Below are 72089 nucleotides of genomic sequence, written 5' to 3' on the forward strand. Positions count from 1 at the left end.
AAGCTGGATATTCTACTTCCGATATCGGACGCTCAATGTATGTTGAGCTAGATACTGCTGACAAGTTTGAATTTGTAGACACTAGTAATCAAGATCAACAGAAATATTGTATCAGGATTTTGTGTTATTTTCTTTTAGAATATCCACATTTTCTAAAACTTAGTATATTGTTCCCACCTTTTTTTCAAGAAAATAAAAATTCACAATAAGGTTAACCTGTCCTACGGAGACAATTTGGTTCTAATATACAATGAAATTGATCCGATATTCACAAATAATTGTTTGTTTCCGTTGTAATGAACAATAATCGAGTTATTTAGAAGAAGTACACAAACACAAACACAAACTTAGCTACTGTATATTGTATTTACAGAAATCGGCAATTAAAGTATTTAATTCTCTAAAATATCGCATTGACGTAAATTTAATTTCTTATTTCATACTTACATTTGGTCCCTCTTGATTCCACGCTATACTTGCTCTAAATATAGGCAAAAGGTTAAAAATAAGATTTGCGCACGACAGAACAGTAAACATGCACGATACAATAGGTTTGATACACGATACGATAGGATAAACGATGTTCATGTCAAACGTATGACCATGTTACATGATCTTCACGGTTAACCTGATAATGGCGGAATCTGAGAAAGAACTTGTACGAATTAATATACACGTGAAATTTTTTGCTATCAACAAATGCCGGTTTGTTAATTATCGTAGCATCATTTATAGAATGGATTAATATGACCAGTTAATTTTTTTACAAAAATTATGAGCTAGAATGATCATTATATTTTCTGTATTGAACACTGACTCCCTAGCCGATAGCCGCGAACATTTCAGTCCGTGATCAAAACACGTGGAAAATAGCGGGTTAAATGAAAATACAACTCTTGTTCTAAATAGATATAAAATCTATCATAAATACATTTATTTTTGTATAAAAAATGATGCGTTAAAGGCCGGATCTGACCTAGTTGAATATCCACACGGACGGCAATTAAGCATATTAGGGAGAAGGCCACACCCCCAACTGATAAGACTACAGAGTAAAGCTATAAATAGATACCTGCATAGCACAGACACGTGTTGAAATAAAAGACAGCATTACATGGTTTCACTATTTATTTTCCCGCTTTGAGTATACTTGTTTTATATAGCGCATCCATATATTATTTCTAAAGTTAAATGTTTTCTTTTTATAGTATTTTTTTGCCCTTTAAGCGTCTAGGGGCTTTCGGATCAGCCTTGAATGATACTGAAGTATGTTCTCTATTCACATTTTCATTCCAATGCAGAGTTCCAAGGAAAGCACGCACTTCATACTGTTCACTTCCAAATGCTATTCTTTTGTCTTGATAGACATTCAAAGTGTTATTAAAACTTACCACAAAGTATGTATCTCTCCCTAAATTGAAATGATCTGGATATTTATAAATTGTGGAATTTACAATAACACTTTTGAGTAATTTAATTGCAACAGGATTTTCAAGCACAACTTTTGATGGTTCATAATTTGGATCTTGTTTACATCTTGAGCTAGGGTGGCATCGCTTGTGGTCATTTTGGTAATGGTCAACAATGTTGTCCAACAAAGTTCTCAAAGTAGTAGAATTGCCCTCACAATGCTTGGCTGCCCAGTAAAAATGTGTCGCAATAGGTTCCACTTTATCGACAAGTTCTTCAAAGCAGGTTTTTCCTTCCTTGTATCTTGGTCCACTTGAAATATTAGTCAAGGCCTTTTTGATACTTTTGATGCCATGCCATAGATCATTTTGATTACATGTAAAGCCATGTTCCCGTTCTCTTACATATTTATTAATGGCCATGTTCCTGTCGTGGGTATGCACATTCACAGAAATGTCCCTGTTGTCAAAATCTTCATAAATTTTTCGTGTTCCAATTGTCTCATGCCTTTGAGAAACAGGATCCTCTGCCTTTGTTACATGAGCACAATTAAGAACTTTATGTGATCGCTCCCCAATTGCAACGACACTGGTGTCTTGAGCATTTTTTCGCCATCCATGCCGTGCATCAGTAATTATGTCTATTCCATCCAAGTTTTCATATAATCCAACTTCTTCAAGAATGGCAGTGTTGCACGAATCTTCATATTCTTCTTGTACAATTGGTTTATACATTTTAAAAAATGCGTCCCTTTTTTCAACGGAGAGAACACCAAGTCCTGCTGCATTACAGAATCTTGAATAATGAGAAGGTAACATTCCACTGCATAGAAATGCATGGTTAATTCTTTCATTAACAAGATACTTCCCATTTGGTAGGTATGGAGATGATGCCCAAATGTAGGAATGTTTTCCTCTATTGTCCCGGGTACAAACTAATTTCAATGAACTCACATGACTTCTCTTTGTGACTTTTTTAACTTCAAGAGTCCCTTTACAGTACTTCCCGTGGGATGCTGAAACATCGATCAGTTTTCTTACAGCTTGCAATGATGTCACAAAAAAATCCTGCTTTACTTGACTCTTATTTACTTTAGTGTAAGTTGCAGGTGATTTAAAATCATCATCATTCGTTTTTAGAGATTGTCTCCAGGTATCCAGCAATGATTCCATGATGTCCGTGTTATTAACTGGTCTCCCTAACTTGCTGACCAAAACTTCCCTCACATTTTGAAGATTTTGCATAATTTCCTGCTTTTTTCCCCCGGTAATCGGCATCTCAAACTTGAAATTACCTGGCCGTTTTCTCTTAGTTTCTGACATTTTCTTGAAGTCTTCTAATATCTTTACAATGGTTACTTGCTATGTTGTGAAATGTAATATTGCTTGCACTTTTACGTTTCATAATATGGACTGGATCATTTTTTCATGTGGTGTAACAGGATACATATTTTTATTTCCATAGGTATATTTATGAGTCAAATATGATTCAAAGTTTACTCTTTGTGATCAAGTGATTTCGTTATTACAGAGCTAAGTGTATAGACCTTAGGGTTTATATATATATTTTGAATAAAACAATCATCAAAAATCTCAATTTACCCTTTTGTAGAAATAAAATGGAATGGACCAGTTACAATGAATCATGTGAAGTTGACATATTTTCACAGTGGGGAGGGACTCCCTGCATCCCGCCAAATGTCAATAAATCTATTTATCAGCCCATCTCCCGGGGTGGGCCCTCAGTGGGGATCAAAATATTTGTGGATGCGGGGAAAATATGGTGATAGTTATTATGTTGTAATAGATTTCCATGTAAATATTTAATAACAACTTTGATGGACAGAAAATAAGAATTTAATGCTTATAAAAATGGCCACATACATGATGCCATGGTAGAGAAATCTCCTTTGGTACCCCATGCCCTAAAACTTTCCCTCCAATTCTGGCCATCATTCTTGTAACAAAATGGAGGAAAATGAGGACACAAGTATAATTACTTTGAGGGTGAACTCTGATCAAAGGGAATCAATAATTCAATTCATCAATTTTAATGAATGGGAGTTAGAAGAAATGATATGTGAAGAAAATACAACTGGGATTGAGGACATCAGTGCTGACGACTTTGAGAGGACATTCTGTATCCCGCAAAATCAAAACTGTTATGAATGTGAACATTGTTTTTGCAAACCCTGCATAACAGACGGGAGAAACACACAAATGTGGTGGCCTTCTGAACCAGCATTACCTGACAGAAGAAATACCTCGTTCCGAAAGGAAAAGTATAAGTTTTTCTGGACAATGTTTTTCCATAGAGGAGTTTTTCTTGATGAAAGATATAGAGAGAGAAAACTAAATGTTCTTCAATTAGACCCTCGGTTTACCAATGTTGCAAGCCATCGTAGGGACATTCTACCAGAATGTGTTGTCAACTTGGTGCGAGTTTGGTTTCCCAACCCCAAAAATATCCCATACATGGGACACCGTTGGCAGTGACAGTGTTATTTTTGTTTTAATTAAAAACAATATAATTATACACATTATTTTTATTTAAATCAGAAAATTTTGTTCAAAATTTCTTTTTATTGGAATTTGTTTCTGTGAAAATTAAATCTGCACTGGACTCTTATCTGGTCACTGAAAGGTTCGTGTAAACTGTGCTAAGAGCAGTGGTCAGGAGATAACAGCTGGACTCAGCAGGATGCATATTCACGCTTACATGCAGTGTATGTGTTCTTTATTTATCAAATAAATGGATTTATTGGACTTGACTCGTTCTCTCTTTGCTGAGGTAGGATGATTACGACATAATCTTATTAGCAACCATTTTGAATGCGTCTGTGGAGATTAGAGCTTCCGGTGTAATGTAAACAAACCTCTGTTGTCAATCAAAATGGGAAAATTTGAAAATCAGTGTCACTTCAGAATTTTAATTGATTAATTCTCCCTTATTACATACATTTGAAGTAAATTATATGTATTTTCAAATGCAGAACACAAAACTTAATATAAACAACAACTATCTGAAAGTGGTAATTGGTGATATTTGTATAAATTTGAAAAAATATCCCCTGAAGTGAAGAGTGGCAAGAAAATTGAAATTTCCTCCATTTCACCCGATTGGCTGCTATTTATACCCCAGAACCGGCCTTTAAAACGAGTAATATTGCAAATAAGTTAAATAAGTATTAAGTTAAACATTGTTTTCATTACCCCACATCCAAGCCGATCGCCTGGAACATTTCAGACCGAGATCAAATATCACACGGAAAATAACGGGTTCAATTAAAATACAACTCTGGTTTTAATTAAATATAAATTTTATCATAAATACTTTTGTTTCTGTAAAATATGATGCATAAAAAAACATTATATTTTGCATAAAAGTTAATGTTTACGCAGGTATACACTCCGCGTACGATTTAGTATAAGCGATATGCAGCTAAATATGATACCTTATTCCTAAGAACTTCGATAGTTTATTTACTTTAATTTTTCACTTCCACTGCTTACAGATATGATTTACATGTAATATTGGTTATTTTTGATCTAAAAAATTAAAAATTAAGTATCGTGATAGAAGGCTTGATAGGGTTTTCCATTTCTTGTTCGATAAATTTACGTATACGCTGCACTGAACGACTTGTAACTTTGAAATAAATGTATTTGCTTATCAAAAGACATGAAACGATTAACACGATAGGATTAAATGAAAAAAAAAATGTTAAAATTAAACGATAAACCTGATAAGATTAACGCACGATAGGATAGGATTAACGCACAATAGGACAGTATACACGCACTATACGATAGGACTGATACACGAAACAATAGGATAGGATTGTAAAGAGTAACGTTGCGGGTAATGATAGCTAACACTAATGTACTCCAATAAATATATGCGGGTGTCTTTATACATTATTTAAATAGATTTAACAATTAAAGTGGATCTATAAAGTAAAGAAATGTTTTTATATATTCTTTACAATCTGGTTGGATGTTAAATGTCTTTTACAAAACTTGACTAGATTGTAAATGTTGTAATCTTTTTTTAAAGTATTATAGATCGTTATTATTATATTGCATCTAAATTCCTTTCCAATGCATATCAACTTAATGGATGGTGGCAAATAATTGAATATGCAGTGTTAAATGTTGTTCAGTTCCTTCTACAATTCACACAACTGCTGATAATTCATGCTTCAATTAAATGTCATTGATTCGTTTATTAAACGTTTCAAAACAAATCATAATTATATACGAGGGTCAATCAAAAAATACTAGACGATGTGGCATTTTATCAATGACAAATACTTTTCATAAAATTCATATCTAACAGATTATTGTAGGCATCACCGCCTATTTTATTGATATATGAAGTTTCATATTTGATGAAAATGTATTTTTGATACCCGAAAATAAAAACAACGTGTTTTGTCACCACGAAGCATGGTAAAACATGACGTCAAGATGACGCACAGTTTATAAAAAAAACCTTCTTTATATCACACCTAGTCTCTTTTACCTTTCACCTTAAAATTTTAGATGGCACTAGATACTTAACATCTAATTGGCTCACATTTGCTAAAAAAAACGAGTAAGTTCTTCAGTTTTTAATATTTTTAACCATATAGTTCATAGTTTATGATAAGAAAAAACCTACACGTCAGATTACGATACTTATTCTTTTGACTAAATAATTAAAGATTTTATATTCTCTTTCGGACTGTTTGATGTCCAAAATACGGTTACAACTACACCCACAAATCTTACAATTAAAATTCATTCAAAAACTTTTACGTGAAAAAAATAAATCACTCGCTATGGCCTTCACCTCAACATTAAGGTTTATCGACGACGTATTATCAATTTCCATAGTTACGTCGACTCGATATATCCCAATGAACTTTGAATAAAAGACACCACATAGTTTGCGTCATTTGTTTCATATTGGGATATTTTACTGGACATAGACATTGATGGCAACCTAACAACAAAACTTTATGATAGACGAGCTGACTTCAATTTTTCTATAGTCACCTTTCCTTGCTTATGTAGCAATATACCTTTATCACCTGCATATGGTGTTTTTGTCTCTCAGTTGATTCGATATGCAAGGGCATGCTCTTCGTTTGAATAAGACGAGGCAAGCTACTGACAAACAAGTTGATAAAACAGAACTATCAACAGTCTCGTTTGAAGTCATCTTTTCGTTAGTTCTATGGTCGATACAATGCCCTTGTCACCAAATACAATCTACCAATGGGTCGCATGCTGTCTGACGTTTTTAATACTAATTGCTTGACCTAATTTTCTACGGACTTTTCCAACTTTTTTCCCGATTACGACAAAGAGCACACGGTGGATGTGACCAGTCAGCAGAGGATGTTCACTCCTCCTAGGCACCTGATGCTACCTCTATCTATTTGGAGGTCCGTGTTGCTCTGCTTTGAATTTGTATTTTGTTTAATGGACTTTCGAGATGGTTCACGGTTTGTTATTGTCATTTTTTTAATTAAACACTATTGTGCAAACAAGTTTTGACTTATAATTTGCATTATAAATCATTTTCACAGTTTGTATATGCTTTTTCTTGAACTAAATCCATACTTTTTATTCTTTTCGTTGCACCGCGACCTCCGGCGATGTCAACGTCTTTAGTCAAGTTTAAAGTTGAAAAAAAACCCACTGAATTCCGACAGTATTTGGTAAAATGTCCTGACAATGCATCATTTGAAGTTTCAATATGATTTTGTTTTAAGCCGAATTTATTGAAATAATACTTTCGACATTTATGATTTATTGCCGACATAACACATTTTTGGACCGTGCGTAGCGACCTTATTTTTGCAGGATTAAATTGTATCAATTCTTAGATATTAAAGAATATTTTTTGATTTCAAATTGGTTGAAACTAAAGCTAATTAAATCATGTTTTTCAAATTTTCTAATGATAAGACGTTAAGTAATAAAGTCATGGCAAAAAGTGTTTGTATTTTTAGATTTACCCTCATACTGTAAATATACGATTTTCCAGTGTCACAAAATTTTTGAAAATTAGGGGAAAACCTTAAAGTTATTCAGAAACTTTTATTGTGTCTCTTATTTTTGTGATTTAAAGTTTAAAGTATAAAGATTTCTTTTTACAAACAATATGGACTATATTTGTTTCGCTAATTGTATTTTAGCAATTTAAAACAGAACGCCAAATCAGCGAATATAAGATTATAATTCAATATTAGTTGTGATACGGCATTTGATTGGATAGCAAACATTTAGTTAAATTTGTATAACCTGGTTTGTACGTCACAAGACACGCCATGATGCACCAACGTCAAAAACGTACTTATCCGCTTGACGTTACGTTTGAATTTTGAACAGATTAATATCATTTTTAAAAGTAAAACGGACTCAATTTGTACAGCAAATTACAGAAAATTAAATTATAAGGAAAGAACTCAATATCTACCTAAATTATACTCGCATAACCTGGGTTGGAGCAATTTACGCTTTTTGTATAATCCGCTTCGCGGACTTTAAAGCGTAAATTGCCCCAACCCAAGTTATAGATGTATAACTTGGGTAGAAATTAATTTGATTTCTGAAACAAACTGCATATAATAAGGGTCTTTCAATAAAAGCAATCGTTGAGGATTGTATCGTTACATTTTACGGAAGGTTTGTTTTTCATTGGAAAATTAGGTTTGAAATAATTATTTGTAAACAGATTTCCATTATAAAAAAAAGTAAAACAAAAAAAGACATGCTTTACATATTCTATGCAGAAAAATTAAAAAAAAATGAAATATTCAAACAGTTCAAAACATCGGTATTGTTTCTGGGGAGTCCTCCATCTTTGTCAACCACGTACCAGTCACAACATCCCCTGCATCGTGACAAGTCTGGTCGTATAGTGCAAATCTCGATCCCGACGCATCGATGGTCTCTCTCACATTAAGAGAAACAAAAATGCATGACCAAACCAACAATTTCCTTCTCGAATTCCCAGAGAGCATTTGCTCGATCATCGTGAGGTGACGCGATAAACTTTTTATTCATGGTGTAGGTTGTACATGCTGGCTGTTGGTTGCTTGAGAGTTGGGACAATGCAAGAATACAAACATTGACTGTGTTGAAAAATTGGAACTGCATGTTGTCAGCTTCGCTGTTATTAGAAGAATCCTGAAACGAGTTTAGGTATAATCATTATCAAACCACGTAAGGGGAAATGTTTTGCATTTTCTATTATCTTTTTTTCAATAATTTAAGTGCAAAAGAACTGTAACCAGAAACTCAATTTTAAGAGAGCAGTCCCAATGGATGAAGAGAAAAGCATGTTTAAAATTGCATTTCTACTGATCAACTGATATCAAGTAACACTAACCAGGCTTCGGCATTGTGTATGAATGTACTTCCTCCTTATTTAACACTGAATAATTTATTTCTTCGAAACACAACAAATGCCGTCACATGAATATCATACTTGGTTGGAAGACAATATCCAATATATAAAGAAGTATGGAGAACCACTTTCATTGAATATAAATGAACTCTTCGTTGAATATAATAATAGTTTTCTGGTCATTTATCGATCAAGTTCAACCAAAGAGCTTTTTTATTTTATTTTTTTTTTGGGGGGGGGGGGGGGGGTTAGAAAAATAAAGACAAATCAACTGGGTTTTTTGTGATTAAATATATAGAAGAAGCAAATATATGAACGAGTATTGCGGTAAATAAAAGTCCATTTTCTTCGTTAAATGTGTTCATTTGTTTTCAAAGAATTTTTATTCATTGAATCTCGGAAACTCCAAAACTCTATTCAATATTTCTTCTCATAAACTAATAAGCCAGGAAAGCTGAAACTTGTATGGAAGCATCCTCAGGTAGTGTATATTCAAAGTTGTGAAAATCATGACCCCTTGGGTAGGATGGGACCACAATTAGGGGGGGGGGTCGAAGTTTTACATTGGAATATATAGAGTAAATTTTTAATAAACTGAAACTTGTGTGGAAGCATCATCAGGTAGTGTAGATTCAAAGTTGGAAAAAATGAACCCAGGAGATAGGGAAGGGCACAATGGAGGGCCGAAGTTTTACATAGGAATATATTGATTAGATCTTTAAATATCTTCTTCTCAAAAACTAATCAGCCAGGAAAGCTGAAACTTGTATGGAAGCACCCTCAGGTAGTGTAGATTCAAAGTTGTGAAACTCATGACATCCCCGGGAGTAGGTTGATCAACAATGGGGGGGGGGGGGGTGGTGTCAAAGTTTTACATAGGAATATGTATTAATCAGCCAGATGATTCTTTATAATTGTTTAGAATTTGGCCCCAGGACAATTCTTCGGCCTCACAAAAAGGTTCAAAGTTTAATGTCGGTTTATATCCCATATACAAACAATTGTTAAGGATCTTTTTGAGAACTGCAATACTCAACATGTGATATGACTATAAAATCATCCTGTTAGAAAAGGGACTAATGATTATAAAAGCTAATTCAATCATACCTATTGTTCCTCAGGTGAGCGATATAAACCATGTGCCTCTTCTTTTCTTTTCACACGGAAACTTTTGAAAAAATAGCCCCAAATCGGTCAAATTGAAAAGGGGGAGGAGGCTCTCATTCAAAGCTCCGTATATTTGTTTGCTTTTATTTATTGCATTTGATGATTTAAATTTTGAGTTTTGACAGGACCTCAAATATATGTGTTTGATATTAGAAGCTAACTTGCAAATGTTAAAAATTTCATGCACTCAACTGTTCACTGTCAGGTCGAGTTAAATAGGGTTTTGAAATGATAAACCAGACAAGTGGCCCATGGGGCCACATTGCATTCCTGAACAACAATGGGCGTTCAAAAGATGTTGTGCCACATAACCCCTCATTAGAATAACAAATAAATTAAATATTGTAAAGTATTCGAATTGTACACTCGTGTAATCCTTCAAACTTTAGTTATCTCCTGGAGATGCGACTCAAGCTCAGTAACCACGAAGTCCAGCACTTCTTTCACCAATAGTTTATTAATAAGCGTGATCGTACAGTTAAACTTACATAACCTGAAACAGCCTAAATCAAAGAATCTTTATAAGCAGAATCGAAACCCAAAATACAATTCTAAAATTCTCAAATTCTTGAATTCCCAAAATCTGTCTAACAACATTTTACAGGAGTAAATATAATATTGTTCCTATGATTGACAGTTCTGACCAGTTCGGCCCATCTACGATGATCATGAGTGAACATTTAGTGTTCAAATTCCAGAGTTATAGTTTATTTCTAAATAAAGTAACAAAACTGTCAGAAATGTCAGAAATAATATTGTGATGCAAGTTTTAGGTCTCCGACTCCGAGTCTCTGAGTCCACAACCTGAGTATGATGCATCGCTTACGCATAATACATTCATTCATACATGGCTTAAAGGTTACAAAAATTAAATAGCATTACAGGAATAACTTGTAATATCAGGGCCTTTATTACGGACACAGGATGTTAAACAATTTGTTGATAACTTGTTTATATATTTTCATTTTGGATTTTACTGTGCCAGAAATAATTAACCTCCTTTAGGACTTAGAGTATTTGGATGCAGGCTTTGGGTGTCCCGTCTTTATTATTACGCATCGCTTGCGTGGAATATTGAAATATCATATATAAAAGTATACATGAGTTAATGATTTAAAAGGTTACCAAGGTTATATAGAATATACAATACATGGCTCAATATAGATTACCAGAGCCATCGATGCAGACACAGAATCGACAAATATGACACTTATTTATAAACTCTCAATTTGTATATTATTATGCCCGTGTTATGCACCTAGTTTCATAACATCATTTAGGAATACTACGCAGTGCTACAAGAGTCACAGAGTTCATTCTGTTAGTTATCATTACCACAAGTCATTGCGCAGTACCTAGGTATACATAAGTATCATAGTGACCAATATTTAATACTAGCAATTCAAGGTAATAGCATGGCTAACTGTTTACACTTATTTTTGCATTTACGTAATCTTTCACTTTGTACTTTTATGGAATACTATTTGTACCCAGAACAAGAAAATCTTATGCAAGATATAAAAGAAAACATTTTGTAGGGGTACACTGTTAACTTTCAATTCGCTATATTTTGTTCTGCCCCCTCCTCCCCCCCCCCCACCCTCCCTCCCCCACTTCATAAAGCGATCAAAATATGAGAGCATATACAGGTAGAAACATTATCTTCCTGAAGTACAAACTAGTTATTGTTTTTTTTAAAGATATTGTATTTTTTTTTTAAATTCTATGGATGTAAAGAAGAAAAATGAATCCCAATGCGCTCAATTCCTCAGATTAAAAACACTCAAAAATCTAATTTGTTTTCTCCATTATAATTAATCGATTGTTGTTTACCTGGCGTTAAATTGTGTGACTTTTATAACATTACTCACACTTGGTTGATGAATACACTGGAATGAAAACAGTTGTCCAGTGACATGTTTTAAAAAGGGGCTTTAAAAATCAATGTCACATTATTGACAGGCACATCAGTCTATTTTACTAAGATCAACCCATTATTTTCAACTTTATTCAAAAATAACAAATGGCTACAAACCGGAATTATTTTCCGCTGTAATATTTTCTTAGGAATAGCGATAATTCATTTATCCCCGCAACAGAAATGTGTCAGAATTATGAAAACTCTTTTAACGGTGTCATTTTTATGTACTTGTGACTGAAAAACTATCAAAATTGATGTAGATTTCACATTGTCCAATGTATAAAGAGGGGGCCCCAGAGAGTAGTTTTATACAGCAGATCATCTTTTTTTGTCAAAGTATTTATCATTATAATTTGAAGATAAACACTCAAATATGGTTAATAAATAGAAACTGTAAACAATTAAACATAAGAAACATGCATTATAACAAATAAAGAGCACACATTATTTTTCAAAATAAATCATCAACATGTCTCCGTTAGCAATATTAAACTCTGTTTTAACTGAATAATCTCGAGAAAAATGCTAAGAATCTCAACCAAACACATGGAATTAATCTGCCATTAAGCAAAAGATCATACCGAATTACGGATAAAATGAATTTAGTACTTTTTTAATACATCATATTTAGCTTAATTTGCGCAGGTAAACAATTAACTGTCTGATTTACCGAAGTCTTCCACAGGCGATAGTTCTTAGGTTACAAAGCCTAAAAAACGAAAACGAAACACAAATCATAACAACCTAGCACCACTGTTATATGTGAAAACTGTAAACGCATTGAAGTTTTTAACCTCAATTTACTTAACAAAATCGGCACCAATGTATTTTGCATGTTTCAAAGACTCCCTTCGTACACGAATTGTTACACAACAAACAAATTCATCTTTGTCAGATTGACCCGTTTATCACATAATGTCATGGCAGCTTTAAACAAAGAACTCCGTTTTAGAGGTATGGAATACGAGTCGTGGTAAAATGCTGGGGCGGATCGGCAATCGTCAATTCCAAAATACACATTGATTTGCTGCAATATTTAGAGCGAATACAAATATACTGGTCCGTAACATATCCTATAAATGATAGTGAGATTGGTTGATTATTCTACTACAGTTATTGCCGAGATCAAAGAAATGCCGCGGACATTATTCTCCAATATACCACGAACGTCATCAGTAAATTATCAGATCAGAAATACCTATTTGTCTCGCACTGACTATGAAAGTACAACTTCAAACCGTAAAAAGTTTTAAAACCATGTCAATTTCACGTGTTAGTTCCAGTCAAAACGATGTGTATTGCCTCAAATGTTTATTTTTAAGAGATCAATGCGGCTGTTCCTAGCACCTCCCTAGCATTTTTTCACTGCATGTTTTTACATAAAATATATATTATGTAGTCGTAATAATCGTATTAAATTGCCCTTATAATATTAGGAACATGATTCAAAGATATTTTATAAATAAGATAAGAGTATTAAAAATCCAAAGAAAATTCTGTCGTCTGCATGTGATTCCTTTGATCGATACACATGTATACACATTACCAACAACACCATTGGGGTTACACGGAACAGCCGTCAAAATGACCTAGATCGTCTCTCAATAGGAGAAACGATCTGTAGAAATACTGGGCTGTTAGTAGAATAGAAATAAAGTTCTTGTTATCGTGAATGTTGCAGGATAACCTCCTCAGTCTCGAAATGTTGTTTAAAATATAAAAGCCTCGGCTAACGCCTCGGCTTTTATAATTCAAAACAACATTTCTTGACCTCGGAGGTTATTTTGCAACATTCCCGAAAACTCGTACTTTATTTCTTAAATAACTGCCAATCTTTTGTTTTGCCCCGCCCCGGGTTTGCCTACCCATTTTACCAAGACTCATGGAAAACCGAACCCGAAGCTATACACTGATTGAAACATGCCTTTCCTTTATTTTTGTTTTTGTAATTACTCAGATTTGAAACATAATTAGCCCATTACTTTTGCAATTTGTATTTTGCTTTCCATGAGGATTATTTATGCTAAATTACATTGAATTTGACTTCATGGTTCTTGAGAAGAAGATTTTTAAAAATGCACCACCTTTTTCTACAGTTTCAAAGTTTTCTTTGATTTGAAAAAAGATCGGTCTTTTTTGTTTGCAATTTATATTTGCCTGCCCATAACAATGCTTTATGCCAAATTTGGTTGAAATTGGCGAAGCGTACAGACGTGGAGACGGACGACGAAAAAACTGTGATCAGAATAGCTCACTTGAGCTTTCAGGTCAGGTGAGCTAATAAAGGATAAATGATGAATTTTTTTTTTAAATTGGAGTAAATCGGAAATACACAAAGAAATACAGTCATTAAGTATAATCAAAATTCTGTCTAAAGGTATGTCATACATATCAAGGACCGAAATTATTATATCTATGAAGATACTATAGTCTGTCCCAAGGTTTTTTTAAGTGATAAGGCTTCTATCACTTAATTTTTGATGATTTTTTAATAAAAATACACATACCTGTGAAAACAATACAATTACAATCGATTAATGGGAATATATCCAAAATATCTATATTGAACAATTATCATTCTTCACTCATAAACGTTCACGGGAAAGAAAACAAATTTCTTGCAGAAATTTATAATGGAAACTGTTGAGATCTTTTCTCCATTCGGAAGTACTCGGGATACCTCGCGCAATAGTTCAACGTTATCTTCCAGGGTTATTAATGGCTGATCGTAGACTTTCTAGTTTTGGATGTGTATTAAAACCTGAAGCGGTAGAGGGGTCGTTTCAAAACATCTTCATATTAGTGGATGAATGCAGTTTGAGCCCAAATATATTCATAATTATAGAAATATTAAGCAAAAAATGGTGGAAGCAAAAACTATGGACAGAGTATTATTAAAAAGCTATTACTTTCCTTATTTGTTCAATTGATTTCTTTTTATGAATCTAAGTTTGAAATCAATGTGAAGTATTGATAACATATATGAATATATGCAAACCATATATGGTTCAATTTATAAAAATATATGTATATTTTTATAAAGGAAATAAATTTACATGCATTTGTTTAGACGAGACTTCATATAAATGTGCAATCTCTTTTAAATGCAACTTTCATCCGCCGCCCGTTTTTAATATGTCACACAACAAAAGTTTAAATTCTTATTTTATTGTATTAATAAATACAAAAAAAAGTTTCAAAGGAATTGCAACCCCCCCCCCCCCCAATAAAAAGTTTTACAGCGTTGCAGAGTTAAAACTTCTGTTTGAGCGAGGCTAGTGTATGATAGGCCCTAAGAAACACGTGGCTGAAATTAGAATAGAACAGTCTTTTAAAAAAAAGTTTGCAAGATATATTAACGGCCAATCAAAGAAGTTTACGCGGTATGCAACGTTCATAAATACATAATTTAGTAAGTCATAATAAATCTACATAAAAAAAGAAAATGTCATAATTTCATCACTGATACCAACCATATTTGCAATGATACAATAGGTTCCGGTATAACTGCTCAAAACAAATCAATACGAATAAAATTATATGATATTAGTGATATCACAACAACACGTGAGATACATGTAAAATTTTGTTTTACCTCTATTTTTTTAGAATGTTGAATTAACTTTCTAAAGAACTGAGATCTAAAGAACTGATATCAGAATTCCAGATCTAGTAGTCTCATTTGAAGAAGCAGAATAAATAGTGGTACAATATCTCCATAAACCACCAATCAGGGCGGTCTATTTCGTGATCCTACCTCGGATCGACGTTTTACAATGTATTTATCATTAGAACTTCATTAGAAATCAATGCAATGCATCCAATTAGAAGTTACAATGTTCTGTTTGCTCGGCATCTCATCACAACGGATAAAGTGTTTGAAGGCTTTTAAAAGTGACAAAAAATTGCATTTGTTTATTGTTGTTTTTTTATATTTATTTTTTTATCTATTTATTTATTTATTCTCTAAATGTTCTAATTTTCGTGCAAAACATTAACATAATAATTTGACATTTTAAGTTTTATGATCCGTATTACAACCACACACCCTTTGTGCATTAGGACTTGTTTGTTCATTTTTACAACACTGCAATGAGCGCTTCTTCTTCTTCTTCGGGAATACATGCCGTTCTTCATTGGGAACTGTCTTTTAGCATTTCGTTTTATTTTGTGCTTGTCAAAGGCCTCGAAACAGTACATTCATTGTATTTAAAAAAAAAGGATTCCATAGTAAGGCAGGTCAATGCAATATGCATACTTTTATGTATTGATTTAGTGATACTCGTAAGGCAAGGTAAATAACTCCTAGAAAGCAATCGTTAGCCAAACTACAAAGTTCTACTCATGACACAATTAAATTGAAAGAATGAATGAAATAAATTTTATGAAATCATATAAATGTTAATAAAATGAAATCTTAGTCAACAAATAAAAAATTAAGAAAAAACATTAAAAAAACATAGTTTTAATAATTAATTGCAATAAATGTACTATTTGACACTGTCTCGAAATTTGTTCTCTTTTTTTTTGTTGGAGAGGTGGAATGCTTTTCTTAATGCATTTCCCCCCTGCATTCTGTTTTGATCTGATTAATATGTCGCCTACGTTGTAATGCTTGTTATAAGCGATAATTGGTTCTGATTTGATTTCCAAAGATAAGTGTTTTTGCAAAAAGAAACAGTCTTAATTATTCTAAAATTTTTATAGGATCAATTAGAACTAAAGATTATTGAAACATATTCCAAACATTGCCTTTATCTTGTTCAAATTAGAAAGCATCTTTATTTTGTTCGTAAAAATGTGTACGATCAATGAGAAATAAAAACTATTGAGCAGAATATTAAATGGTTATAATAAGAGTGCATTTGCAGAATTCATTTCTTTAATCTGGTTTTATCCATCCACATTTCGAAGCAAAAACCAACGACAATCATAGTTCCAAAACCAGCTTGGTTTTGTACATACAAGGACACACTTTCTACTCACACTTGCCTTGTTTTGTTGTCTACATTTATACAAAAGTGGAAATGTTCTTTAACTCGTATATCAAATCAAAGTAGTCAACAGAAAAAAAATGCGCTATCGGACAACTCCTTCAAGTATCAAATAAAATCTGTAAAACGGTTTTTATGAATAATCCCTTGAAATAATACATCATCACCAATATTACTACTGAGTGAAAACTTCTTAAGGAATGAGTCTTCTCGTAATCAAACATACTTCTTATGATAAGAAATTCATGAAATTTTGACACAGTTAAACGGTTCATATTACCAAATGATTATATCAGTTTAATCAAATTTGACTTTTTTGTTTTCGCGTAAAGGTCAAGTCAAGGTCAATACCTAAATACTATCAGGAGAGAACATAAATACGCATGTTCAATCCATTTCAATGTATCTATATACTTGAATAAAATACTTCTTAAATTAAGATTAAAGTCACTACCTTTTTCCTGAACGTAAAGGATGATAAAAATAAGTGTAGCTCTTTGTAGTTCAGTAGAGATTTGTTTAAGATTTGAAGACTCTATTCTTCAATGAAATGATAGAATATCAGAATGTCTATCAGCTTATACTACTAAATTGGAATAAATACATGTATTTATACCAACACTGATGTTGCTTAGGCCACATTTCCTCTAATTTTCTTAAATTTTGAAAAACAATGATTATTTTTATATGCTTCAAAAAACAAAATATTTCCAATTTTCATGTATAATGAAGACTTGATATAAAGATATAAATTGACAGAAAAGCTTATACATTTACCATTAAATAAGTAAGAAAATCTGATTTTAGTGACTTTTCCACAAAAAACCAATGTGTAGAATGGGCTATTTAAAAAGCTTATAAAAATGTAATTTGATAGGCAAATCATATTAAAAACATTTTCTGACACCCAAGTATCATATCATTATTTCACATTAGTTAAAAAATCCAACATTAAGGTTATTGTTTTTAAAATGCTAAAACAGACTCACTAATCGCAACAATTCTGAAATGTGAAACATCTGATATGTTCCTAAGCTGTTGAATTGATATCAATTATAAAGTTAATTTACTTTTATCTTGATTTAATAAACAATTAATCAAAGAGGTATAGCGCACTTAATATGCGATTTGGCCTCAAATATAGCCTTTTGCAAACATCGGACATTTTCAGTATTATACAATATTTAGTTTAAATATAACTAAATATAACCAAAGAAACCAAATTACACAAACACCATGCTCTAAGAGTCTTAATTATCTAACACGACATCATTAAAGTATTCAGGTTTTGTTAGGGATATATAGGAAAGTAGTTAGTATACGATAAAAATTGGATATTTGACTAGTTGAACCACTCTAAACCAAATACATCCGATTAAAATTATTTTCTACAGGTATTGTAGTACACGTTTAAATTTTAATTAGTTTTGGTTCAAAGTGGTCTTCGTACTGAAAATTAGACAAATATTTTAATTAGTGTCTTTTCTATTACAATCATGTATATAGCCATATATATTAAAAATGTAGCTGATAAAAATGTAAGATGCGTGGCCTAGTGGTAACGCAGAGGTCTGTTTGATTTTGTGGTCGCTGGATCGAATCCACTAATTAAATAGTTATTTTTTTCACTTAAATTGAAACATGAACAGAATAGAGAGGTTAAGTTACATGCATCTATTCTTCTGTTTGTTTTTTTTAATTATCTTGTTTAATTCAGACTGAGTATGAGCACACCCAATATATATAGATCTCTCCATCAACACTATACATGTACATGTACTCTATTTACTCTTAGATTGCATTTTGCTTGAACTCTGCTTTCGGTTCAGAATATCAACTACTGTTATACACAGAGTTTCCCAAAATTATGACATCAGTTGTTACAGACACCATTATAAAATCAGTACAGTGTACATGTATTCAGGTTTCGAAAATCTAGTTACAGCTAGGTACCTGAAGCTATTTTAAGTAACAGGTCTTTCCTTCCAAACACTGGTGTAGGCGAAATGATGGGAAAATGCGCTATACCTTTTTGACAAGTCGAAAACCAGAAAAAAAAACTCCTTCCTTAATAGTCAATGTTTTGGCGCGATGACATGTACCTTTTCAGTATCATTGTCGTATTTTTCAACCATCATCTTTCTAACCAGTTTATGGAACATTCAAAAGAAATTTTGGACTTTTCAACACAGATCAATTGTATAATAATGTCTGTTATTAGTTCATCTAATTTAATCATCTTGTTCTATATTTTAATGGCGTGGATTTCACAGTTAACAGAATATTTGTAACACTTGTTTCTCGTTATGCATTTCTACATTTACATTAAATGTGAAATTCAATTATTTATTTATATGACATTTTAAAATAAAAACTAAAAATTATCTACCTATTGGTTTTGATCAATGCGTCAAATATATCAAATGAAATCAAACAAGGACCAACGACTCCAGGTTAGAGAAAATTCTAGTCTTGCAGAAACTACGTTTGTGACGTTAACTGTAAGCTTGTTGCGTGCTTGCCACATACGACAACAGAAAGAGGTTTATTGGGAAGCCTGTTGTAGTTCTCCTTCTGCGTTGTCAATAGTTTGCGGTAATATTTAACATCATGTATTAGCAGCGGCATTCTTATACACCGTGTAAAAGAGAAGAAAAATCACGTTGATTTCTCGCACTGTACAAATTGATGTAACATTTGACAATGCGGAGAAAGCTTATCAATCACTTTTCTGCTGGCAGTATATTGTTGTACAAACAGTTATTAACAATTAATTCCTTAGAATTTCATAGAAGCTTCTGTAATTTGATAGTGATAATGATTTATCTTAGATTGTTCACTGTAATTCCTTTTTAACAATAAGGCAGCTGTTGAATTGATATCAATTATAAAGTTGTCCAAATTGCAAGTATATATGACAGACTGGTTCAAAAGTAATACTAACATGTGCCAATTGTTTTGAATTGAAAATCGAAATGTTCAAACATAAGAAAAACAAACATTGTAAATTGTAATGAATTTGTTATTTCATTGAGTGATTTTCTTTTCATGCCGACTTTCACTTCCATAAAAATAGTTGAGCCTGTGAAACTTGCACAGAAACACCAAGATCTGGCATCACCTGGTTGACAGATCGCGCAGTGTGCACTGAACGGCTCTATACCCGTCAAAGTCCAACATCACTTTGGCGAGAGTCCGGTAGTCTTTTTGTCCACAAATGAGCACTCTCGGTCGTTTGCAAGAGCTGAACAATCTTGTTCTCAATCGTCCTAAAAGATATGCTAAAGTAATGTTTCAAATATGTTAATTTGTGAAATACCTTAGGGTTGTGTCAGAAAAATATAATTAAATAGTGTATGTATTAAAAAGTAAAAATCATTTATGCATGTGTAGTGTTCAGTTTGTCTCATATCAAAAATGATTCATTCTATAAGTAAAATCATACGAATGCTGTTGTACTTTTGTAGGTTAATATTTTATGAACATTTGATAACAAATAATATCCAAGTGACTTAAGGAAATCGTATTACCGACAAGGAAGCTGCGGTTGACGGTTTGCAGAGTTTGGTTCGCGTAACATACTCCGCTGGAGAGAATGGTTATTCATGCACCCTAAAAGACTTTCCAAGTCTGAAAAGAGAGAACAATGGATATAGCAAGTAACAATGTATTTTTTTAGATTATTTTCTCGATTAGGTTTATTCATTTTGTTCGATTGAAGTGTATTTTAAATTGGAATGCTTTATTCGAGTTGTAGTATGAGTGATTCAATTGGTCAAAGATTGCCTTTTCCTTTCACCGAAGACAATGTTAATTACCAAAATATGTGATTGTTTTTATTCATATGAAGTGAGCACCTTTTTCGTTGCGACAAAATTTAGTGGCCAGAGCGCTTGAGTTGGCAATGATAGGTGGTAAATCCAATTCACATTCCTCCAAATCAATGCTTTCATGGCAGTCCCTTATTGTTCTGAAAATCCTGAAAGGAGATTGTTGAAATTGAACACATCTGATGAACTACATATAGTAAGGAGTTACATTTTCCCATAACGACGTATTTATTTTAACAATGCAGCACATTTTTTTTGTATTTTAATGGCCATTGAATATTTTTGCAAATATTAAAATAAATATCTAGAGTGGAATTCTGATAATAATACAAAGGTTTAACTCTATAAGAAATGTAATACTGTTCATGAATGCCAGTGACACCAAATAAATAAAAAAGCATCTACTTTTATTAACAGTTTTTATAAATATTACATTCCGAATTTTCTCCATCAGTTTTGAAATCCCTACCCATTTTCGTTCCAATTTACGAAAAAAAAAAGATAATACTTAAACATTTATAAAATTAAACTATTATATCGACCTTATTCTAATGGTATAACATTTTTATGAGGTCAAAGATTAACATTTAGAGATATGGTATCTGTTGTTGTTTCAAGCATGTTTCAATATTTTTGCAGTGTGTGCCATACAATAATATAATGGAAAATTGAGATAAAACCAACAGAAGATATGCAAATTATGTTTTCTAACAAATACAATCTTATCTTTTAATATTACAGTAACAAACATACTTCAATATATAAAAAAGAAAAAACAAATTCGAATTTCCTCTGTTTTGCTAAAAGTACAATATTGTATAAGCACAATTCCATGATATAGTAAAAGTATTGAATGTTATGTCAAAAATAATTAATTTCAATAAAATTTTGTGTGTTTAGAACAAATTATACTCATGACATTGAACTCAAACACTGAATAAACAAGGTCGATAATTGCAATATTTTTTTAAAAATTCTAAAGAAAACTTCAGCTTCAGTCCAAATAAATATAGACGTTAGAAATGAATGCATACTGTGAATATACCATGGATGTGAAAAAATATATTGGTTTTTAGTTTGAGAGTTTGCATTTGATAAAGGCATATGGTATTAAGTTATGTTCTCGACTCATCTACTTACAAACATGCTTATGAGAAAAAGTTTTTTGCAAAGACGAAGTTCCCACTTAATGTAATGGTGTATGGAAATTCAAAGGAAATCTTTTCTTTTGCACAATTTTCAACCATTTTAGTTGCATTTGACAAGCAATCATCTTGATTTCGATCCAATTCACTTACGAAGTAAAAAAAACAAACAAACACAACAAAACAAAACAAATAAGATCAAGAAAAAAACAATACAAATACAACCTGTCCTAAGTTACTGTTGCATCAAAATGTTTGAGTTTTGTATTTATATTTGAAAACAATTATATATTGGCTATGTTTTTTTTTAATTTTATTGAGCAAAAATAATCAAGCAGTGATTATATCCCCTGAGAGATATTAAAAGATGCATGAAATTATTTGTAATGATTGACTGTGCAGTTATTCGACTTTCATATAAGTATTGATGTGGTTAAGTGATTTTATTTTCAGATGGGTAATTAAAGGATATGTAATATATGTTTAACATGGCAAAGTCGTCTTAACAATTTGATTGATCAACACTCCACAAATCGTGTTGAATAAACAAGCAATTTATTTATTTATTTATTTATTTTTTTGCATTCTTGAACATATTTCAAGGTTATCTAAAGGAGTCGCATGTTACTGACAATAAAAAGCCTTTACTTGGCTCTTACGCATTTATTAATCGAATCAAGATCAAATTATTCTTTGTTACCCATTCGGACTTACCTGCATCTCCTGGATTTTCTCTAAATCCAAGATCTTCATGCATCGACAGACCTTGCGCTCCAGTAAGGAGAAATAGGCATAGCCAAAAACGTCCCATCTTTCCGTCTGTTGTGGTGATTTTGACATCGCGCATTCTTGTTCATATACGGAACCATCATTTATTTTTGTAAGATTGGAAATGAATTAGTTCATGGGCGAATTGCTTTAAGTTCAAATTTTATCTGTTTTGGGAATTTTATACGATGTCAATTTCAGTTGTTCGTGATATGATTGAGGATGAGAATCATTTTCTAGTGATTGAACTTTTCTTGATCGCTAATAAAGGCCATGTTGTGAAGGGCGCGATAAAAAAGTTATTGCGACTTTACACAATTTCGGAAGTAATCGTGCTGATTTAAACAAACATAGAATGGTATGTTTTAATTTTATTTTTACCTCAATGTATGTTAGTGAAATGTCTCTTATAGTTTATGACGGGTATAAAACGGCATTGAATAATATAGAATGTGCAGAAAAAAACCGAGATTCCCAATGACCTGAACAATAGTTCCTGCATTATTCTATTTTGATATGTTTAAGGTTGAAACAAAAAAATACTTTGTAACCCTCATATGTTCCAAGATTTGCCAATACATTAAAAATACATACAAAATAAGGAACGTTTTTCGGGAAAGCAAGTATTTTGTAAGATTTTTTTTTTAACTTTGAAAAAATATAAATCTCTCTCTCTCTCTCTCTCTCTCAATGTTAGTTGATAACTGTCAAAAAAAACACTTAGATGACAATAATGCAAGGTATGTGCAATTCCTGCCGCGTTCCCACAACGGAAGCACCGTAAAACATTTCGATTCGTTGTTTAACGTTATTTAGAGAAAAAAAAGTTTGCTGAGAGAAAACAATGGGAGGGTCAGGCCTCTCTGCCTCCCCCTTTATGTTACGTGCTTGCAATGATAATGTTTACACACGAACACGTGACCTGAGCAATTAAAGAAGTTGGTAATTAATAAATCGATACACTATGTCTGAAATCTTTAAAAAACTATATATTGCATTAGAGTTATCAAAACTAAAATATGAATGCAATGATAAGAAGAATGTCGTGGTGTCGGTTACTTTGATTAATCATCCATTAGGCGCATGAAGTGGATTGGGTTTTAAATATATACATACAATAGCGGTAATTGTCACATTCTTGGATTTTATATGATATTGTTTTTTTCATCTTTTACGGATTTTTTTGTATGGTTGTTATATATAGAAAATAAAATGTAACTCATTAAACCCTGTAACTCTTGTAATTCGTTTTATCCTTCCAAATTCAGATTATCTAATGAACTAACCTTTACATAGTTCTTTTACAATTAGAAGACAAGAGTGCGTTTTTGTGTTGGGGTACAAGTATTCTAATGTCTCGAGAATTTAACAAAAACATTTAATAACTTCTTGAAATAATTCAAGTGAATGAAACTTTTCAGACGTCGGGCAATATTTCGTCCCTCAGGGGCTAATATAATCAATGTTGCCCTCAACCCCAGTCAATATTTGTATAACATTAAATGCTTATTTTTCAATGTTGTCGGACGTAGAATTAACTCACCAAACGGTTTTGACAAATTGAATACTTATCATTATCATTTGATTTATGATATTTTTTCTGCACGGTTTGGTGTGCAAAAAAACCGACAACACTAAAAAAAAACATTAAATGTTTATTTATCCTGATGCCTATCTGTCTGAAATATTGGTGTATCGACGCTTCAAAGGCATTATATGTTTGCTCTTATTCAAAAATATGAAACATACATGGAAAAGATGTATCTCAACTTTAACAATTTCAATCAGAGAATCAGAGAATCAGACAGAGTTCATCTTTCTGATTTTGTGCTTTACCTTCCCTGTTCATTACAATATCTCACTGGCTGTAATTTCAAAAAAAGTAAGCTACAGGGCTCGGATTATTTTTACTTCAGACCAGGAAGTAATGCATGTCGTGCATGATACAAAGTTTGTTGTACGTGTATGTTCATCAGGGTGCTATTTCCATTTATACATGCATACATATAGATCAAGGTTGATGTCTATTAAATGTGATAAAATCATTTCATTTTGTTACAAAAATGGGGAATACAGTACGTTTGATGCAGATTACATAATAATAGAAGCTCCATCACTCTCTCGGACTCTCAGTTGACAATTTGTATTTTAATTATGTGGCGAATTATTTTGTAGTTTGTATTTCATTATGTGGTGAATTCTCTGGGTAAGACTCATCCTATTGTCTGCAGGCTTTATAATAACACTGGAATGAAGTAAACAGCTGATGATGAAAGTTTTCACCAATTTCTGCCTGAGAGACAAAAGGATTCACTTAGTCTTCTTAATCTTCTCCTCTAGCTCTGTAGAATCCTGAGCTTTTATCTGAAATTACAAGAACATGGTAGAGTTCTCTGACTGCTAATCAACTATGTTTCATGTGTATCATCTAATTAATTCAGACTGTTTAATCTTAATTTCTGCATTTCTTGACCAGTATGCAATTTCAGAGAATCTGAAAAAAAGTCGGAAGGGGGTGTGTTATTTTGTTTGCTCGTGTGAATAAGAACAAAGTGCTAGAAACTTTGTTAAATTCAATTCTCGTTTTGACAAATTTATATGATATAGCGATTTTTTCCTTTAGTACATATTAGATTGGTTTTGTAAATTTGAACGTTTCATTTATTTCTAAATGTAAAAAAAATATAATACACGAAGTTGTTCATAATTGTGGTGAGGATAAAAATACTAGGTGTATTTTAGGAAATTGAACGTCGCATATTCCAATGCAAACATAATGGAAATATATACTGAGTGTTTGAACTTTTTTTATTACTGTTAACAATTGTCCATACTATATACTGAATTCTTTTAACCAAGCTGAAAATGCCAAACGGGAGTGCATTTATAACTATTTGTATTTTCTGAAGTGCACAACAGATACCAACGTAAAGCATTTTAAAATCAGTTTGTACATGTAAGAAGAAGTGCATAGTTGTATGTTTTGTTGTTACATTTATACAATATCATTATATACTTAATGACGATGCTCTTTGTTAAAATTGTTAATTGAGTTTCAAAGCTACCCGCACGTAAGTAAATCATCGTTGCTCTTCTTTTATGGCATGTCCCTATTTCTTTCACGGGATTTTCCAGACATTTGTTTACAAGTTGTAGGTCTTTTGTAATCGAATATAAAATGAATAAAATGATACTTTGTATGACACTTAATGTTGTTCCCTGTAATGATAGTCACGTGCTTTGTGTTGATAATTTTCCTAAATGGAGGTCATAAACGAATTTCAATATTACAAGGACATAACCTTATTTAAGAATTTTAAATGATAATTAATTGAATTCTACTTTTTTGGTAGATTCTGAAAAGTGCTGCTGCCTTGTATACACTTCAAAATAATGAAAATCAAAGAAATGAACTACAGTTGGAATTTATATGACCTTTTTTTAAATATGATTAATGATTCGTTCATGTTTAAAATACATTTTCTCATGTTAAAAAATTGCACATAATATGAGTCGAAATTAACAATATCGACAAGTGCACGCTATCAGTCAGTTGTTTATATCTATCGTTGTTGGACTTTTTTGACTACAAAGTTGCATGCATAGGTAATTCTTAATAACAATCGGAAATTACTTAATAATCATCATTCTTGAAGACTTGTTATTTTGTCTGATGTCATGTTTAACAATTTCCTGGTCGGCGATTTACAGCGGGAAAGTAATTGCGTAAATGTATGATTCAAAATTACATGTAACACCTTAAAGAAGGGCACATTTGATTATTATACAACATTTTTCGCTTATACTATACATTATATCTAGTTGTTTTTTTTTTCTTATAAACATCATTTATCACATACCAACCATAAACACAAATTGCTTTATTTCGAAACAACAAAATAGGGTTTCAGTTTCGTTTTATTAAATGCTTAACGGTAAGATAAGTCTGGAATGGACACTTGATTTTTAAAGACAGCTGTAAATCATGCAAATACGATAGATAATATAACTTATATATACATGTAAGCACACCACTTGTCATTTACACAACCATTGTAAATTCTCTTTTGTGTAATAAATCTTAATAAGAAATGAAAGCAGTGCATTTCGTTGGCGCTTCAAGCTGGCTAGTAAAGGCAAAGTAAAGAAATGACTGAACCCAATATACAACGTAATCTTTCTTGTTAATTAGTGACAGGTCGATTTATTTGTTTTGAAAATATGTAACACGCTGGTAATATTAATTAAGTAGAAGAAACAGAGATTACATTATTATGTTATTGATATTGAACAAATACATTGATACCATTTTATTCTAAATAAAAGAAGGTATATTTCTACAAATGAGAGGTAAAAAATGAAACGCATATACCACATATACCATACAATCAAACAATTATTTATGTTTTTGTTTTAAGACTCTTTTGTCATGTAGTTTTTACTGGGAATCTAAGAAAAAAGGTGTTTTCGGAATAGCAAGTCAATACAGTGAAAATATTTTTCTACAACATTAATCAGACCTAATATTCTAATGCATTACATGTGCATGCATGCATCATACATCTATCAATTAGGCTTTGTTTAAAATAGGTTTATATGAAACAACAATGATTAAAAAAATACTTTCAATTTGTACGAGTAACTTAATACATGTAAAAACCGTTTTCTCTCTTCAGTAAATATCAATGCGGCAAAAACTATGCCCAAACAGTTTTAATTCATTGCTGGTGGGTATCTAATATTCATGACGTGTTTGCGAGAAAAATGGAGGAAATTTATCATGTGACGGAACATATAAAGGTGACAAAAAATGTGTGCAATTTACAATGAACAATAATTAAATGTTTGAATTATGTACAAATTCAATGTGATTTAAGTACATCTATTTTTCACGGGCAGCTTTTCTTGGTGTGTGTGTGTGTGGGGGTTGGGGGTTGGGGGTTGGACAGTGCACATAAAGTCACGCAACGAAGAATTTTCGAAACGCCCCTTTCTAAATTTCCACTAATAAAAAAGTATTCAGTATTCGAGAAAAACAAAAAAAAATCTTCACCACGAAGACTGCATTCTTAGCGAGAATTTGGGACATTTGATTGGCTGAATAACTGGATTATGTTCTAATTCCTTAAAAAAAATTCATAAATAATTAGTAAGTTTTGATCTGAAAGACAGAATGCCAGAATTATAAATTATTAATAAAGCGGAAGAAAAACACGATCCCGGACGAAAACCCCTTTAAACAATGCTTTTCATATGATTGATGTTCTCCAGCTATTATAAATCCAGCGTTTCAGTCAAACTTGTCTATTTTCGATTAAATTAACGACGTAGTGACTAGTTATCTTTTTTTTTGGTTTAATTCCACCTGTTTATTTGTCTTTTTTGCATATATTTTGATGCTATTGAATTTACAAATCTCAATGAATCTTTCGGTTAAAAAAAAAATCAGAATATCTAGTAAAGCTCTAAACTTAAATACTTTGTGTCTCATGAATGGTTATAAGTTGTGGATGAACTTATACGTGCTCAATAGGAAAACGTTGCAATTGCCCTTGTATTTAAGACGTAGTGTTTAAAACATAAATTACTTAGCATATCTTTTATATTTGGACTAAAATAAAACGCCTTTTAATCCGCTATTACTATAGATTCTATAGATACAATCTATTAATATTACCAAAATATTTATCATATTTGAAATGTCTATATGTTCTTCTAGGCGTATGAAACGACTCATGGTCTGTCGCTATCTTTAATTATAGGTTTTGTTTCCTCAATTTGTTTGCAATTTGCCCCACAATTTGTCACTGAAAGAAACAGTTTATGCAGTTCTGATAATTTCTGAACAACCCTCCTACTGTAAGCAATCTTGATGTTATCCTTTAACAAATGTACTTTAGCAATCCATTTGCAAAGTGAACACTTTTATGTGTTGCCTTATTGAACATTATCTATCTGTCAGTTCTCTTCAATACAGAGTGTCTGCTTTTCAATGTCATTTTTAGAATAAACATTCCGTCATTAGATTTCGATTATTACTCATATTTTTTCCCTGTTTAATCTGTATAATTGATTTACATGTACTTTATGAATGAAGTGAATCATCATCAAACGAAATATAAATGAATGCAAATTAAATCAGGTTTAAAAATTGATATGGTTGTTTGCGCTGAGCAGTGTTGACAATACAAAAATATATGTATATTTGACAAGCCAATAATCAACTGAACATTTTACTCTTAAATGTGTAAAAAAAACCTATATATTTTCTGGAAGTATTTAAGCACACTATTTTTCTATAATTTACAAAAATATGTTTTAGTTTTAAACAACACTGTAAAATAGACATTATTCCAATGAATATATTATATTTTGTTATATATTTGTCTATTTTATTTAACTTTAGAGTTATCGTTTATAGATCTCAGTTACCGTTCATTTTTTTACGTTTTGTTTGTCACTGGGTTGTTACGTTTTCGATGTTACTTTATTTAGATTGGGATACCATTAGAACTTGTTTGGTAGGTTTACGTAGAAGCTTATTATGGGCGTTGCCGGATGTCGCTATATTTAGAATCATGAGTAGTTGTTCTTGTTTGGCTAGTTTGATGGCTATCTTGTGGTCTAATTTTCGTGAGAAGTCTGGACGCCGAGCAGTATTTCCGTGTATGTTGAACCCTTGTTGTGTGAACGTGGGTGTGTCTCTTGTTTTTCCCCTGCAATGTGATCATAGGATCATGTAGTCTGTGTGCATTTCGTTAGCTTTGGGGTTGCGAGACCTGATTGCCACTATTTTCTGTATTTTTATTGCCACAACTCACTAAGTTTAACTTTATGATATTTTTGTCGGATGATAAATTAAATTGCTATTTATTACATGTACATTATTTGTCTGGAACGTGTTTGATCACATTTACCTACAAGATCAGGAACGTATTATTATGTGTACTTTATTGTCGTTGGTTTACGTGTCTTTTATAGCATTGAATGATTTATTTTTGACGTTGTGGTGTCAATAACTGCTGTCAGGTGTGCAGACAAATTGAATAACGCGCGTAAGCGCGTTATGATAATTTGTCTGCTCACCTGACGGCAGTTATTGACACCACGACGTCAAAAATAAATCATTTAATGCTTATATCTACATTCCCATACTGAAGAAATCAATTGTTCACTTAAATAATTCGATATAAAGTGCAGAACACGGAGGGAGTGAATAAGTAACAGCAAGAAAAGCTGTTTTGTGAAATCGGTTGAAACTGGTTTTTACATAGACTGTTGAGATGAGATCGACGAGCATGAAAATATGATCCATGATAAATAACTCTTGAAATGTTGCTTTTAACAATAATGTCAACTTTTTTGTTGGATAATTATAAAGCATTGTGTTTTGACAACATTCATGATATACATTTTTTAACCGATAACATAGAAATAACTGTTTGAGAACTACTTATGTAAATTACTTGTAAATTCATACACAATGAATAGGTGTTGCATTAAAAGGCATTTAAACATTACGGAATTTAATGGAAAAACTACGAAAGCCGAGAAGGATCATTCGAGATTCGAGATTCGAAATACGAGATTCGAAATACGAGATTCGAGATTCGAAATTCGAGATTCAATATCTAAATTAACCAATCAAATCAAGGATCTGAAATTATGTATCCTAGCGACATCAAACTGTTCTAAATAAAAATCATACGTACATGCTCTTATTAAAAATAAATGCTATGTTCACTTCTCCCTACCTAACTAAATAATTATTTGTATTGAATATCTAAGTAGACTTGTAATAATGCAGTGTGCTTCGCGGATCTAAGTGATTTTGTTTGCCCTGGTGCATTTCCACCTGATGCGTTTGAACCCTCAGGTATTTCACCACCAGTAATAGTTTAAAACCCGGGTTTATTCACCCCTTTTTGTGTAAAAATGCCGTTATGGTAGAGTACTTCATAGGCGCAGCTAATTTTTTCTGTAGGGGGTCCTAGGCCAATTTTAAAAAATTTTACTTTGTAAATTTAATAAGCTCCAATTTTCCCGAGGAGGGGGTCCAGATCCCCTGACCCCCTCCTTTCTAGATATAAACTAGATGCTGTCATTAGACAGTAATACCCGCACCATGTGTTTGCCCCTAGATAACACTGTTTTGTACCAGTTTAATTAAAAATGAAGGCTACATGCAAGCTCCGGTAATACAATTAAAATTTATAATTTTCATAACTGAAGGATGAGATCCCTTTCCATATGATAATACACATCGTGACATGAGCAGCACTTTATGTGCAATTTTGGGTAGAACTGTTTGCAGTGAATTTTCAGTTAGTCAATAATCTTAACATTTTATATCATAGAAAGTATAATGGTCTATATAATTATTACAAACAAAATTAAAAATTAAATTATGCCCCCTCCCCGTGGCGGTTGCCGGTTTTAGATTTGCTTCTGTGTGCCTACATGAACATCATCGTGTGCACAGATTTAGAGAAGGGGTGGGAGTGAGGGGTCCAGACCCCCCCCCCCCCATGAAAATTCATTTATATCAATTGTAAAATTACCAAAAAATACACCTTGGACCCCAGTGCTCTTACAGACATGTAAACGCTCTAACCCATTGCGCTTCAATGTTAGGTAACATTATTTGGGGGGTAAATATTTAATCAAAATTTAATATACTTTATTGTTTATCTCAATAGAAAGTATACATGTACATCACAATATGCAGGTGTCCTGCATCACCTTAAAGCTGTTATTTACCTAATAAAATAGTGCAAGTGGATTTGAAGAATAGGTCATAAAAATACATGCATGTTACAAATGAATGATCTTTGTCTGAAGTTACGTACACAACACAGGTCTGCATGTCTCATTAGCGGGTACTAGTTTTACCCAGCTCTTCGATTAGATGGGTTTACGTGTATACATACATGGGTGTTGCTAAAACGTGGAACGGAAAACGGAACGGAAAGTGGAACGGAAGGGAAAACGGAAAATCTTATCTAATGTTATTTACCTCATAGATTTGTTAATCATGCTAAAACGATATACTTTATGTACCTTTTTAATTTTTTTTGAAAGTTTAGCAATATTAGATTATTTATTCAAGAATATTTATTTCCTCAAAATTAACAGTACATGCATTGACCACTATATTCTGTCCCAAAATATCCTCGATTCACTTTTTGCTGTATATTTATATATACCTCAGGATTCAAGCGATTCTCTTTTAGAAGCATTAAACATTCTCATTATTCTTTCTTTTGAACGTCCTCTCTAGCTTATCAGCTGGTATAAATACACGGCTAAAAATAAAGAAGTCTACGGGGTTTTGCATTTCAACAGACCCGGATGAAAGTGTTGAAAAATTGTGCAAGGTCTTCTGAGTGACTTCCAAATGGAGAAAAGATGTCAACATTTTCCATTATAAATCGTCCAAATGTGCTGGATGAATATTTTGGGATCGACAGACTATAGTCCCAATATATAATCGGAAAATCAAACCAGGCAACGTCTAGAGCTCTCTATTCGGATATATGTATATAGCTGCTGGAATAAACAACTGCTTAGTAATGCAAACGTGACATGATACTGTATTATCTGTTATATCTTCATATCAATTTTATAAGACAATTTTTTTCGGAGGGGGGGGGGGGTGCGATGAATACTGAAGTTTGCCGAAGGAGTGGTAGGAGGTGGGTTCGAGGAAAATTTTTGGTAATTTCATGGACATTTTTCTGGGGCGGGGTCCTCCCCGCGACCAACTCCCGTTCAAGACCCCCATGCATTAAACAAATTGTAAAATGATTACACTGAAAAATGTGACTGGTTTCATAGCATATCCGACTTTTGTTTCAAAGAGGCATATTTTTAAAAATTAAACTTCGAAAAAAACTCTCCGAAGTTAAAAATAGTGTTGTAAATCTTCGCAAATTTCATCGTGTCTAGTATAGCCGAGTGGTTACGCAGGATGGCCGAATAATCACCGAGACTAACTGCTTGATATTTTTTAAATTAATTTTTGATCGCACAAAAAGGTATTACCCCTATTCCGATGGTTTTCAAAATAATTAATGTCCTGATAAATAAGTTTCAAAACGCTTGTCATTGTAATATTTTACATGTGTGCTGTTTTTTTTAACGTTACCGACTTTGTTCACATTATAAACATGAACTGTAATCATCTGCTGCTGAATGAGGGATTTAAAAACAAAATAATGCATTAATAGATAAATTTAATGTTGTTTTTTTTTGTAAAATATATCGTTTTCAAAATATATGTACATAGTGTTCGACATCGTTTAAGCAAGCCGTGCAATAATTTATGAATCAGCAAAATACGGATAAGTTTGTTCCAAGTGCCACGGTTTATAGGGATGCTATTAAAATTATTTTTAAGAGCAAAGTAACTCAATTTAAACGTTTTTGAAGAGACAGAATTAGAATAATTAATTAAGCTCCGAAGAATTACATGTATATTTTAAACACGATAGCAAGTAGAAATCAAATTGTTCTATGTTAATATCAAGATACCTAAAGTGAAAGTGATCTACCTAACTGTATGCGCGGATCTAGAAGCAGGAGGGGGGGTATTAAATTTCTACAAAAAGTACAATTAATTTTGAAATTTAATTTACTTTTAAAATTAAACGCGTACTCTACTAAAAATTCATTTGATTCACACACTATCACACACTGATGTATCAAGAACAGAGAAACTCTCTCTCTCTCTCTCTCTCTCTCTCTCTCTCTCTCTCTCTCTCTCTCTCTCTCTCTCTCTCTCTCTCTCTCTCTCTCTCTCTCTCTCTTCAAAACAAACGACAAGTTGAGCAGAAAATGTGCATCCTCACAATGAACGCGGCAACTTTTTAAAAATAAAACTGGACCTCTTCCCCATTAAAACTTTTCATCGAGAACCAGTTTACAACCTCATCATAAAGAGTTACGACTGCATATAAAGAAGTTACCACTCCATAAAATGAAATGATCATATCATGTAAAGAATTGACTTCATTATATAATGACTCAACAACGGCATATTATAGAATTGTCACATCATATAAAGGATTTACAATTGCATGTAAAGCTTTCATCCCAATACATAACGGTTTTACCACCATACATAATGGTTTTAATACACCATAACATGATGTTAGTACTGCATATACTGAACTTATCACCTAATGTCAAGAAGTTGCACTGCATAAAAGGATTTTGCAACTGCACATGAAGAGTGTACCATATAACATAACGATTGAACAATAGTTCATTATGAGTTTAGCTCTGAATGAAATGAGTTTATCATGTCATATAATGAATAAACCACTGCACATAATGATCTTACAACATAACGTAATGATAATGCCATTTTTATAAAAAAAAATTTACCCCTGAATATAATGGCGAAATAACAGTATATAATGATGTTAGCACTGCATATAATGATGTTAGCACTACATTTAAGAAATAAACAACGTTATTTAGTGAACATGGCGTTATGAATAGCAATTGCTCTGTTGGCATATTCCATGATGCGCGCTAGCGCATCATGGAAAATATGCCAGCAGAGCAGTTGCTATTCATAACGCCATGTTCAATAAATAATCGTTGTTTATTACTTATATTTGCATTTTACCACTCGCAAATACCCTGTATTAGCCCAGACCTTGACATTTAGCTCTTGCATCAAAAGTAAGCATTCAGACTGTAATGTATCTTTTTAATTCACATAGATTTGTTAACAGAATCAATGATATGTTATATAACAGTAATTCCTTTAAAATGTTATCAAAAACATGTTTTAATATTACATGTAAATACGTTAATTTTAATGGAGTTGGAGAAAAACACATGATGTATCGTATAGTGGTTTAAATCTATAACGTCATGGAAAAGTATATATAACGTTACACCTTTATGACGTCATAGTATACTGACAGAGCAATTGCGATTATAGAGAAATAATTGCAGCTCCTCCGTATGGGCTTACAGTGGGAAAGAACAATGGAAATGCAAATATATAATAATGTTAGCACTACATGTAATGATGTTAGCACTGCATATAATGATGTTAGCACTGCATATAATGATGTTAGCACTACATATAATGATGTTAGCACTACATATAATGATGTTAGCACTGCATATAATGATTATTACTATTGCATATAGTATGAAATTGATCTTAAGGCAGCTATGGCTTTCCATATCTACTTTCACTTTCGAATTGTGATCTCCCTTTGACAGCATACTGTATCATCATCTTTTAATATTTAAATAAGCTTATCATCGTTACCTATCCTATCGTATTTGTAAAGTCTCTCTCATTTTAGTTGCAAAAGTTAATTTTTTCATGTGTTAGACTGCATGCACTATTGAGTTGACCCCATATTGACCCTGTATAAAATAATTCCTAATTAAATTTGTGTATTACATGTAAGTAGGTGTAGACACTTATCATTTTTATATGAGTTATAATAGGAAGGAAGGAGTATTACTTTCTTAATGTATTATAATGCATCAAATACAATGTAGGTCATGACCTTATAGGACTGTTTTGACCCCACGAAACAGGAAAATACAAAATATCTTCTAATGTCATTATGATGCATCAAATGGTGTAAAGTACATTAATGACCCCCAGGTGTTGTCTTTAACCCCCCCCCCCCCCCCCCCCGCCTTGTTGAAATAGGAAATGATATGATACACTGTATATTTTGTTAACTTCTGAGATCTGAGATCCTCATCCCTAATTAAACCATATACCGGTGATTTATTTTTGCTCTTTGAGTCATTGCCCGTAAAATTGTATATAGATTATGCCCCCTTGGAGACACCCTGACATTTTAGAACTAGAAATAATAATGTATTTTATCTTATTCATATGTTATACAGTAGTGTTTGATCCATGTGGGTAATTCCTAGCCTAATGATGTCACTGCTTTGTTTAGGAGACTTTACAATTGCCCCAAATAGGCGAATACACATGGAAGTGAATCATATAACATTTTGTTTATAAATCTTAAAAATTGAATTAAGCAATTTCCAAAATGTTAATGTGAATCACGAGAGAAAAAGCAATCAAGAAATGATTTAAAATTTGCTACTGTACACATGTAAAAATGTATTAAGAATTTAAGACTGAATCTTTATAACCAGGTTAGATGGGGGGGGGGGGGGGGGGGGGGTTGAATGTGGAGTATAAACATTTATAATTTGAATCATTTGTTGTTATTAATTTTAACTTGTCAATGAATACTACTTATTGATCCCAAGGTAGAAATATGACCTTTTTTTAGTTGTTAGACACCCAAATTATATTTTGATTTTAATAGATCATTCGACAAGGGAGGGGGGGGGGAGGGGGGGGGGGAGAACAGTTTATATTTGAGTTTGTTTGGGAGTGGGGGTTCCAAGTCATATATTTGACAATTTTTTAATGTAATTTAAAATAAGACTAAGCCATACTACAGTCATGAACATGAATAGTATAGAACAAAACACAAACTAATACATGAACATGTATATATACATAGGAAGTATTACAAAACAGATGATTGATCTATATCTGGGTTCTTAAATTGAATCATATATCATGTACATATTATATTATTGTTTCTTTGTTCAAGGCATTTAGATAGTATATAGGTCATGATCCCTAGTGCTCTTCCTGAAATTATTAAATATCATAAAAACCATTGAGATCCCCACCTTAATCCAAAGATATTCCTCCTTAGGTCATGCAGGCACATCAGATTATTATGGCATGTAAGTCATGACCCTAAGGGGTCATCCTGACACCCTTAGAATCAGAAATTGTCAATTATCTTTAAATTATTGATGTTTGATGATCCTATCTCTATTTAATCTTTATTATTAAGTCTCCCCCGAATGAAATTTGGAGACTTATTGTTTTTGTACGGTTCTTAATACATGTATTATTATTCTTCATCTTCTTTTTCTTCTTTCCTGCTATAAACTTGTTTCTCAGAGATGGCTGAACAGAATTGTACAAAACTCTAGGATATGATAGGCCTGCATATCTAGTTGTGCACCCTGGTTTGATTTTTCTCGTTTTGGGTTAGACAACCACTTTTCGGGGGAGGGGGGGAGGGGGGTGTCAAAAGGGTGTGGGGTCTAACATTGAACCTTGTAGGTAGAATCGTAGACTCTATTGTAAATGGTAACTTGAAAACGGACAAAGATAATAATATAGGGTTTTCATAATCATATATTGGCTGTTACTGGCAATATATATGGTTTATTAGATCAGACCCCTGGGGTCATCCCCACCCCCTAGGAATTTGAAATTACCATATATCTCAGAAACTGTTATAATCATGACCCCTAAACCATATATATTCATGTTTCTGATGTCAAGGGGCATCAAATGTTATGTAGGTCATGGGCCATGTGGGTGGTCCTGACCCCCTCAAACAGCAAGTCCCTTAATATCTTCAAAACAGTTGAGATCCCCACCCTTAAACCATATATATTCTTGTTCTTTGTGTCAAGGGGCATCAAACGGTATGTAGGTCATGGGCCCCAGGGGTGGTCATGACCCCCCTTGAACAGGAAGTGCACGGATATCTCGAAAACGGTTGAGATCCCAACCCCTTAACCATATATATTCTTGATCCATAAAGGGCATCAAAAGGTATGTACCGGTAGGTAATGGGCCTCAGGGTTAAATTTAATTTTTCAAAACTGTAATGCACATCTTTGGAACAGTTCCTATCATATCCCAAGATATGATGTGTCTATCCATTAAATCATAAAAGGAGTTCTAGGATCTCTGTTTTTTTGAAGTGATAAACGTCAATTTTCTGCTTCTTTTTGACTCCCTGGGTGAAATTTAAATTTTTAAACACACACCCAATTATATTCTAGAAGATCATTTGGCTACTGCAAAAAAAAAAACGTCATTTTTCAGCCATTAAATGACCCCCAGGACAAAATTGAAAATTCCGAAACCTTATTGCGCATCTATAGGATACCATAAAACATATTCCAAAAGATGATTTGTCTACTGTTGAAAATGTAGGAGGAGTTCGAGGAAGAAGGTTTTTTGTGAAAAACGTCATTTTTTACCAATTATTTGACCCCCAGGACTAACAGAGAATTTTTGAAACCTTTTTACAAAACAACATGATACCCCAAATCAAACTCCAAGAGTTCAGTTTGCTGGTTTATAAGATGTAAGAGCAGTTTGAGAAAGTAAAACGTGACGGACGGACGGACGGACGGACGGACGGACGGAACAGGGTAACAACAATATACCCGAACTTTCTTTAGAAAGTGCGGGTATAATAATCTGTCCCGTTTCACTAATAAATATAAGCATTACTTATCGTTTTTATGTATGCACAGTGATACACTAGTACTATGGTTATAAACAAATCATTGAGATATTATCACATCATACGGAATTATTGATAAATACATTTTTTTTTCCTTTTCCTCAGTAAACAACTTATTATGAGTCTTAGTTTTGGTATTGTTTTCAATATAGAAGGATACCTACTCTCTACAATTAAAGGTAGGGATGATAGGGTGCCAATTTGTTCACATTGCCGATTTCTTGTGCAGAGAACAGTAAAACCCTTTATTTGATTGTGCATGAATATTTCAAAATTAATTGTTGTACGTATATTTTGTTATAATTCATTCATTGATATATCAACAAGAAAGAATAAAAGCATTTGTTTCACAGCCAAGTTAAGTTTTTCTGTAGTTTCCTACCCCCCTACCCCCCACCGCACCAAAATTGACAATAATTACATATAAGTCATACAAATGTTTACTTTTTTTGTAAGTTAATCTCTAAAGATGTAAATAAGCACTGCAAACAAAGATGTGTGTATTTAATATACTACTACATTACACTTAGCCAGATAAAATATAATCAGGATGAAGCTACAAGGGGTGAGTGGTGCAAATTTACCAATTTGTCGCCATACACACAGAACACCAAATAAAGAAACTGTGAGTGGTGTGTGGAATGCATAAAAGATGGCGGCAAATTATCTCAAATAATCAGTGCAAAAACCCACAAATATGCTGTTATTTGTTACATATCCTGCAAAAACATTGATAAAAAATGTTATCGTCCCATAACATAGCCGATTAAGTTAATGTGTACATATGGTCAACGTACATGTAATTCTAATATACAAGAAGGCGGACGTATCAGGCGGGGATCCAGAAATTTAAATTTCAAAAATGATCGGTTGAATTACATTAAATGCTTTGAAAATTGTTTTAAACTATCACACGGGTCAAAATGCGTGATAGAAGCTATGTACAGTGTAATTGGAAACTTTCATTTTATATCAATATGTAGTATTACATGTACCTATTATAACAAATGAGAGTATAGCACAACTGCCACAAGCAATACATGTCCTTTACCGGCACCACCTCCCTCCCCATAAAAAAATGAAACAATTGTCGTTTTATTTGCTAAAATGTGTGTGGTTCAAGATTTTTCTAAAGGACATACCCGATTAGAATTGAAAAAAAGAGTCGTACGTTTAAAACTAATTTTGTCAAAACTTTTAGATTCATTTGGTTATATTTTGGTCCATTTGGGTAAATATAAGCACCAGCGCAGCTCTAATTTATATATAATCAGGCCATAAATTCAAAATATTTTCAAAAATTAATAGCTTTAAATCCAGTGGATGAAAGAAAAGGAAAGCAAGTCGAACTCGATGAGTGCTAATACCTGTGTTGAATGAATGGTACAGTAGGATATGCGCAAATGAGTCCCGTCTACTCTTTCCTACCCTATAATTATTGGAATATTAAATCCAACTAGAGCAAAGCTCGTTGCAAAGCAACGAGTGGGTCTTCCGTTAATGTCGGAAGAAAAGCCGGAAGTTCCTGGAAGAAGCAAAGCTCTTTAACCAACAACAAGAGTAACTTAAATAAAAAGATGAAAAAATCGAATTATTCCTGGTACGACTGAACAAAATCCGAATGATTTTAAGTACGAATTAACAAAAACCTTTCTAATTTCAAGAACGACTTGACAAAAAAAAATCCGAATGTGTTCAAGCACGACTTAACAATTATTTTTGGTACGAGTTAATTTTACTTTGAACATTACGCTATTTTTCAAGCTGAGGACGTGGAAACAAAATTTCCGGAAAAATCAATTTTTAAACCCCGATATCTCTGTAATGCATCGTCCGATTTTCAAACGGATTTCAGATTTGAATTCACCATGGCCAGTTCTATAAGACTGTGGTATTGTCTTATTTTGTTCAAAAAAATGAAAATTTCCAAAAATTGGAACTGCTTCCGGTTTTGAGCAAAATTAATGAACAAAATTTTAAACCCCCCAGTACATTATAGAATTGATACATCTATCATCAGTAAAAATTTCAAAGCGATATCTTTAAAGTTTACGGAGATTTCTTCCGGACAAAATCACTTTTTTGAAATTTAAAAATGGCCGCCAAATTTGAACGGAAGTGACGTAAATGCTGAAACTTTGACATCTTTGAGGCATGGTAACATTACAAAAGCTCTGAAAATTTCATTGAAATCGGATGAAAACTTTTTGAGATATAAAGCCGAGAAGGAGTCAGAAAAAAAATAAAAAATAAAATAATAATGAGAAAACTCCCGGACAAAATGACTTTTTTAAAATTTTAAAAATGACGTAACGTCAAAACGGACGTGACGTTGTCTTTAAAACTTTAACATCTTTGAGGGACGATAACTTGCTAAAATCTCTGGAAGTTTCATTGAAATCGGTTAAATACTTTTTGAGTTATGAAGCAAAAAAGGAGTCAGAAAAAAAAGAAAAAGTATAATAACTAGAGCAAAGCTCGTTGCAAAGCAACGAGTGGGTCTTCCGTTAATGTCGAAATTAAAGCTGGAAGTTCCTGTAAGAAGCAGAGCTCTTTAACCAATAACAAGAGAAAATAAAATAAAAAGATGAAAAAAATCGAATTATTCCTGGTACGACTTAACAAAATCCGAATGATTTTAAGTACGACTTAACAACATTTTTTTGATTTCAAGAACGACTTAACAAAAAAAAATCCGTATGTGTTCCAGTACGACTTAACAATTATTTTTGGTACGAGTTAATTTTACTTTGAACATTACGCTATTTTTTAAATCAAGGACGCGGAATCAAAATTTCCGGAAAAATCAATTTTTAAACCCCGATATCTCTGCATTGCATCATTCGATTTGAAAACGGCTTGCAGTGTTAGATTCAGCTTAATAAGCTCTACAAAACACATAATCATTTTTGATTTGATCAGAAAATTCATTTTTTCGAAAAATTTGTTTTACTTCCGGTTTCGACCGGAAGTGACAAAATACATTTTTTTGGTCAAATGCCATAAGTAAATCCGCAGATTTACAATCACAGAAAATTTCAAGTCTTTATAAACAACCGTTAATGAGAGAAGTCCTGGACAAAATCACTTTTTGAAATTTTTTAAAATGACGTAACTAGAAAACGGAAGTGAATTAATGACTGAAACTTTAAAAGCTTCAAGGGACAAGAATTTAACATAATCCCTGAAAATTTCTTGCAAATCGGTTGAATAGTTTTTGAGATATAAAGCAAAAAAAAAGTCAGAAGGAAAAACAAGAAGAATAATAATAATAAAACTAGACACGATCTCGTTGCGAGCAACGAGGAGGTCTTCCGTCTGATTTTAGAATTTGAGATATATGTTCGATCTTGATTTTGCTATTTAACAGCTAAACATGATTCAAAATAAAAAAACAGGGTCTACATTCGAAGGGCCAGATACTATTTTGTTTCAGGGATAAGGGCTTTGTTCCACAAGTGTTTAGAAATTCGTCACCGTTCTTGAGATATCTGAGAGAGAAAAAGTTTTAGGAGCCAGTCCCTTATCTCCTTATTGGAGCCGCTGAACCAAAATTTGAAGGTTGCATTTTGTAAAGTAAATCATTTTGAGCATCTTCTCTTCTATACTGCATTTCAAAATATTTTCCTTTTTGAGGTATAGGTGGTCATAGTTTTGGACTCTTGAACCCAAAAAAAATCCTTATTACATAACACGTGAATAAATCATTACATTACTTGGATACATAACTGTAAGCTAAACATATTTGCTTCTATAGCCTTTCATTAAATTTCCCACAGATGAAAGATTTTAGAGCACTTTGGTCCCCTAATTTTAGGGGCCAGCCCCTTTTTTTGATCTCAAATAAAACGTCATTTAAATCTCAACACATTTTTTCAACAATTGTTTAGAAATTCGTTACCGTTCTTGAGATATATGGGAAAGAACGTTTTAGGGGCTGATCCCTTCACTCTTTATAGGGGCCGTTTAACAAAAGTTTGAAAATTGCATATTATTTAGTACATCATTCTGAGTATCTTTTCTTCTATACTCGATTTCAAAATACTTTCCTTTCTGAGATATTGGTGATCACAATTCTAGAATTTTGGCCCCTAAAAACCCCCAATTACGTAACACATGATAAAATCATTACATTGCTTGGATACATAACTGTAAGCAAAACATATTTGCTTCTATAGCCTTTCATCAAATGTCCCTCAGTGAAAAGCTACAGATGCCAGATTTTAGAGCATTTTGGTCCCCTAATTTTAGGAGCCAGCCCCTTTTTTCTTGATCTCAAATAAAAGGTCATTTAAATCTCAACAAATTTTGTTCAACAATTGTTAAGAAATTCGTTACCATTCTTGAGATATATGGGAAAGAACGTTTTAGGGGCTGATCCCTTAACTCCTTATAGGGGCCGTTTAACGAAATTTTGAAAATTGCATATTTTTTAAAACATCATTCTGAGCATCTTTTCTTCTTTACTGCATTTCAAAATATTTTTCCTTACTGAGATATATGTGATCAAACTTTTGGAATTTTGGCCCCTAAAAACCCCTTATTACGTAACACATGAAAAAATCATTACATTGCTTGGATACATAACTGTAAAATAAACATATTTGCTTCTATAACTATTCACAAAATATCCCTCAGTAAAGGGCTATAGATGAAAGACTTTAGAGCCCTTTGGTCCCCTAATTTGAGGGGCCAGCCCCTTTTTCGTGATATCAGTTGAAAGGTCTTGTAAATATAAACATTTTTTACATTACATGTCTTAACAAAATATTTTTCAGAAAAGAAATTAACAAAGAAAACCAGAAAAAATAATGACTTTTTTAAATCTCAATTTTCGGGTCCAGGCGAGCTTCAACGCTTTTGGCGATGGAAATGATTTTAAACCTTCATGCACAATTTCAGTCTTCCGTCTACCATCACTGAAAATTTCAAGTTTATATCTGCTATAGTTTAAGAGGAGTACTGCCGACAAGATACCCCTTTGAAAATCGATAAAACGACTATATCTCAAAACCGGAAGTGACGTCATCAATAAAAAAAATTTGCAATAGGGTTCATATCATTATCTATTAGATCGCAAAGTTTCATGAAAATCAATTGAGTAGTTTTCGAGATCTCGCGTGCACAAAATTTGTAAGAAAAAAAAAATAATAATATAGAAGAATAGGGAAAAAGAAACAAAGCAATAACAATAAGGTCTTCCGTTGGAAGCATAGGTAATCTGGTTTCAAACGGGAATTGAAATAAATAAAAGTATGTTTTATTATTATAATTATGGACACACTGTTAATGTATTCAAATTATGAGCCTGTGAAAATTGTGCAAATACTTTTTAAAGCAGAAAGAAAATGATTTTTTTTGGAACTTTGGAATTTCTTCGATTTTTTTGTAACCATGATGAGTTATTGTTTTATAAACGCATCGCTACCTATTTTACAACGAAATATACTGATTATTGTTTTTGAAATAGCACAAAACGTAATTCATTTCCTTTTTTATTCTAATATTATTTGATATACGACTATTAGTGCAGTACAGAATTTCAAATTATTGATATCATTCTATATAAAAGAAAATGTCAGCTCGACGCCTTTGTGGCCGTTCCGGCCTTTGATTTTTAAAACTTGCATTTCTTCAAATTAAGATAGAAAAGATTAGACTTGTTTACTCTGGCTCCTAAAAAACCCTTATTACGTAAAGCAAGAGAAAATCATCATATTGGTAGAATATATAAACGTATTATACCTAATTCAGCTTAAATAACCTTTCACAAAATAGCTCTTAGTAAAACGCTATAGATTAAAGACTTTAGAGCCCTTTGATCCCCTAATTTAAGTGGCCAGCCCCTTTTTCTTGAAATCAAATGCAAGGCCATTTCATTCTGAACACATTTTGTCAACAAATGTTTAGAAATTCGTTACCGTTCTTGAGATATGTGGGAAAGAAGGTTTTAGGGGCCGATCCCTTATCTCCTTTTAGGGGCCGTTTAACGAAATTTTGAAGGTTGCATATTGTTAAGAACATCATTTTGAACAACTTTTCTTCTGTACTGCATTTCAAAATATTTTTCCTTTCTGAGATATGGGTGATCGAAATTTTGGACTTTCGGCCCCTAAAAACCCTTAATTACGTAACACATAACAAAATCATTACATTGCTTGGAAACATAAATGTGAGATAAACATATTTGCTTCTATAACATTTCACAAAATATCGTTCAGTAAAGGGCTACAGATAAAAGACTTTAGAGCCCTTTAGTCCCCTTGTTTGAGGGGCCAGCCCCTTTTTCTTGATTTCAAAAGAAAGGTCTTGTAAATAAAAACTATTTTAACATTACATGTCTTAACAAAATATTTTTCAGAAAAGAGATAATTAAAGAAAACCACAAAAAATTAAGACGTTTTTTTCATCTCAATTTTCGGGTCCAGGCGAGCTTCGGCGCCTTTAAAGCGAGATCAAAATGAAAATAAAATTGCAAATCTACAATCTTTCGCCTACTATCCCTGATAGTTTGAACTTAATATCTTTTATAGTTTAGGAGAACTTAGAGGGACAAGCCACCCCTCTGAAAATCGCTAAAACGTCAGTTTCTCAAAAACGGAAGTGACGTCATCAAAAAAATCAAAAACCTATAAGGTTCAGTTGACTATCTATCAGATCTGAAAGTTTCATGAAAATCGGTTGAGCCGTTTTTGAGAAATCGCGTGCACAAAATTTGTAAGAAAAAAAAAGAAAAATAACTAGATAGGATCTCGTTACGAGTAACGAGTAGGTCTTCCGTTCAATTTTTAAACGATACGATTAAAATATCAATGAAATTCGAGATAACCAATCCATTTCAAATATTATATACCATCGTCAATATCCTTTAAAATGCTTAACAAAGAGTTTTGCTTTTTCACATACAGCACATTAAAGATTTAAGATTTTAGTCCCCTAAAATCCCTAATTACGTCATTAATGGGTTTTAAAATGAGTTTTACAAACTAATAATGTTACGATCAACAACTTTGTTTCTATAATGCATTACAAAATTCTGATCGTTTTTAAGGTATGTGTAATAGAGTTTACAAGTGTCTTGGCCCCTAATTTAAGGGGCCAGCCCTTTTTTCTTGAGTTCATTCGACAGGTCTCACGAATACTAACATTTTTTGTTCTAACACTTATCTAGAATTGTTATTCATGTTTTAGATACAAATGATTTGATATTTTAGGGGCCAGGCTTCTAGATCCCTAATGGGGACAGACATTGGTAATTTGATTAATGGAATCGATTAGAATCATCAATGCAAACATTTTCTCTTCTACAATGCTTAACAAAATGTGTCTCCTTTTCTAAATATATTGCGTCAAAGTTTAAGTACTTTGGCCCCTAAAAATCCCTAAATACGTAATAAATGGGCGTGGCAATGATTTTACCTGATAGATATTGTAACGATCAACAACTTTGCTTCTATAATGCATTACAAAATCTTTATCGTTTTTAAGTTATCTGTAATAGAGTTGACAAGTGTCTTGGCCCCTTATTAAAGGGGCCAGCCCCTATTTCTTGATTTCTTTGAAAATGTCTTAAGAATTCTAACATTTTTTGTTCTTACACCCATCTAAAATTGTTGATCATTTTTGAGATACAAATGATTGAATATTTTAGGGGCCAGCCCTCTAGATCCTTAATGGGGACATACATTGTTATTATGATTAATGGAATCGATTAGAATCATCAATGCAAACATTTTCTCTTCTACAATGCTTAACAAAATATGTTTACTTTTCTAGATATATTGCGTCAAAGTTTAAGTACTTTGGCCCTTAAAAATCCCTAATTACGTAATAAATGGGCGTGGCAAGGATTTTATCTGATAGATATTGTTCCGATTAACAACTTTGCCTCTATAATGCATTACAAAATCTTTATCATTTTTATGTTATTTGTAATAGAGTTTACGAGTGTCTTGGCCCCTAATTTAAGGGGCCAGCCCCATTTTGTTTGATTTTGTTGGAAAGAACTTTTGATTATCTACTACTTTTATTATATATGTTTTCACAAAATATCAACTGATAAAAAGATACAGATCAAAACGTATGAAAATTTTGATTCGAAATTCGTACCCAATTTTCGAGCCTAGGCGAGCTCAAAGAAATGGCGCTACTGGCGTAAAACAATATAATAGTGCACAACTTCAAACTATAGACTACCTATCCTGAAAAATTGGTATTCATATCTCTAATAGTTTCTGAGATCAGCTCTGCACAAAATAGGTCGTAAAAAATAGAAAATCCGCCGTAACTCGGTACCGGAAGTGACGATTTCAAAATTTCAAAAAACGTCTAGAATTATGACCTCTGGCAATCATCTGTGAAAAAATGGTCAAAATCGGCCGAATAGTTTTTGAGAAATCGCGTGCACAAAAATTGTGGAAAAAAATAATAATAAGAAACAGTACGAAAACAATAAGGTCTTCCGTTGGAAACGGAAGACCTTAATAATAATAGGGAAAAAGAAACCGAACGAAAACAATAAGGTCTTCCGTTGGAAACGGAAGACCTTAACTAGACACGATCTCGTTGCGAGCAACGAGGAGGTCTTCCGTTCGATTTTTAGAATGAAATATGACATCATCGACTTTGATTTTCGACAGCAAACATGTTATGGAAAAGGAGTAGAGTACTAATGCTTTATTGTATTGTTTTTGTATAAGTTCTCTTGCTTTTTTAACCTAATCTGGCTTTAATAACCTTTCACAAAATGGCTCTCATTATAGGGCTATAGATAAAAGATTTTAGAGCTCTTTGATCCCCTAATTTAAGGGGCAAGTCCCTTTTTCTTGGATTCAAATGAAAGGACATTTAATTCTGAACACATTTTGTCAGCAAGTGTTTAGAAAATTTTTGGCCCCTAAAAACCCTTAATTACGTAACACATGATAAAATCATTACATTGCTTGAATATATAACTATAAGATAAACACATTTGCTTCTATAATATTTCACAAAATATTTCTCAGTAAAGGGCTACAGATTAAAGACTTTAGAGCCCTTTGGTCCCCTTTTATTAGGGGCCAGCCCCTTTTTCTTGATATGGAATGAAATGTCATTAAATTCTAAACAAATTTTGTTCAACACATGTTTAGTAATTCGTTACCGTTTTGGATATAGATGAGAAAGAAGGTTTTAGGGGCCGGTCCCTTATCTCCTTTTAGGGGCCGTTCAACGAAATTTTGACGGTTGCAATTTGTTGAGAACATCATTTTGAACAACTTTTCTTTTATACTGCATTACAAAATATTTTTCCTTTCTGAGATATGGGTGATCAAATTTTTTGACTTTTGGTCCCTAAAAACCCTTAATTACGTAACACATGATAAAATCATTACATTGCTTGAATACAGAACTATAAGATAAACACATTTGCTTCTATAATCTATCACAAAATATATCTCAGTAAAGGGCTACAGATTATAGACTTTAGAGCTCTTTGGTCCCCTAATTTGAGGGGCCAGCCCCTTTTTCTTGATTTCAAGTAAAAGGTCATTTAATTCTACACAAATTTTGTTCAACAAGTGTTTAGAATTTCGTTACCGTTTTGGAGATATATGAGAAAGAAGGTTTTAGGGGCCGGTCCCTTATCTTCTTTTAGGGGCCGTTCAACGAAATTTTGACGGTTGCAATTTGTTGAGAACATCATTTTGAACAACTTTTCTTTTATACTGCATTACAAAATATTTTTCCTTTCTGAGATATGGGTGATCAAATTTTTTGACTTTTGGCCCCTAAAAACCCTTAATTACGTAACACATGATTAAATCATTATATTGCTTGAATACAGAACTATACGATAAACACATTTGCTTCTATAATATTTCACAAAATATCTCTCAGTAAAGGGCTACAGATTAAAGATTTTAGAGCCCTTTGGTCCCCTTATTTGAGGGGCCAGTCCCCTTTTCTTGATTTCAAATAAAAGGTCATTTAATTCTACACAAATTTTGTTCAACAAAAAATTAAAAATCAAGTACGGATATGTACCTGTTTATCAAAAGTAAAACTTCTCATAATTTATCTATGCATCGTTATGGAGCTACACAGAAAGTTTTATATTAATTTGCCGAGCCAAATAAAAAAAACCTGGAAAACGAAGAGAAAACAAAGTGGGGACAGAATAACTGACAAATTAATTAGGACTATATAGCCGCCCCCCCCCCCCCCCCCTCTTGAAATGTATATACTGAAAACAGATTATTGGCGTACAACATCCGCACACAATTTAAAGAAGATTTCATGGGTTTTTTTATCATTTTCGCTAGCTCATGTAAGACAAATACCCCAAGCCCCCTCACGGAAAAGGAAATGCTAGGTGATGAGAGAGAGAGAGAGAGAGAGAGAGAGAGAGAGAGAGAGAGAGAGAGAGAGAGAGAGAGAGAGAGAGAGAGAGAGAGAGAGAGAGAGTCGATGTAAATCACAGGTGCGCTATCACCGTTAAAATTAAAGCTTGCTAGTTGGTCTGCCCTACCCTAGCTACCTCCTCTCTTTTCTCGTTTTAGAGACTTAATTATTGTCTATATATGCTTGTAACAAATCAAATCAATTTCAAATTCTAAATCAAACTGAATTTGACACTACAAAACTCTCTCTGTGTCTGTCTGTCTGTCTGTCTTTCTCTCTGTCTGTCTGTCTGTCTCTCTCTCTCTGTCTCTCTCTCTCTCTCTCTCTCTCTCTCTCTCTCTCTCTCTCTCTCTCTCTCTCTCTCTCTCTCTCTCTCTCTCTCTCTCTCTCTCTGGATTTTTGTCTTTGAGGTTGTAAATCATTATATCTTCTATGGTTTAAAACTTTATCATAACCTATATTTTGACATGTCGATTATTTTTTTGAGTTTCGTTACATAGCTAAAACATTTAGATTAAACAGATCTTTCTTCGCGAGCCGATTTTTACACAGTTGGGGCGAATACACTTCGGGTTAAAATTGTTCGGGGGGAAATACATACAGGTCAAACAAAACCACTTAGATTCGCAAAGCCAACAGTGTTATTTCTAATTTAATTGTTTATACTGTGTGGGGTTAATTCATCAATGTTACTTTAACCATTTTATAACCACTATATAAGAGCTATTAAGACATTTATTTGTAGGAAAGAGCATGTACGAATGATCTTTATTTAGAACAGTTTGATGTTGCTAGGATACAGGTTTCAGATCCCTGATTTGATTGGTTAATTTAGATATTGAATCTCGAATTTCGAATCTCGAATCTCGTATTTCGAATCTCGTATTTCGAATCTCGAATCTCTAATGATCCTTCTCGGCTTTCGTAAAAAACACAGTAGAATGTAAATATAAAGCTTTAGCTATTAGTGGGTTTGCAAAAAAACAACTTTTGTTTGTAATGATTTATCAGAGATAAATGTTAAATAAGTGTTAAATGTAGGTGATCAATGTTATAATTCTTAATATATTGTAAACCTGATGCGACGGGATGTAATATTTTGAGGCGTGGCGGATTTTGGTGGACTGGTAGTAGAACGACGTGGACGATGCACGAGATTATGGAGAACCATGATATAAAATTTTCTTTATACATATGTAGTTTTTAATGTTTATTTTTTTTTATTTTGTTGAGGTTTATTGAAAAACTGGAGTCATTAAAATGAATTAAAAAGGGTTCACATTAAAAGAACCCATCACAGCAGTTCTGTTGTGACAAACGAAATCTACGGTATTAATTCGTAAACTTTTAACCTCACTCATGGATTGTGGAAGTCAATGATATTATCCTAACACGAGGGTCAATCAACATATACGAAGACAATGTGGATGTCTATCGTATTTGTTTCATGAAAGTCATACTTAACAGATTAACGAGGCCCGAGCTAGTTCGAGTTTTCGATCTCATTGCGCAGCTCGAATGGTTTCCGGTTGGCGTTTGGCTCTCGCTTTCGTAATATGTATAACAGATGGAGTTTAATCTAAACGCAAATAATTACTTTCTTTTAAACATAAAATAAATTAATATTACATATTTTAAGCAGTTTAACCTAGTTGGACACAACGAATTAATTTACGACTTCTTGTCACTTTACGGCATTGTTTACGTTGACATCAGACGACTGTCAGACAGGCCGTCGAAGATTGTTAACAGAACAAAAAAAAGGAAGATTTTTAAAATCGACACAGGTTGCACGTTATAATCAGCAATTGAAAAATTTACACAAATCAAGTGAAGAATGTGACCAACTCGTAAATCTTGATACTTTTGTGCCTGTATTTGATACTCAATCTACTCCTGCCGCGGGCAGCACTTTAGATGATCATTCGTATATACAGTCAACAGGTTCGTTTGATGAATTTAATGAAGCATTTTTTAGTGGAAAATTAAGAGCTTTAGACTTTACAAGACATGTGGTAGATCTGCAAGCATTGTTCAACAACATGAAATGCGTGGATTGCGCAAATGTGTCACTGAAGTTCAAGAATGCTGTGGGAGTTTTACCAGCTGGTATTTGTGGGCACTTCGTGATAAGGTGTTACAACTGTCTTCAGTTTGTACAAGTTGCCATGGGAAAAACACATTCATCACCACATGGTCAACAGATATTTGATGTAAACACCAAATTGGCAACTGGTATGTATAAAATATTTATCCTTTTTTTAAATACCATATAATTTCCACAAAAAAACATTGAAAAAAAACACATTGAATCATAATGAATATTTTCAAAAAACTCTCCAGCTTCCCTCTCTATAATTACAGTAAAAAATGGAATTGAGCCATTCTGTTGTACATTAATGTTAAACAATATTTATCAATATTTTTAGACAGTATTGAGTCCACTGGAATAACAACTTCTGCAGATGGTGGTTTCCAGAGAAGAGGATCAGGAAGATGCTACAATAGTCTGTCAGGTAAATAAATGTTGATGTATTACATAAAGTTTAGTGTGATTTTTAATTCCTTTGTAATAAGACACACTATTTTATTAGAACTGACTGCTCTGCATGTGCAAAATGTAGTGTACCCTGCAGTGATCAGTTGGTCTGTCCATCTGTCCATTTATGAATCTTTGTTTGGGGCGGAACAAATCTTGCTTTTCCATAAAGGCCAAACATATTTTTTTTATCTTGGTTATGATTCAGAAAGTAATTTCAATTTGGCAGATCAATATATATAGATTATTACATGGCAATTTTTATATCGCATCCTATATTAGCCCGAGGTTGCTGTATATCAGCCTGAGAGCCGTCGATCAGGCTCGAGGGCTGATAACAGAGACCAAGGGCTAATATAGGATGCCATGTTATGATTTTTATATCATATACGTATAGAAAATATCAAAGAAACAATAAAAAACATATGATGAATGATTATTGTTTACAAATCGCCCCGTGTCTATATATTCCATCTCTGATAAACTTCTATGGAATTTTTTGCGCCAGCTGTTTGTATACCAAGTTGACGTCGACGTAATATTTGACGTCATACTCGGAGATCGAAGTTGAATGATGCATACGGAACTCTACGTCATAATAGCCGATAATTAACGGAAAGGGGTGTGATATAACATCCGAAGATTGCCGGAGAGGGGTGTGATATAAATCTTATATCACACCCTTAGGCGAATTTACGGTTTATATCGCACAGGGCGGAAAAAGGGTATATTTTCTATAAGTATACGATATATTAATAATGATATACATGCAGACTTATTGATGCTGTTTGAATATTACAGGCACTGCAACTCTAATTGGTAAAAGGACTGGCAAAATTGTGGGTTTCTCTGCTCGATACAAAAGATACAGAAAATGTGATGTGGCGAAGGCGAAGCACAGAAGCCCCAACAAGCATGCATGTATGAAAAATTGGACTGGCACTGCGAAATCTATGGAACCTGACATGATTGTAGAAATACTTAAGGAAGTCAAAGACAAGAATAATCCTGTTGTTACACTGATTGGAGATGACGATTGCACAGCTTTCAACAGAGCAAGATGTGAAGTTTAGTAAGTTCTTGTATTGAAAAGTTAAGTGACAAAAATCATGTGAAAAAGAATATTTCCAACAAACTCTATAAATTAAAATCAAAACACAAAGAGCTTTCTGTTAAAACGATCACGGCCATAATGAAGAGTTTCAGCTACATGCTAGCACAGTGCAAGGAAGACACGGATAAAATAGAAAAATCTATAGACTCTGTTGTTCTTCACCAGTTTGGTGACCATGTAAAATGTGGCGAATGGTGTAACGTGAAGAAAAACCCAACCGCTAAACACAAGAATCTTCCATGGGGAGCAGATCTACAGAAAGAAAAACTGAAAACTGATTTATTGACATTGTTCAGAGATCTTGACCCCAGCAAGCTAAGCTAAGCGGAGTAGACTATAGCAACTGCAATGAAAGCTTTAATAATACGTTAAGATTTAAGGCTCCAAAAGACAAGCACTACAGTGAGAGTGGAAGCGTGGCACATATACTTTCTGCAGCTGTTTGCCAAAAGAATGAAAGCTATAGCTATGTAGCAAAGGTATAAAAACTTTGAGTGGAGCATTCTCTTTTTTTGGACAAAAATCAATAATATATGTACATGTATAATCATGAAATAATTTTCATTTTCTTGTTTTAATAATTGAGTGCTATCTTTATAGGTTCATGAGAAGCTTGGACTTAGTCCTGGGACAGCAACAACCTTGCTAGCCTCCATCAGAGACAGGGATGTTCATCGCAAAAGAGAAGTTTCAAAAAGAAAAGAATTCAAGGTATATAAAAATAAAATATATGAATTTCATACAAATTTTCTTTAAGTTTACACAGCAAAAAAACCCTCAAAATATACCATAATTATAGTATTAAACTTCATATAGGCATATATGTATATGTATGATCAAACCTTTTCATTAGTAAAGATATATAGAAATTGTTTAAAAATTAAAATTACTTTACAAGATGACAATTAGATTGGTTTCTTTTTGCACAGTTGCAACGTCAAAAACTAAAGAGTGAAAGGAGTGGAGAAACTAGGAGCCAAGAAGTCAGAGAGGGTGACAGCTACTCATCAAATCTTTTTGGTGATTTTATTTAGTAATTCAATAAGAGTATATCTATTTTTGATTGATCATATAGATATTTTGCCAAAAGTGTGATCTTATTAAATACCACTATGTAATCAAGGTTTAAGGGAAGGTGAGGAAAACACTAGAGTTGCCAAGTTTGTCCTGTGCCTTTCAATTTTTGGTTGCAGATTTTCCTCCCCTTGGCCCAATCTGACTCATACTTTATCCACAATGTGTTTTTGGGGGGCAATATAATTTGAACAAAGTTTCTAGTTCAAATGTGATGGTGATAGTAGTCTTATGTGTAAGTTCCTTATCTACTATAAATTATATCAGTGATACATATAATACATTTATTGTAGGAGACACCCCTGACCCAGATATGGAAGTAATTCCTGGACCATCAGATGTTTGTAACTCCAAAACAATTGTATACTATGATCTGGATACAACAGGATTGAGTATGTCTACATTTGTACATTGATTTATATAGTTATTATATTTACCATGATTTTATGTTTCTTAACTATTGAACAACGTTTTGGGTATACTTCTGTTACTCTTAAAGATAATAATAATATAGAAGCTATAGAAAAATCCAAAATGATAAATGTGAACCATTCAATCAATCAATCTGTCAATTTACAAATTATGTTCATTTGTTATTTTGTTTGATTTAGAATTTTGCTGTTAAATGTTAGTTTGCATGATGTTTCGTTTTTGATACAATATTACTTTGTTTTTATTTTTACCAATAGCAGGTCAACATCAGGAATTCTAGGATTTCTACAATCACATCAGACAGCCGACAGCTCTATTCTTTGTAGTTCATCTTTTATTTGCTGGTATATTTCTGATCAATAATAGAAATGTTTTATAGCTCGATTAAACATCTATTAATCAGACTTCAAGCATAATGTATAAGAAATTTATCACATTTTTAGCTTAAAATCAATAGATATCACTCATGCAATAAAATTTCGATATTACATTGTGTATATATGCATATGCCACTTGATGTCAGAAACAAACATTATACATAGTTCGATGATAGACATAGGCTAAAAAAGAAACAAATTATACCATTGAAAAAATAATCTTGATCGAACATTTAATGCCATTTCATAATTTTCTCTCATAAATTGATAGAATACATTTAAAAAAGAAATGTTTGTTTGGTAAGCTTGGAACTTTTTTTTTCATGCATAAAGTTGATGACATACCAGTATTGTAGTAAATGTGTTATGCGGCTTACAACAGTGATATTTGTTGAACAGATCAAAGATAAACAAAAGATGAGGAAACATGTGATAAAAAGAATCTCTCATGTTTTGCAATGGTATATGCTTTTTATCCAACTAGCCGTGTTTTCTATCCCCTTGCCATTACTAAGCGATTGAAACACAAGAAAAGAAATAAATAGCAATGTCGAAAAGTTCATTGGAATGTGAACTTGGTTGGTCACGTGACTAAAGGGCTTTTCAGAAGACCTGAATATGTACCAATTACCAAGTTCATATCCCAGTGAACTTTTTAATATTGCTAATTATTACTTATATTTACTTTTGAGAAAGTAAAATCGTTCAGAATTATAAACATAATGGCACCCTGTTTATATGTTTTTGGATGTATGCATGGGTAACCATTTCTCATTCCATTTTTTTCTCTTATAGGTAGAGAAAGCTCTATTATTCAAATTTCTGCAGTCTGTGAAGACTAAAAATTCAACAAATATGTCACACCAAGCCAGGAAATTTCAGAAGAGGCCAGTAGAGTGACTGGAATGAAGTTTGATGCCTCAAATAATGCGCTGCTCCATAACAATGTAGCTGTGTCACACAATCATCCACTACAAGTTCTTTTGGACTTTATTCAATTTGTTATGTAACTAGGGAAAAGCTGTGTATTAGTGGCACACAATAACAAATGTTTTGATTCTATTGTATTGTATAATCAGCTGAAATATTATAAAATATGGAACCACTTTTGTAAATATGAAGTGGGGTTTTGTGATACCTTGCCTTTTTTTAAAATTGTGTATCCTGGTTGTGATTGTTATAAGCAAGAATATCTTGCTCAGAAAGTGTTGAATGAGTCTTATTCAGCTCATAATTCATTAGCTGATTCTGAAATGCTTCAGACCCTTGTAAAAGTAGTGGGGAAGTTGATGTTTTACTCGCTGATTTTTTTTATAGTACAGTTCAAGTGACTAGTCATGGTGTTCAACCATCTGTAGAATCCAGAGAGTATTTACAGAAGCAAAATGTCATTTCAAAAGCAACTTTGAAAAAGATAAAATGTTCGTCACTATCATACAACCATTTTAAACTTGCATTTGAAAGAAAGGTTTTGATGGTGTGTTTTTCTTGTTAAGTTAAAAGAAAAGTGATGGTAAAGCTAGAATAAACAGCAATTATAAAGTTGCAAAGAAGGTTGCTGAAATGTTTTCAAGTTTGCAATAAATATATATCATCAAGTTGTATTTGTTAAAACATTATGTGTTATTACATTTATGGATATCAATCTTGTAATATATTTACATGTGTATTACATTAATTAGACTGTTGTCACTGTTATATCATCTCAATTTTGCCTATAACGAACATGTTGTGTTTCAATGCAATCCAACCACACTATTAATTAAAAATTTGAAATGATTCGATCATTATTCTCCTACTGATTGTGAATTTTATCCATTATAAGCAATATTAGCTCTCTACATGGAAAAAAAAAATCCATACACAAGATTTGGAAAAAATAGCCTCTTTAACTTTGATTTGGGTTTTGAGACACCCCTCTTCATATTTCAAGAGAGAAAGACCTTTTTTTTCTTTTTTCAATTTTTGATAAAGGAAAATGATTTGAATGTAATACACAAATCATTGAATTTCCATTCAAGTTTGAAAAATATCGCAAGAATGGCTAAAGATGACCATTCATTTTTACCTTTATATTGGGTTTTGAGATGCTCCTTCTTTGTATTTTCAAGGGAAACACCTAATTTCATTTTCTTCATCAGTTTTGAAAGAGGGAGAAATGTTCTATGTTAATATGAAGCATTGGATCTTCCATTTTATAATTAGCATAAAACGTTCTGCAAAAAATGACCATTTTCACCTATATTGGGTTTTGAGACGCCCCCTCTTCACTTTTTTGTAGGGAAACACCACATTATCTTCATCAATTTTGAAAGAGGAAGAATTGATGTGTGTTATGTATGCAGCATTGAATCTTCCATCTTCTAAAGTTTAGCCTAGCGTAAAAAGTCTTGCTAAAGATGACCATTGTCACCTATATATTTGGTTTTTGAGACGTCCCCTCTTCATTTTTTTAGGGAAACACCACCTTATCTTCATCAATTTTGAAAGAGGAAGAATTGATGTGTGTTCTATATGTAGCATTGAATATTCCACCCTCTGAAGTTTAACCAAGCATAAAAAGTCTTACACAAGATGACCATTTTCACCTATATATTGGGTTTTGAGACGTTCCCTCTTTACATTTTCAAGGGAAACACCCCGCATTTTATATTTATTTTCAAAGACGGAAGTAAAAGTGTTCATATCGTATCAATTGTTCGATTTTCTACCCTCTAGAATTTTTTCTACATCAACAGAAAGATACCAAATTTCCATTTTCCCTATATAATGCATACATTTTCCAACAAAATAAATACATATTTTGAGACTCCCCCTATTCACTACAATAAGAGAAACATTGTGATTTTTTACATCACTTAATTGAAAACGTGATTTAATATATCCACCATAGAAATCAGCAAATTCCACCCTACAGTATTTTAATAATTCAGCTAGAATGGGCCTCGTTAATATGTGCACCAACACTTATGTTATTTATATGCGAAGTTTTAGTCCATTTGATGAAACGGTATTTTTGTTATCCCTTTTTAAAAACATGTTTTGTCACCATGGCGCACGGCAACGTTCAAAACATGACGTCAAGATTAATCACGCACAGTTTATAGATATACCTCATCTTTATACCATGCTTAGTCTCTTGTGCCTTTCTCCTTACAATTTAAAATTGCACTGACCCACTTAACATCTTATTTGCGCGCATTTGTTCGAGAATCATAATTTAGTTCTTCAATTTCTGACCGGTATCTCTTAGTTTACAGTAAGGCTAACCCTGAACATCGGTTGATTTCATTATTTTTTTTTACCAAATATTTACAGATATTCTACTCTCTTTCAGACTGTTTTATATTCAAAATACAATTACCACTACCCCCACAAAATTTATTACAGTTAAACACAAACTTGCAAATAATTGTTGGCTTATTTTTTTCCCCATTGAGCATTTTCACAGCTTGTGTCGGTTTTCTCCTGGGTTAAATCCATGTTGTTTGTACTTCTCGTTGCGTGATGACGTACGGCGACGTCGATGTTTTAGGTCAATTCTAAAGGGGACTGCCTGTCTTTAGTTACTAATATCCGTTCGACAAAACAATATATCCCGTTATTATTTAGAACATAGATTACCAAGACAAAACTTTTTGAGGTTTCAATATCATTTGGTTTTAAGCCCAATTTATAGCGATATTACTTTCAACATAATATGATTTATTGTTGACATTACACAAAGTTTGACCGTACGCCGTTTTGCATGATAAGATTCTAAATAATTCTTAGAAATGAAGGAATTTATTAAGTTTTTTTCCTTGCAAATTTGTTGAAACTATTGCTAAATTATGTCTACCATATTTAGTAATGATATGACGTTAAGTAACATAGCTATGACAAAAGTCTTGGTATTCTTTAAATGACCCTCGTAAAGAACACATATTTAGCCTTTCTAAACAAGAAATGTAGAACATACAAATTTAGCAATACATTTGATTTCATATATAATTTTCACTACCCCTTGATATTTTAATTATGTTTAAGGACCAAAGTAGTTTGATCTCACCCGAGTTTTCCACGCATTAGGTTAAGTTAAAATATTATTACATGCTATGTAATTATTTCTTTATCATTGTGGGGAAATGTGAGCAAAACGCTCATTCATCAAAAGAAGTCATTCAATTGTATGATGAACAATTTCTATTAAGATAATTGTTCTTCAAGTGAGCAGCTGTGTTTACTTCTCCAGAGGTTTTTTTTAACGTCAAATTCATCTCAGAGACGAGAATTAAAAATCCAAAGGTTTCCTTGTATACGTGATTGCAAATGCAAGTTATAAAAGTTACAAACTACAGATTCGTTGTTTTGTAGTATGCAACTTAAATGCGTACTTTAAAAAATGGTTCTAAATGTACTGATTATGTGAACTCATGAATAATTTATTAAGAGTAGAGTTATCAAGAGGAGGAGAAAATAATGTATAATTTCAGGATTAAAAATGAAATGATTTTGAAGATAAAAAAAACATAATTGCAAAGCATATTGAGATCTTTTTTTACACTTTATAATGTAATAAGTTGATTTTAATTAATGATATTGATGATTGATATTGATAAAGAGATTTCGTTAAAAATTCTTCTCAACTTTCATTCTTCACTATGATTAGTATGAAAGCAGACCTTTGTATTTGAGGTGAAAAAAAATACAAAATGCAGTTTTCGTAATACAAATGCTTTATTCCTGATATATTGAACGTACCTGTCTGGCAAGCAAATAAATTCTTCATAAGTATTTGCGTTACTAGTTCTGCTATAAATCAGGAAATTCTGCTAGGAGACTGGCTGTAAAATTTTATTATTGCTAGGTCACTGTATTATTTATTTTTAGTAAGAAAGTGATACAATCTGAACTAAGACGTAACTGAGGAGTCGTCTATGTAGACTGTAACTGTGCTTACTCAACTCGAAAACTACTGATATTCGACTTTATCTATTTAAGAGTGAATGATGTGATATACATAAAAGAGCTCTTTATACTTTACAATGTTCTACATTGCAGCTATAAGATAATTCAGATACTTAAATTGGTATAAAAACTCAAAAGCATTTGTAAATTTTCAATGTCAATGTTTATATGTCGTTGTTTCATATAAACCTATTTTAAACAAAGTCTAATTGATAGATGTATGATGCATACATGCACATGTAATGCATTAGAAAATTAGGTCTGATTAATGCTGTAAAAAAATATTTTCACTGTATTGACTAGCTATTCCAAAAACACTTTTTTCTTAGATTCCCAGTAAAAACTACATTACAAAAGAGTCTTAAAACAAAAACATAAATAATTGTTTGATTGTATGGTATATGTGGTATATGCGTTTCATTTTTTACCTTTCATTTGTAGAAATATACCTTCTTTTATTTTGAATAAAATGGTATCAATGTATTTGTTCAATATCAATAACATAATAATGTAATCTCTGTTTCTTCTACTTAATTAATACTACCAGCGTGTTACATATTTTCAAAACAAATAAATCGACCTATCACTAATTAACAAGAAAGACTGCGTTGGATATTGGGTTCAGTCATTCCTTTACTTTGCCTTTACTAGCCAGCTTGAAGCGCCAACGAAATGCACTGCTTTCATTTCTTATGAAGATTTATTACACAAAAGAGAATTTACAATGGTTGTATAAATGACAAGCGGCGTGCTACCTGTCTATATAAGCATTCTTATCTATCTAATATGCATAATTTACAGCTGTCTTTAAAAATCAAGTGTCCTTACCAGACTTATCTTATCGTTAAGCATTCAAAAAACGAAACTGAAACCCTATTTTGTTGTTTCGAAACAAAGCAAATTATATCATTCCAAACAAGATTTAAATCTTTAACTCAGACAGATTACATGAGTGATTCATAATGAGGTAAATACATGTTTGACAAGCTCTTTTCAACAAACACATGATTGCAATTTGTTTTATGCAGATTTTTTGTTTGTTATTTTAAATTCATTTTATTTTTTTTATTTTTTTTTTTTGGAGGGGGGGGGGGGGGTATAGTTGATATCTGTTAAACGATGTACAATTTAATTTTTTTATCGAGAATCATCGAAATTTCAATTATCAAGTAGGGACAATTAACATTTAAAATACTTTTAGATACGTTAATACGATAAAATATATCAAAAAGTCATGCAAAGCAAATAGTAGTTATCCCTTTGTTAACTGAGATGTCCCAAGTAGGTTTATAGAAAAAGCCCAGGTGGTGTGCTTAAATCTTTATTACAATCAAGAAATGTGTAATACTTAACCTTTAAACAATGATGTATCATTTTCTATCGTGTTGCTTTATTTTTTTTAATTACAAACCATACTGATTCATACGATTGCTGCCATAGGACATATGCTTAATGCTTATTAATTTCAAATAAATCATGAATTACATTAAAACAGTTTCATAAACATCAAATTTGAAACCTAAAGCAACTGGGGTCCCGTCCCAAAGCATTTGTGTAAATGACAAATTGACATGAGTCGCATTATAGTAATGCGTCATTGGCCGCCATTTGTGGGAAAACCCCATAAATATTTCACACTATAGTTTGGCCAGTGGAGTTTGTAGCAGTAATGTCAATTGTCGTTAGGAATCCGTTTTAATTGTCCAATAATTGGGCAACCCATACATTGAATTAAAGTATATCCCAAGAACGCTGAAACATATTGTTTTTCTGGGTTTACCCCGCAAAGGGAGACAGTTAAATTCATTTGTCCTTGTTGCAGATTGGTCTACATGTTTAACGTTTCGTGGTCACGCCTTTTATTTTGTTGTAACGAATTTTATTTCGTGGCCACAAATTTAAAAAAAATATCCCACGAATATGTCCAATGGCAGCCACCGAAGATTTAACTTTTTCCCATATTTTACCGAAAAACTTTTTTTCTCCCTGTACTTTAGAGAAAACCTTGAGTTATTTTTAGCATTGCTACACATATACAAATAGCTACGGTTGAAAAGTAAACTACCTCAGAGCGTATTTTGAAGTATTTACGATTTTGGTGACATATTTCTTGGTTTTCTACAGTCAGTTCAAGCATATCTTTTACAACACACACCATAGTATAGCATTGAAATCTCATAACATAACATACTATCTCATAAAATTGTATTCTTCATAGCATAGCATAGCATAGCATAGCATAGCATACAACATGATTTTAACTCGGTTTTAAATGTTTTTATTTGGAGGAATAAAGGTTCACATTGCAGATAAAATATTAACTTTCGCTTTTTATCTGTGGAACTCTTCTGTGTATGGAGGCGTTTTTGTTCAAATCTCATAGCATACCATAGCATAGCATATCATACCATAGCATTAAGCCCTTCATTTCAATTTCTCATAGCATAGCATACAAATCTCATAGAATTGATTTAAAATCTCATAGCATATCATTAAGATCGCATACCACAGCATAACATAAAATTGTAAAAGATATGCATGAAATGACTGTAATTGAGTGCATGCGTCATGTGAAATAAATATGGTTGTGTAAAGACTGAAGAGTGCAGGTGATAAATTATACAATAGACCATAGAGAGAAATCAAATTATAAAACATTCGTATAGGTTTTCCATTGATGGCTTTTATGTTTCTTAGAGAGAAAAAAAACAACTAGACATAATGTATAGTATTTACGTTAAATGTTGTGTAATAATCAACTTGCCCTTCTTTAAGGTTGATTCTGATTCATACATTTAAGCAATTACTTCGACAATAAAGTAGGAAAAATGTTAACTATGACATCATACAAAATAGCAAGTCCTCAAAAATTGTAATATATAAAGTATTTTTTTTTTATTGTTATGGGTACGTAAACATTAAACTACATTAAAAGTTACCTATGAAAAAGAAAAAAATAATGATCATTAAAAATTTTATTTTAAATAATGGTATGTCCTTGTAATATTGAAATTCGTTTATGACCTCCATTCGGGAAAATTATCAACACATACATGTATCACGTGACTATCAGTTCAGAAGACCACACTAAGTGTCATACAAAGTAGCATTTACTATACTGTTTCATTTAATACCACATTTATATCACGATAAAATAACTTATATAAATATTTTGGAATAATAGATCGTTTTGTGAACGTTTAAATCCGCTCATATTTTCATAATAAGCCTTAAGAGTGCTGCAAAGAAAGACTGTCTAGCTTTTGCATTAAATGGTGTTAGACTTTCAAACCCTTCCTAGATGTTTTAATTCTGATCAAAGTGTCAAAAAGTTTAAATTTATGATCAGTTTAAGTTTTATCTAACTTTACGGACAAGATTGTGTTGGTATTTTCATACATGCTATGCCGTAATGGTAAATATATCGATGTGGAAAAATCTATACTTATAAATTAAACTTGTTTGCCAATAAGCTAAAAAAATGTATGTACTAGCGTTATTGCTTACACCCTTGGTATTTCAACACGTGTTATATGATGTACATGTGCTATATTTGAATTTTACCTGATAAGTAATTAATGCAAAATTAATCAAAAACCTACTTTTATTTTTGATAAACGAGCTCGAAATAGCAAAATTGTAAGTAAGGTGGTGGACACGCCTTGACATATCTAGGTCAGGGGTAGTTTGCATCAAAATACATGTATATGCTTTCAATGAAATAATATTGAATGATTATGTAAACAGTGTATATATTCATTAATAATAGGAGCTAATTCGTTGAGAATATAATTTTTTGCGGGAGGGGGGTCCTGGTCCTACATGTTTTTTGTTTTATGTAAATTAGGTACTGAAAGTGGTTGTGACAACCTCTATCAATATCTATTCTAAAGATAGAAATATTTTTGGATGCAGTTTGGTTTTTTTGAGGTACATAATCTTTATATGGTACCAACAACCCAATATATTAACCATGTCTTAACGATATTTCGCAACTACCTGTACATTGTAAATTGTAAATTGTAAAATATCCTAAATAACTGACCTGGTATCTGATACCAAACATGGCTGCGTTGTTACATGTTTTGCAACCAAGTTGTGAAAAACCCAAATAACTGTATACTTTCGGGTGTTTAACATGTGTACATGTGGATATTTTATATTTGGAATGGATGCATTTGTATTCATCAAAGGTGTTTCATCTTAAATTATATTCAAAAGAGACATGTCTCTTAAAAAACATGCACAGGGTAAAAAGTCCTGGATGAAACTGAAATAACTGTTACACACCATGACTGAACATGGGTTTTGACCTATTAAAATTTTGTGACTTGAAAGAAATTAAAATATCATGACAGCTTTTAAACTTGTAAGCGCATAATTATGATGCGCCGTTTACCGCATGTGAGGTATAATCACATTAACTCGAAATCTTAAAAGCAAATACAATGTATAACATCTTTAAGATGTAATGTACATTATAACTTTCTAAATCGGTGTCTTTCTTCATTGGTCGCTGATTATTATTTTCAAAATTGGTACAAATCACGCATATAAAGAATAAACGTGTATTTTTGCAATCACTCCTACGATGCTTTGAATAAACTGTTGCCTTTACGAAAGTCATTTTTAGCACTTTGACTGCAGAGAGTTCTTAGGCCCTGTCACATTGTCCCGATTTACACTTTGATTTCTTACAAATTACAATTACAAAAGTTTAAAGTCGAAATTTTCGCCAGGCCAACTTGCGAAAAACCTGAGACAGTGTTACGTACTTCACACTGATATCTTGCTATGAGTAGGTGGATAAAAGAATTATATTTGCAAACGATCAGAAAAGCACTGGAACTAACACAGAATATACAAGATATACACACGTGAGTTTCATGCATGCCATGAGCAGGTGCTCGAGGCAATATTGAAAATATATTACTGTAACGGTTCTGAAATTGTCGCGAATTGCTTCAACTGAAAACCGCCGCTATATATATCAAAAAGTACAAATTTATTGTAGAAAAAGTAGAAAGTAGCAAACAATATTAAAGATTTTAACACAGCATGGTGTTACATGTAGTCACAAACACGTCATGAATATCAGATACCAACCAGCAATGTATTTAAAACTGTTTGGGCATAGTTTTTGCCGCATTGATATTTACTGAAGAGAGAAAACGGCTTTTACATGTATAAAGTTACTCGTACAAATTGAAGGTGTATTTTTAATCATCGTTGTTTCATATAAACCTATTTTAAACAAAGTCTAATTGATAGATGTATGATGCATGTACATGTAATGCATTAGAATATTAGGTCCGATTAATGTTGTAGAAAAATATTTTCACTGTATTGACTTGCTATTCCGAAAACACCTTTTTCTTAGATTCCCAGCAAATCCTACATGACAAAAGAGTCTTAATACAAAAACATAAATAATTGTTTGATTGTATGGTATATGTCAGTGGTATATGCGTTTCATTTTTTACCTTTCATTTGTAGAGATATACCTTCTTTTATTTTGAATAAAATGGTATCAATGAATTTGTTCAATATCAATAACATAATAATGTAATCTCTGTTTCTTCTACTTAATTAATACTACCAGCGTGTTACATATTTTCAAAACAAATAAATCGACCTGTCACTAATTAACAAGAAAGTTTGCGTTGTATATTGGGTTCAGTCATTCCTTTACTTTGCCTTTACTAGCCAGCTTGAAGCGCCAACGAAATGCACTGCTTTCATTTCTTATGAAGATTTATTACACAAAAGAGAATTTACAATGGTTGTATAAATGACAAGCGGCGTGCTACCTGTCTATATAAGCATTCTTATCTATCTAATATGCATAATTTACAGCTGTCTTTAAAAATCAAGTGTCCTTACCAGACTTATCTTATCGTTAAGCATTCAAAAAACGAAACTGAAACCCTATTTTGTTGTTTCTAAATAAAGCAAATTATATCATTCCAAACAAGATTCAAATCTTTCCCAGGTGGTGTGCTTAAATCTTTATTACAATCAAGAAATGTGTAATACTTAACCTTTAAACAATGATGTCTCATTTTCTATTGTGTTGCTTTATTTTTGTTTAATTACAAACCATACTGATTCATACGATTGCTGCCATAGGACATATGCTTAATGCTTATTAATTTCAAATGAATCATGAATTACATCAAAACATTTTAATAAACATCAAATTTGAAACCTTAAGCAATTGGGGTCCTGTCACCAAGCATTTGTGTAAATGACAAATTGACATGAGTCGCATTATCATAATGCGCCATTGGCCGCCATTTGTGGGAAAACCCCATAAATATCTCACACTATAGTTTGGCCAGTGGAGTTTGTAGCAGTAATGTCAATTGTCGTTAGGAATCCGTTTTAATTGTCCAATAATTGGGCAACCCATACATTGAATTAAAGTATATCCCAAGAACGCTGAAACATATTGTTTTTCTGGGTTTACCCCGCAAAGGGAGACAGTTAAATTCATTTGTCCTTGTTGCAGATTGGTCTACATGTTTAACGTTTCGTGGTCACGCCTTTTATTTTGTTGTAACGAATTTTATTTCGTGGCCACAAATTTAAAAAAAATATCCCACGAATATGTCCTATGGCAGCCATTTTGAAGTATTTACGATTTTGGTGACATATTTCTTGGTTTTCTACAGTCAGTTCAAGCATATCTTATACAACACACACCATAACATAGCATTGAAATCTCATAGCATAGCATACTATCTCATAGAAGTGTATTCGTCATAGCATAGCATAGCATAAAATAGCATAGCATACAACATGATTTTAACTCGGTTTTAAATGTTTTTATTTGGAGGAATAAATGCCCACATTGCAGATAAAATATTAACTTTCGCTTTTTATCTTTGGAACTCTTCTGTGTATGGAGGCGTTTTTGTTCAAATCTCATAGCATACCATAGCATAGCATATCATACCTAGCATTAAGCCCTTCATTTCAATTTCTCATAGCATAGCATACAAATCTCATAGAATTGATTTAAAATCTCATAGCATATCATTAAGATCGCATACCATAACATAACATAAAATTGTAAAAGATATGCATGCAATGACTGTAATTGAGTGCATGTGTCATATGAAATAAATACGGTTGTGTAAAGACTGAAGAGTGCAGGTGATAAATTATGCAATAGACCATAGAGAGAAATTAAATTATAAAACATTCGTATAGGTTTTCCATTGATGGCTTTTATGTTTCTTAGAGAAAAAAAAAACAACTAGACATAATGTATAGTATTTACGTTAAATGTTGTGTAATAATCAACTTTACCCTTCTATAAGGTTGATTCTGATTCATACATTTAAGCAATTACTCCGACAATAAAGTAGGAAAAATGTTAACTATGACATCATACAAAATAGCAAGTCCTCAAAAATTGTAATATATAAAGTATTTTTTTTTATTGCTATGGGTACGTAAACATTAAACTATATTAAAAGTTACCTATGAAAAAGAAAAATTTAATGATCATTTAAAATTTTATTTTAAATAATGGTATGTCCTTGTAATATTGAAATTCGTTTATGACCTCATTCGGGAAAATTATCAACACATATCACGTGACTATCAGTTCAGAAGACCACACTAAGTGTCATACAAAGTAGCATTTACTATACTGTTTCATTTAATATCACATTTATATCACGATAAAATAACTTATATAAATATTTTGGAATAATAGATCGTTTTATGAACGTTTAAATCCGCTCATATTTTCATAGTAAGCCTTAAGAGTGCTGCAAAGAAAGGCTGTCTAGCTTTTTGCATTAAATGGTGTTAGACTTTCAAACCCTTCCTTGATGTTTTAATTCTGATCAAAGTGTCAAAAAATTTAAATTTATGATCAGTTTAAGGTTTATCTAACTTTACGGACAAGAATGTGTTGGTATTTTCATACATGCTATGCCGTAATGGTAAATATATCGATGTGGAAAAATCTATACTTATAAATTAAAATTGTTTGCCAATAAGCTAAAGCAATGTCTGCACCAGCGTTATTGCTTACACCCTTGGTATTTCAACACGTGTTATATGATGTACATGTGCTCTATTTGAATTTTTAACTGATAAGTAATTAATGTAAAATTAATCAAAAACCTACTTTTATTTCTGATAAACGAGCTCAAAATAGCAAAATTGTAAGTAAGGTGGTGGACACGCCTTGACATATCTAGGTCAGGGGTAGTTTGCATCAAAATACATGTATATGCTTTCAATGAAATAATATTAAATGATTACGTAAACAGTATATATATTTTTTAGGAACTTACCTGGATTACAAATAAAAGTTAAGATTTGACAAGCGTTGAATATATGAAATGAGACTATTCGTTTCTTGAATAAGCGATTTTAGTTTTGATAGATAGAAGCTAGCAAAGCGCGACCTCTAGCAAAAGAATGGAATAGAACTTTCTAGAATGGGTAACCAAGAAGCCCTTTGAATAATTACCGTCATGGCGAAAGTGTAGGACGGGTTCATGATCCATCGCGGGCAGATATTCATATCTTGGATTGGGAATTTTTATTTAATAAAAAACATATATATAGAATGGAAAATTTTAATGCAATTTCAGTTTTGATCGATTTTTTTTTTTCAGAACGGGGTGCCCGGCAACGCGGTTTGGCTAATTTACACAATAATGGAAAGTGTAGGGCGAAATATTTTGGATGTGGCAACTTAAATTTGGTGTAAAAATAATATGCATACACTAGAGTGTTTTTCAAATTGCATACATTTTAATACCAGGACAGATTGGTTGCAAGCTTAATACATTAATTCGTAAAGAAAAAACAGATTGTGTTATCAAACGGGGAAGTTATAGGGGGCGGATTTTTTTTCAAAACAGTCTTTTTTCCGACCTTCGCATTTAGGACAGGGCTGACTTGTTTAGTAAAATTTGTTATCATTTTCCACTCAGCTGCAACAAAAAAGAATTAAGACGCGTAAACGTTTATATCATCATCCAGTTGAGTTTAAATTTTCATCCCTTTTCTAAATATTCAGCAATGCAGATTTTTGTTGTTGTTGTTTTTTATTATTTCAGCAGTAATAAATAGGTTAAGAAAACAAGAAACAAATCGGACACGATATATACGGGAAAAAATGATTAAATTTTAGCATTATGTCATTCATTTGTTAAGTGTTAATGTCCGCGCTTGGGTGGGTTATCTTCTATTGATTAGAAAAAAACCCATTCGTTTATAAACAGATGCCATTTAATTGAACGATCAAATATTTTGAAAACTAAATTCTCGCTCTATTATGTAATGTGGCAGTTTTTCTCTCTTAAGTGTGCAGCTGTTTATATTTTCTGGTCGTTTTCACTTTCATCGTAAAGACAAATGTTATCACATTTAAAAGTTTCCTTGTTTACGTAAGCGCAAATGCAAGTTTCACAACAGGGTACCAAACCATTGTTTGTATTATAAAAACATTACGAGTACGGGTACGATGTGTTAATTATTTCAACTTAATAATGAATAGGGTGATTTTCATTAGGTTTAAGGTATTTTATGTTTCTAGTTATGAAAATTTATTCTTTTGGGCATAGTTAATCCCATAAAAATTATTCCTTCCTTAATGTACAAAAAATATATGCCGCTATGCCTCATAATCGGCAGATAATATTCGTCTTAACATAGACTGTATTTATATTATACACAACCGAAATACCGGTACGTTAAACAGCTGGTACTTAACTATAAACGTCTTTTACCACATTTCAAAGTAAACTTTCTAAACACAAACGTAAATTATTTAAACTAAATTTACCTTTTTCCTTTTTTTTTTTAATTGTGACCAACGGTTTCTTATTAAAATTATTCATGGTGCATTGCCTTGTTCCGATATTATTCAAATATTTGCCTACGTTTCCGAGACACTCATTTCGTTGGGGGAGATTATTTACTCTAAAATGAATATAAAATCTCGTTCTTAACATGTTTTCCGCTATGTTTCTATGTTGATGCAGTGACTCGTGCAGTAAATCAGGTTATCTCAGAACCGTCCCTTTTCTTTTTCTTTTTTTTTTGGGGGGGGGGGGGGGGGGGGGCACGTGGTTATCCTCGATGTTACTGCTCAAATTAATTTCGTGCTATACGAAATAGAATAGTATAAAATGTAACAATTTGCTCTTTGATTTTACAAAGCTCGATATATATCGATTTCTGACAGCATTTTTTAAAGATAATACGCTGTTATATTCATGCAACAGCCTTTTACACTTACTGTATTGCTTTTTTGAAAATTAATAACCTTTACGCGAGTAGGTTAAGGCAACTTCAAGTTTAATGACCCTTAATATTATGATTAATTTAAAAAAAGTTTATTTTTATGAAAACAATGCTGAATATTAATGTCAAGTGAATGTGTTCGCCATGATTATTATCTTTTCTACTTCAGAATCGAGTCGATCTTTTAAGCTGATGTGCCAAGGTATCACGTGACAGTAATGAATACATGTAGATGACTTTTTTTTTACCCTATTAAACATATCAAAAAGTCTAACACTACCCCGAAGTTCATTTGTGTCTATGATGCAATAATTCGATCGGTAATTAGTTCGTGTGTGAAAGTATTACTGCTAGAATACTTTTGTTAATCGCATAAAAAAAAATATTGTCAGTATTTATTGAAAACCGCCTCCACTTCTTCAGTTTCATTGAAAATATTATGTACTTTTTTTTTTATTTACAACAACAAAGCACAAGATTCTAGCAACATTTTTCAAGCAGTTTAGGTCACATGCTTTTCATATTTACCAAATTCAACTTTCATAATATTCGGTGTAGTGTAATACTTTTGCCTTTTTGTACACACTGATTGAAGAGAGGCCAGTCAAGCCACATAACTGAGTATCTGCTTACCTTATAATACCCGCTAATAAGACGTATTATACTGATTATATATAAACTGACTTTCATCTAAATCTTCCGATGAATTATCTCCCGACATTGATCTTCTCTACTAAACATGCATGTGACGTCATCAATGATAATTATACGTATTACCGGGATATTAACGTAGCTCGCGGGTTTGCTGACGTCACAATAGGAATCGACGTAAAGAGTTGACAGTCGTAGTAAAGTCATATTTTTTTTTTAAATGACAAATGAGATATTTAGAAGTATAAAAGAAAATATTTTAAAAAACTTATATGCGGTTAATGACTGTTTATACAAAGATTTATAATATCAAGTGCTGAAAATTTAAAGATGTCACATACATTGTCATATGTTGTTCTATAAAGATAAAGAATGAGTGTGCGTTAAAACTCTTCCATTTAAAGTCATGTTTTAAAATAGAATGCATGCATTAACTTCACTTCTTTTTTTACAATTATAACTTCCGTAATCTGTACTACTGATTAAATTCTTAAATTTCTTTTGGCTTGAGATAACTGTTTTATTCGATTACTTACTTAAAATTAATGTCAGTAGTTGCCTGGCATTTTATTTTTGCATTGATTGACTCAGAGTTTCATAAAAACAAAAATAGCAACTTTCTGTATCTTTACAGCCTTACATTAATTGCATTTTATAACATTCACAATAATGTCTAATAAGCATTTACATGTTCTAAAACGTGTTAAACGGCTAGTCTTGTCAATAAATGCAGTTCAATTTTGGTGTTCTAAGAAGTAAGGAAATGATGACGTCAGGCTAACGTCGTAATGAAAATATAAGGTTTTGAGAAATCTTTTAAATCTTTAAAGTTTTTTTTGCCAAAAACTGGCCGAGAACACATACTGATATTTTTTTATGAATTGATTCATAATTATCTCCTCTGTTTTTGTGTTGAGCATGATTAATTTCGTCTGAATCGTTTAAAAGTTTGGAGCATAGTTTTGTAATGCGTTTCTCGGTAAAAATGTGCATTTTACTATATATTTCATTGAAATGGCGTTGCTTGATTTTATTAATGACACTGTATTTGAAACACGATAACATTATTACCGCGCAGACGAATCTTAAATAAATTTTAGAAATAAAACTATAAAACCTATGGATCACGCGGACAAATTTTCAAGGTAAGTTTTCTCACAAGCAGGTAAACCCGCGAGCTACCTTAAAGATACATTCAGATAGAAGAGTTTCTAGTGATATATACGTCTGTAGTTTTTATGATTTTATCCAAATAAAATAAACATTGGCATGTTTCTAATTGAAATATGACACCATGGTGCCTCTTGCGACGTCATAACGATTAGAGGATTTTTTACTCAACCGATTGCTGATAGTCGCCTGATCATACCGGAGTAATAATAAAATGTTGCGCGGGTATTAAGGAAGCATATGAAATGTTAGTTACATGTAATTTCGTAATATCACAAATCTTAGTTATTGTTTACGTATTTAAATATTTAAGCAACAAAGTGTAGACCAAAAAAATACTGGAGACATATTTTTTTTTACAAATTCGATTGTATGTATAAATTTACACATTGATGACATCATGATTAAAAGTTGAATATCCTGTAAATATGATCGGAAAGCATTGTAAAAAGATTCAAAATATAATTAATTTAAAAACTCCAATTTGCTTTGGTGCTTTGGTGTGATTTCTTGAGAAGGGAACAATTGAATACAGAGAGATGTTACTTTAATTCATTTTTTTATGCAAGGTATGCAAATTTGCTTTGTTTTCTCAACCAGGCTTTCCTCTGTTGTTATTTACGATATAAAAATCCAACTAAAACAACACTACTCTGTATATATTAAATGAATTTTACATGAATCGATAGTTTAAGCAATGTTTAAATTTAAAAATGCTGCTAGAATTCTGTGTTATGTGTTGTTGTTGTTGTTTTTTTGTGAAACATACCGTTTTCTGTGCAAAATGAATAAACGTTGGGAAGGCTTTTTGAGAACCGGATAAATAACTAATTAATTAAGGATAATAGGGAATTCTAGCAGTGGTTTAAAAAAAAACTGAGATGTTTTGACTTCACTCCATATGTTTATTTCATTTTATTTTGGAAACTGCATTTCAATAATAATTCAATTAGGTTCAGATCAATATATCTAAATCTAAAAATGTCATGTAAATCAGTCGTGTAGTTTGTGAGAAATCGCGTACACAAAATTTGTAAGAGAAAATAAAAAGGCAATGGGGAAAAAACATAAAACGGTTGATCTTTATAATAAAAATAACAAGAGCAAAGCTCATTGCAAAGCAATG

At 32.3% G+C, this 72089-nt stretch overlaps 1 long non-coding RNA gene across 1 annotated transcript; it reads right to left on the reverse strand.

Annotated features, from left to right (window-relative positions):
- Window positions 1–20117: 20117 nt before the first annotated feature.
- On the reverse strand, window positions 20118–22011 carry LOC117683594 (uncharacterized). Its single transcript, XR_010710354.1, has 4 exons — window positions 21864–22011; window positions 20751–20872; window positions 20424–20523; window positions 20118–20162 (listed from the first exon to the last, which is right to left on the reverse strand). It is a non-coding gene; the product is annotated as an uncharacterized lncRNA (long non-coding RNA).
- Between the last annotated feature and the right edge of the window lie 50078 nt (window positions 22012–72089).

This window comes from Magallana gigas, chromosome 10 (assembly GCF_963853765.1).
Source record: "Magallana gigas chromosome 10, xbMagGiga1.1, whole genome shotgun sequence".
NCBI classification, from domain to species: domain Eukaryota; kingdom Metazoa; phylum Mollusca; class Bivalvia; order Ostreida; family Ostreidae; genus Magallana; species Magallana gigas.